Raw genomic sequence first — 56,858 nt, 5'->3', positions numbered from 1 at the left:
GTCCAAATTTTGACAAAAAAGTCATACTATAGTATGTCGCCCAAAATTTGACAAAAAAGTCATAGGTAGGCATGTTGTCCAAATTTTGACAAAAAAGTCATTGGTTAGTATGTCGTCCAAATTTTGACAAAAAAGTCATACTTTAGTATGTTGTCCAAATTTTGACAAAAAAGTCAAACTATAGTATGTCGTTCAATTTTTGACAAGAAAGTCATACTATAGTATGTTGCCCAAAATTTGACAAAAAAGTCATTGGTTAGTATGTCGTCCAAATTTTGACAAAAAAGTCATACTGTGGAAATTGCATTGAACAGGTAAAAACAATTTCTCAGCTTGAGTGCACAAACTGTGTGCCTTGTTTATTGAAAACCGCGTAGCAGAAGTAAACACAAGATGAGGATGAACAGTCACCAACCAACCAGCACAGGGCTCTACGTCATCACAAACATGGTTACTTAAAGGGACCATGATCCCAGAACAGTCCTTCCTACAAGCATAACACAATAGGAAACATCTCCTGACATAAGTGTATAGAAACACAAAGTGCAAGGGTGAATTATGTAAGTCCATTCACTACAATACTATAGTATGTCGCCCAAAATTTGACAAAAAAGTCATAGGTAGGCATGTTGTCCAAATTTTGACAAAAAAGTCATTGGTTAGTATGTGGTCCAAGTTTTGACAAAAAGTCTTTCATAGCTTGTCGTCCAAATTTTGACCAAAAAGTCATACTTTAGTATGTCGTCCAAAATTTGACAAAAAAGTCATATTGCCTGCTGCTGCGAGGCATTCAAGTGAGAACGCATTGCAGCGCAAGCACAATCTTGTTATTCTACTGTGCGTTTATTCTTAAAAGTTTGCCGCGTAACTCATCCCACAGTTTTGAGAAAACCCCCACACATCTTTTGTCAAAACTTGCGGTTTGATCAGGAAAAATAGCGAAAAACTGCAAATAATTTCCACATACACATGACTGGGAAATTATCAAAAAAGGTGTTAGAAACTTGTCTCTCTCTCTCTCTCTCTCTCTCTCCCCAAGTTTTAAAGGCTGATTCCACCAAAATACCACTTTGTCGAAATACTTCAAGTTTTAAAGGTTCAATCCACCCAAATGTTCCTCCATTACCAGCACAAGTCCTGCACCCGACGACAACAGAAAGAACAGCAGGCAAGGTCAAAATGTTGCCGCAGAATTTTCTAGTATTATATTTGTATTGTTATACCAAGCTGAAAATTTCACTAGAAATAGGATGGTACATCTATAATATTACTTTACTGTACTATGAAATGATTTCCATATTGAAACCTGTCATTTCTTTTAACTCTTTACTGGGCAAAGAACTACAGTATATGTAGTAACTTCCACAGACATTCAAAACAGTTCCAAATGTTCAAAAAAAATGGTCATATGGCTCAGTTCTTCTCCAGGACAGGGGACCAGGAAACACTGTTCTAAAATGTTCTGACATAATTTTCCTTTCATTTTATATGTGTTTTTCTTGTATGTTCTATTATATACTCTTTTCAGATTTGTTTTTATCATAGAGGGGCAAGGATTCATAAAGCTCATAAAGCTAATAAAGCAACAAACCTCAGAGTTATGGCTACACTGCAAAGCTCTTTGGCTCTGTCTATTAAGAGACGTAGTTTAGCAGGTAACTGGGTAAATGATAACCTATGACTGCTGCAGGAGCTGTTATAAATTAAATATACAAAATATATCTATAAATGTTAGCCGAGAGTTTTTTGGCACCTGCAGGCTCAGAAAGCATAAACGGCATGCACAGTTAGAGTTGTGTAGTGGCTCTGTACTGTGGGACAAGCTGCCAGAGGAAGAGTTTAGTAGCTCAAGGCTAAAGGGACTATAAAGAAAAATCAATGGGCTGTACAACTGCTGTATGATGAAACGCTAAGCTAACACGGTGCGGTGTGGTCCCTTCACAGACCTTGATTTTCTACATGAAAATAACACATTTTGAAAATGTCCTTCAATAATCCAATCCCATTTTTAATTTCCAAGTATTTCAATGAGTGCCTGGTAAAGGGTTTAAAATATTTTTAGACTTTGTTGGCAGCACCACTCCAAAAAGCAGCATTTATCATCACTTGTGTAAATGCAATAAATGAGCTTTGCAAAAGTTTGGTTTTGTGTTTCTTGAGGCCATTGATGACAGTCACTGCAGTTTCCACAAAGCTTGTCATTTTTTACTCACAATTCAGCTTTACCAAACCTGGCTGGATGATGGCTCCTCCTACTAAAAGAAAAACTGGAGAAACGGTGATGACAGTGCATCACTCACATTACATCACGTCCCAAATATACAATATCATTTGTCTTTGTTATTTTAGTAAACTCCAGATTTACACATTTATAAAACATTTATACAAAAACAATAATACAAATTGCTGTACATACATCACATCTCACAATTGCTGTGCAGTTCACAATGTTATTGTATTTGTGCCTCTATTAAATAAACTAATTCAAATAAATACATTGCTAAACGACACACTTTTATTACTATTGAACAGTAAACGGCACTGGGTGTGCAGAATGTAATTAAAGGCAATGTTTTTTAGGTCTGTATTAAAACCACACTGACATGTACAGATTATTGGTCACAGTAATGGTTCTTCTTGTCAATAAAGGCCACTTCTTCAGGCAATTTCAATGTATAAGTGATGGGGAAAGAAATCCATATAAGTTCACTACCGACAGGGAACAGACGAACTGTGAAGGAGGCTAATAATCCTTTCAAAGGCTTGTTAGTAGAGGAGTGAAATGCCGATATATATCCTTAAATAAAAGTGACTTGGCATAATGTGTTAGCATCACAGTCCATAGCTCGTGTTGGTCAGTGCTTAAGGATTTTCCTTTGGTATTTGTCCAGGAATATTTATCTTCTGGCCTAAGGTGTTTCTGGGGCTGGAGTTGGCACAGCTGGAGTGGGTTTCAGGCGTGCTGCTAGTTCTGTGAATGAACTGCAGGAAGTTCTCCTGAAGGGAGCCCTCATGGCTGGATGCCCCAAACTCCACAGGCTGGGTCAAGCAGCAGCGTCGAAACTTCACCAGCTCCTCTCGGATCTGTCTGTTCAACATGCCGTAGAAGAACGGATTCACCGCGAAAGAGGAGTAAGCCAGCCAGGTGACAGCCTCCTCCAAGTCCCCAGGGCTATGCATGGAGCCAGTCATGGACATTTGTAGGTGGAAGATAAAGAAGGGTAACCAACAGACCAAAAACTGGCCCACGATGAACACCAAAGTAAGTGCAGCCTTGCCTCCGCTGAAGGCCCTCTCTGGAGATAGTCTTTGGGGCAGACAGCGGGCGGTGGAGATCATGGTGGTCTGGCTGTTGATGGAGTCTGAGCGATCCTTAGCAGGGGTCGTATTTGCCCATGTTGGCACAGCGGGGACTTGCTGCAGGGCTGCAGTGCGTGCTACTTTGTAGACGGCACAATAAACAGCGAAGATAACCGCTACAGGAACCAGGAAACAAACCATAATGAAGAGCACAGCAAATACGCTTCTTAGACGACTGTGGCTTGCGTGTAGAGAACAATGAGCCGCCGCGATGGAGCTCTGGTGTCCATAAGCCGGCCATCCGAACAGCGTCACCAGAGCCACGAGAAGAGACTTGAACCAAATGAGGAGCATCACACCAACAGCGAGGTTGATGGTCATCTTGACTTCGTAGCGCATCGGGTGCACGATATAGAAGTAGCGCTCCACGCTGATGGCTGTGATGGTGAGAATGGACATGCAGATGAGGAAGACGTTAAGAAAGATGTAAACCTGACACTCGAGAACAGTGAACACCACAGTGCCAAAGAGCGGCGAGCTGGATATGATCCCCAGAGGCATGAGGAGGATGGCACACACCAGGTCCACCGCGCACAGGTGACACACAAACGCAAACCTCTTCACATGAGGCGCTCGAGCGATGGCCACCATCACACCGGTGTTGGCCAACAAGGCGATGAGGTTAAGGGTCACCATGCAGAGCAACCCGAAAAGGTCTTTGATCTGTGACTGGGAGCTTGTGACGACATTCACATTGGCAGGCACGGTGGGATTGAGCTCCCATAGGGCGGTGGTGAGATTTGGAATGGATTGGTTTGGCGGTGAGGCGAGCATGGGAACAGTCTTGTCGGCCATTATTCACTCACAGCTTCCTCCATTTGCTTCTCAGATCTCTTCATGTTTGGATGTATCGTACAGTCTGTAACAAGAAGAAGAAAAGACAGTCTGGTGTCAGGAGTTGGTCAGCTCTAGCAATCCATCAAATATCATGAAAATAACTAACATCCAAGGATATATTAAAGCTTTTTACTACTACAAGGAAGTTAAGCTTCAATATGCAGGACCATTTTCTGCTATTTTTGAAGTTTTGAGTATTAATATGTCTTTCATGACATGTGCCTGGCAGCCAACAAAATTGGATTAGCTGGAATCTCAGTAAATCACTTCTCATTGACTAAATTTGGAGAACTCTTAAAATAATTAGAATAGAAGTTATCAGAAGATAATGGAAGAAGTTTAATAAGTCCCTGAACTTCATTCATGTCGGATGAACAACAAGGCGGTGAAATAGCAGACAGGCCTACTGGAATTAGAGTGGATCATTTGGAACGATATGCAAAAATGTATGACCTGGTCACATCTGGACTTGAAAAAACCCACTGTACCACAGCAGGGATCACAGCAGGTGACAGGGAGGGGGAGGAGGCAACAATCCTCCCCCTCCCTGTCACATGCAGGTAAGTAAGGTTTTCATGGGCAAATCGAATAATACTTGGAAAGAACATGTCTCCATAAGTCAAGTTTCTAGGCGAAGATATGATCTATTTAACTTTGGATTGTCTATTTCAGGGGAATCAACTAACAAAGTTAAAGGATCAAAGTCCTGCTCCCCAAAAAAAATCCAATAAAGAAAAAGGCTAAAAATATCAGGGACTGAAAGTGATCATGTATGATCTGTACATGACTAGTAATCACAGCTTTAGCCTTGATAATAATATTTATTTAGGAGTGGACTGCTGTAGGTCAGGACAGCAAAAACCTTCTCGTCCACATCAACAGGGTGAGAAGGTGAAGTCAGTCTCTAGCTTTAAATTCCTTGGCTCGACAGTGATGGAGGAATTTCCCCTGGGCATCAACAACAGTGGATCCATATTTAAGGACACAGAGGGAAAAACCTACTACAGAAGCTTTTTTGATAAACTTATGTCCTCTGCACAAAGCCAAAGGAATCATTGGGAAGCTGTTTCCAAAAAGATGAGCACCATCTCCTGCTCCCCACAGCATCCACAGCAGAACCACAGAGACACTCAGCACCTGTTTCAACTGTTACTGTCAGGGACAGATGTTCACAGCTGTCTGAGCCAGGATTACAAGGACATCGTTTCATTCCACGAGCCATGAAACTCCACAATGTCCCTCCCCTCAGCCCCCATCCTGGTTCTACTTCCCACCTATGACATGGAAGTTTGAAAACCTCTACTGAATACTTAAAAGTGCAATCAGGGTTTCTCTATGGCTAACAATCTATAATCTATACAACTGTTGTCCAAAATATACAGTTTTTTTTGGCTTATGTTTAGCTGATTTTCTTTCCCCATCTGATAGTTTCATTACCAAATGATGATCGAATGTTTATCAATGACTAGATTAATTGTTTTTCTTAACAATTAATACAAGCTTTCTAGTCTTTCAGCTTCTTAAATTAAAAACATTAAAACTGAAAAGACATTTGAGAACATCATGATTTCCAGGTTTGGTAAACACTGATCGACATGTTTCAACAGAATACTCGATTAATTGAAAAAACAATCGACAGATTAAGCGATTCTAAAAATAATCGTTAGTTGCAGCTCTATATATGTAACATTGTATTATATATAATAAAGATTGCTCTATATATGGAGGAGATGGTGTACTGTGTGAACTTTGAACTTGCATCTTACATAATGCAACTGATACCAAATATGTCATCAAGAATAAAAAATGCAAATAAAATAAATCATAATAATAAATCAAAACATAACAAACTTCATTTCTGCTTGTGCATACTTACCCATATACGTCCTCTCTGTCTAGACAGGTAAAGATCCAGGCAACTCGTCGTATGGCGTTTGAAAATCTCCAGGTGTCCAGTTCCTGTTGCACATCACATGCATGTGTCTCATTAAAAATCACTGATCGCTGGTTCCATGGTGATTTCAGATTTCACCACCCCTCCTCTAGAAACCCTCTCATTCCCGTCTTGTTCTGTGTTTGGCAGTGACAGTCACACATTGTATTGTGTGTGTGTGTGTGTGTGTGTGTGTGTTTGTGTGTGTGATTGTCTGTTGTTTTTTTTTCATACAGACACACAGTCCACTGTCCACAAGCAGAGCTCAGTCTCTGCTGGGTCCCAAATGACACCAGATTAAAAGGAAACACAGTTGTCTGTGCTCAAGTCATATTAATTACTGGAGAAACTTGCTTGCTTGCTATTTGTAAAAACCTTTTTTTTAGTACATGTAGATTAGATAATATGCATTCACATTTAATGTAAATATTTAACACATTAATAAAACAATTACTATTTCTACTACAATGGTATAATCACCCAAAATTACCATTGTCAATTGCAGGAACACAAACAAGTCTCTTGAAGCTCAAAATAGAAGAAAAGGAAGGAAAAAAAAATGAGAAAATGCGGAGTAGTAGTAGTAGTTCCTTTAGTGTATTTATTGATCATTGGTTCAAGCAATGTCTGAAGCAATTTACATTCAATGGTAGTTGCTCGCTACTGACACCATATGGTGAAATATGGTACCACCGCAATGTAGCTGGAAGACCTGTTGGGGCATGAAATCCGCCCAAAGCTTCTAATGACATTCATTATACCACGTCTTTGCTCTACAGAAGCACTTTGAGTGCTCAGAAAAACAGATGGATCCCTGTGCCAGTGATTAGACACATCTGCAAACATTCATCCACCTGTACACATCCTGTGTAAGGGATACCATTTATTCAGTTATATAACAGCAACAGCATGTGGCAAATTCCTTCACCACATCCAAGACTCTTTTTTTCTGAGGGACAGATTTATGTTTTCATTTCCCCTCGGATTACATATTGCAATGTGTGCAAAAGGTAAGCTACTCATACCAGAAACTGCAATGCCAAATAAAAAATAAAACAACAGGTGCAATAATATGACATTTCGAAAAAACAAAACAAAGATAGTGCAAATGTTTACAAGCCATTTTTTGATTATTACAAACCAAGATCGGGCAAAAGCAGTGAAAGGACACGTTCTCTGTCATGATAACAACACAAGATAGTGCGAGTCGTCTATAGACTGACGTTTTACAGGGTGCAAAAGATAAGGCACAGATAAGGTATCCATAATGCAATCGTCTCTACAATTACTTATTAAAAACAATCACCGGATTAGATTATGAAAAGCACAGCCAAACTTTTGGCTTTTTTTTTAATGAAGCTCCGTATACAGAAGGATTGAAGGATACTTGTCTTTCAAATGACCTGCCTGTTTTCCTTTGAGCTGGATTTAGTACTTCATCTTCAGCTCCAGCAGGTACCGCATGCGACACTGGTTCTCCTTGTAGACGAGATATTCGCTGTTGCTGAAGTAGGAATCTGCGTACTGGGGCTGCTTTATGGGTTTACCCTGAGGCACAGAGACATCCTTGCCCTCCAGTTTGATGATGACGTCCTTAGAAGGATCTTAACAGACAAGACAGGTAGAAAACTATTTTACCGTACAAATAATGCAGCATGGTACATGGACTTGAGCTTCATTTAACACTGGGGTTATTCATTTCATTCATTGCATGTGCCAATCCCAGCTGATGAAGAACCATTCACTCACACACTCACAATTTAGGGCAATTTAGAGAGTTCAATGAACCCCTGCATGTTTTTAAACTGGTGGGAGGAAACCAGAGTACGCACAGAAAACTCCACCCAGAAAAGGTCCAGACCTTGAAACCAGCAACCTCCAAGTCTTTTTAATGCTTGTTTATGTTTGATAAACACATGTTCAACCCCTGCTGGATAAATGTTGTATAGGTCAAAAAACCCAACTGATATTAGTATAATCATTTACAATATTTTACAATAATTAATGCTACTCATATGTAAATAAGATCATAGTGCTAAAAACATTAGGACACATTTTGAACTATCTTGACTGAACTTAATGCAACAGTTATATAGAGCTGAAACAATTAATCAATTTTTAATCGATTACTAAATTAATTGACAACTATTTTGATAATCGTTTGAAGCTTTTTTCATGATTATAACAAGATTCCGATTGTTTAAGTTTCTTAAATGTGAGTGTTTTCTTCATTTCTTTGCTCTGGAGAACAAAGAAATCATTCAAAGTGAATCATTTTGGTTTGTGGACAAAACAAGACATTTGAGGACATCATCATTTCCATGTTTGACGAACACCGATCAACAATTTTTAAGGTTTTCTGATATTTTATAGACCAAAACGATTAATCGAGAGAATAATCAACAGATTAATCGATTATGAAAATAATCGTTTGTTGCAGCTCTACAGTTATACATCTGCCCCTGGTCTCTCTCTTACTGCCCCATTTCTCCTGCCAGACATTTCTCTCTGTTACTGACACCTTGTGCTCGCTCATTGTGTGAACTGTGAGGTTTCTGTTCACCTCTCTCTGTTTCTGTGTGACTCAAGAGCAGAAGTTCTCATAAGGAATGACAACATTTCTGCATTAACCACGCCCACTCCAAATTTCTGTCCAATCACACAATAGCTGTTGGACATGTGTCAAGAACAAGCTGCAAGAACTCCCAAACGAGGGCTGCAAAAAAAATAATGACGTCATTCTTTTCTCATTCTTTTCTCGCAGCCCTGGGAGAGAGAGAAGACATTTCTCTGTACTTAGTCACAACATTTGCAAGTCAAAGGCCGGGCTCATGTGTTCACCTTCAAGTCCAAAGTCATCCTTGCAAGAATCAAGCAAGTCAAGTTGTATGAATACAGACGATGAAGATGATTTCCCAGATATTCCACATTTCCAAGTTCATTTTCAACTTCGAACAGCAACAGAAACCATACAATGTAAGGACTGCGTCATGGTCACATACAACTCAATTGTTGTTGAATAATTAACATTAAGAAAATGAAAATAAATGAAACGACAGAGCCTAATATGTAAAGAATACTGACACTAGGCTAAAAAATGTCAGGTTTCACGCACTGATCTCGTGTATATCTTATCTTAAAACAGCAACCAGCCGAGTTCCCGTCTCATCTTCCTTTGTGGGATTTCGAAGCGTCGAATCTCACCTCACGTGGTTTGGTTGGCGTCGCTCGGTTGCCAGGTTTGTACGCAAGGCCGCAAACAACCGACACCCAATGTTTTCCGTGTTTCAAAGACAAATTGTCAATATTTGGGAGAATTTAAATATTCCATAAGGGTTAGGGTTAGGGTTAAAATGATCCATTTCAAATCATTTTAATCAAGTGCAAGTTGAGTCTTTTAGCATTAGTCAAGCAAGTCTCAAGTCAGACTCCAGTCTAGTGTCCCCTTCCTCTGATAGTAAGTGAACATTTTGACTTAATTTACGTGCATCAAACGGACCTTGATACCGTTGGCTTCGCTCTAAAATCGCGATGCAGTTTAGGATTATTTCACATATGATGGTCCTTTTACAGATGAGCTTTTACAGTTCCATGCGTCTTAACTTTAAGTGAAAACATGAAGGTGTTTTACCTGGTTCCACTTCTCCTCGTGCCACCACACTGTCATAGCCTGCAGGAGCCTTTCTTAGGCTGCCGTCATCTTGGGTGATGGTGTGTTCTTTGCCAAGGGCGACCTCGTTCAGGAACATCACTCCAGTGTTCTTAGAGGTTCGTACTGAAAACAGATGGGACTTTTCTTTAGGTGTGCCATTACGATTGCAATCACATCATTATCATCTCCTTCAATATCCCATACAGCCTCACCGTAAGCGGCAGATTTGCTGTTTTCAGACGCGAAATAGATTCCACGCCCGACGCGGCCTCCGGAATGAGGCATTATCCTCAGACCGCTCTTCAGGATGGCTGCCACCACCGCTATGTTTGTACCATGCCACAGCAGACGGCGGTTCTCCAGACCGTCATTTGCTTTAAAGCGCTCACCCTGTAGTGGGAAATAAATGCATATAAACGGTATATTTGAACGGAGATTACAGGTTTCCAGTCTTTTGTATTGTATTAAACCATTTTGTGGCACTTACCTCTGATTCCCGATCGACTTCCCAAACATTGACAATTGTTGGTTTACGACTGGGGCACAGTGTTGCTTTAAGGTATTTTTCTATGACCTTTAAACCGAGGGGAAAAAAAGCATCACTCACAGCAACAGAGCACTCTGTATCCATGAAGTGCTATGATCATTTATGACATGAGTACCTTGAACGTTTCTGTACCCTTGTCCAGTAGTGAGAGGGTGCATTTGAGAGAACTGTAGTCTTGGTCCCGAGGGTGAGGAACCGTCTCGATCATCTCTTCCTGAGCCTTCTCCGTCTCTGACTTCAGAGTCTGGGCAAGCTCGATGTCAGCCAGCACCTTTACGCAGAAACAACAGTGACTTTATACCGAGAGAACATCACGTCCCAACAGTAATGTGGAGACACAAAAACTCACCATAAGCATCTCTTTCTTCTTCTCTACGATCTCTTTGTCGTCGATGGTTGGCGGTCTGTTCCGCCCAAAGTTGTGAGGGATTGTGGTGAAGAACTTAGAGGAAAGCTCCTCCAGGCGCGCTCTTCCACTCTTTTTGTTCATGGCGGCCTCAAGTTCCTCCAACACTTCAAAGCCCTTTGCGATCTGTACTTTACTGAGCTTTCCCAGAGGCATTTTCTTGATATCTGTATAAAAGCCACACACACACACACACACACACAAAGTTGTCATTTTTTATTTAGTTTGTTTTTGCTATAAAAAATGTGTGTGTCTGTTCCTTCAGTTGGGTACAAATTAGATCTGAAACAATTACTCAAATAATCGATCACTAAATTAATCATCAACTATTTTGATAATTGATTTATCGGTTTGAGGGTTTTTTTCATCATTTAAATATAAAAATGTTAGAATAAAATATGCAACAATGGGAATTATGTTAGAAACGTGTTGACATTGCTGAGAGAAGAGAAGTATTGTGTTAATACAGACTTTTACACACAAAAAAAATCTACTATGGGTTAAGTGTCAAGTATTTTGTGTGACCTACTCTTACACGGGTTTAAGAGAAGCCTTACTTTCTTAAAACTTCTTCCTAAACCAGTGTTTGTTCTACTGTTTCATCTCCAAAGATCTCTGCAGTGTCTGTTACACCAGGTTTATCCAAGACAATCTGCTTCTTCCTTTTTATCACAGTTTGCTGACACAGGTTGTTCATCTGTCCACAGCTTGTATGAAAACAGAGAAGTGAACTAAAGTGGAACTAACCGCTGAAGTAGACATTGTGTTACCTCAGGCTTATTGCGCTTGCTCTTTTGATTTGATAAATAATCAAATAAATCAAATAAAGTGCGATTCATATAATGTTATGTTGTCTACATTCATGTGATTCCTCATCAGGATAAACAAGTAAGAGTTGATTTACGTTGTTAATATGGAATTAAAAGCTTTGATGTTAGATCTAATGTGTGTTTTGTTTTGTTTTAATTGCATGGTGCAAACAGTTTTTCCAGGTGATCACAGAAGTTAGAACACAACACGTAACAATGAGGACTGTGTTAGAAAATGTGTCGACAATGCAAAGCTAAAGAGATGTCTTGGGTTCGGTAAAAGCAGACGTCGTGACCCTCTGTAGCAACAAATCAATCATTTACACGCTGCACTCTGCACCTTCTGATCTACACGACTGAAAGCTGCTTTACTAAACCCAGCAGGTCAGTGTACGCATGTTAGACGACTGCCAACATGAATGCATTCAGGGCCGGGCTGACTGAGACACACCTACCTAAGTTCATACATTCCATGGCCTCCTTGAACATATCGTTGCTGAAAATAAGCTCAATGAGGTCTTTTGTAGCAGCATCAAGGGTGCAAGGCAGGACATTTTTAGCCTCTTTCTTTCCATCAACGACGTCCACCTGCAATTTAAAAATGTGCACACACAGTTTTGAAAGTTTAAAAATATCTGACACATTGAATCCAGGGCCTCACATTCAAACTTGGTCCTTTTTTAATGAGATTACCTTGACCTCAGCATCTTGGTCTCCGTCCACCTCAATCAGAGTGTACTTCCCAGAATGAGACACAAAATTTGTGCGATCGCTCCAGTTGTTCTTTGTCTTGTCCTTGAATTTTTTCTCAAAGTCCTTGACAGCTTGCTCGAGCTTGGTGTAACAGTTAAGTTTGGATTGGCCCACTTCCCCCTGAATTTAAAAATGAAATTACAAGACAGTCACTCAGACATTATCACCATTATTATGGTCATTTAACTAAAGATCACAAGAATCAATACAGGGTGAGAGTGAGTGAGTGAGTGAGTGAGTTATGGTATTCTTAGTTTGGTCAACTACACTAGCAGTTTACACAAAGTGGGACAAACTTACCACTCTTCCCCATCTGTTCCAAGTATAGAACTGGTTGGTTTCTTTAATCACTTGAATGACGTAAAACTTGTTATTATTGTGTCCAACGTTTGTCTGATTCAACATACAATCATAGTCCTCGTGAATCTGGAAGGAGAAACAACACAATAAGGTTTGGGCAGCACATGCACATGAGGATGTCTGAATGTGACATTTACACTCTCTCTCTCTCTGTCTCTGACCTCTCCAGAGTCTGACAGCGAGCACTGCTCGTCCACCTTCCTCCTGCCTTTGACCTGTGGACCTGCAGCCAGCAGAGCCTCTTTGGCTGAAGTGAAAGCATCCTTGGGCTTCGGCGCCTCCGGCTCCTCCTTCACCTGCTTCACCTTCTTGCCACCAGCCTTGGCAGCAGAAGCAGCTCGTCTCTTCGGTGCCATGCTGCTGGAAAACCCTGCGAAGTGTTTGTTGGACACTCACTGCCTGATGGACATGGGCACGATGCCTGGACAAGCTCAGACATGTCCCTCAGCTGACATCACAAAACAAGACTGAATAACTACGTACGTGAAGTGAGTAGTTACAGTGCGCAGTATTTGTATGAAGCAATACAACAATTAAACCCTAACACAATGAATAAGAGTGATTTTTCTGTGATTTCTCTTCCGCATATTATCACCAAACTACATATTTAAAGACACGAACTCACCTGTTTGACCACAAAAGGCGTGAAACACAAACACAGCTGGAGAACGAACAATCACACGCGATCGCTGCTGATTTCCAGGAAGTTTACAGGAAGAGGCGGAGCTACACTGTCATTTCTTCTTCTTTTTCTTCTTGTTGTTGCTGCTGTTGTTGTTGGACTTGACTGACGTCAAGACAGAGAGAAGAGCAACACCGCCATCTTCTGGCCATGTGTGTTCCTCACATAGAGCTGAATGCAATAGATTTAACCCTGTAAAGCCTGACACGTAACATTTGGTTTTGTTTATAGTTTTAGGGCGTTTTTGGCAACGTTTTGCTCACAATGATGTTCAATTTAGAAATAAAAACATAACATTTAGAAAATCTACAACACTTGAGGCAGTTTTTCTCTCTGTTTTCTTTATTATTACATAAAACCTTTTGTGGTCGGCACAAAAACAGTCTGTGTCCTTGTTGAGACACGTGCACTTCTCACAGTAGACATGACATTTCAATGTACTTTCTTTTTCCCTCTTCTTCTAATCAGTTCGACATCTAAAAATACACATACATTGGTTAATATAGCATAACTTCTTGAAAATTAGCAAATACTTTCCTGCTAAAAGGGTGTGGATGATTTAATGACACTAGCCATTTTCAAAAGGCCAAAATAAAAACCGTCCACTGTCTGCAGTGGAGTGACAATCCACGAGGAAGCAGAATACAGGAATCAGATGATTTACAAGAGGAAATAATTGATTATGTTAAGATAGGTTGTTCAACATGGTCTTTTAATAAAGGAAGAATGAAATAGTCCCAGAGTATTGTAGTGGCTGTAGTGACAGCGCCCCCCACAGGCCCAGAGAACTTACACATTATTGAACATGCTGGTGTTTTCTCTCCTGCTGGTGTTTTGGGATTTGTGTGTGTTTTTGGTTTTTGCAGTGTGTTTCTGTTGATGCAGGTCTTTTGACTTTCTCTCACTGTCAGAACTGAATTGGGAAAAAGTTTGGAACATTTTTTTTTATTTTTGCTGCGGAACGAACTACAGAAACATTTGAAACTTCTTGGTCTCACTGTATGTTTTTAGGAGAATCCTGAAACATTAGGAGTCAGACACATCTGTAGATTTATGATTGTGATCCTGTGCTTATTTGACTATGTTATGTTTGTATAGGATGTTTGGCTGCTGACTGTTTGTCTGTCAACTTGTTTTACTGTGTTTGTTTGTAAACTTTTTAGTGATTTTTAGTCTCAATGTGTTTTTTTCCCCCTGGTTAAATTAAAAAAAAAGAGTAATTGCCATAGAAACCCGCCTTCCATAAAGCACACAATTATACACTTAAAACACCTCTTATGGGTAGTGTATGCACTCTCTGTCAATTCTCTGCCAGAGTTACGGTGCCGTTCTGTGGTTCTGTGGTGCCAGGAACAGGCTAAAGCCAAGTTCACTGGACTCAGAGTCTGAGGATTCACACTTCATGAGTGGTAAATGACAGGGGATCACGACATGCTATGAGATCTTTCACCAGGAGGAGAAGGTGATCGTAAACATGTGGTCACAAAAACACACGAGAAGTGACACGTGTGAACGCTGTGGTTTTACAGTAGAAGCTGCATTTCCCCACACACACACACACACACACACACACACACACACAGTACCTCAGGGACACCAGGCACTTGCCTGTTTTTCTCTCGGTGCTGGGGGACCTTTGTGATGCAGTCTCAGAAAAAATGGAACATTTATACCTGAATGAACATAGAGTCAATAAGACTATATTGTATATATATTATATACCACAGAAAGCTACTGTGAATATCACCGATATGTCCCTGTGCTCATTGTGGATATGTGCCGCAGGTGCACCCATGGTAATTTGGTATGGGAATAATACACAACTCCTTATATGGACATCCTGGGGGTGTGTGTTTATAGGTCACATATTCAGGCTTTAAAAAAAGCTTATGTGTTTTTTGGTCAAAGTTATGATTTTATTTTGCATTTTATATCGCATTTTTACTCGTGATATAAAGTAGTAATAATTTTGCAGAAGTCACAAGGGTTTTGTTATTTTTTGTTCAAAAAGCGAGCCGAGTGACCTTTGAACTGTGACGTATTTCCCAAATTTCCCAAATTCAATCCGATTTTAAACATTTTGAGTACTTTTTGCTCAGGTGTGTTTATAAAGTTAGTGAAAATGAAATGTGTCATCAGATTGTCTAGGTTGTGCTGAAAAAAAAGGATATAAGACACTCTATATTACACATTCTTATAGCCTCTGTATATACTGTGTGTTTAAACATAGTTAGAGCTGAAACAATTACTCGATTAATCGATTACTAAATTAATCTTCAACTATTTTTGATACTCGGTTAATCGGTTTGGAGCTTTTTTCATGATTAAAACAAGATTTTGGATTGTTTCAGCTTCTTAAATGTGAATATTTTCTTCATTTGTTTGCTCCCCCTAACAAAGAAATCATTAAAACTGAATCATTTTGGTTTGTGGACAAAACAAGTCATTTGAGAACATCAACATTTTCATTCCATTTCTGGCATTTTATGGACCAAACAATTACTTGAGTAATCGAGAAAATAATCGACAGATTAATCGATTATGAAAAGAATCGTTAGTTGCAGCTCTAAACATATTGATGGAAAAAAGCTCTGTGTTCTAAGGGTTAAATGTGTTAAATATGCTCAAAGTACCAAAGTAAAGCTTGCTGTCAATAAAAACAAAATAAATCAACTAAAAAAAAAACAATTGTGTAATAATATGCAAAAATTCAGTACAATAAACCCATTCTGTAACACTTACAACCAGATTTGACATTCCGGCTCCTGCTATGGGCATCATGTTGTTGCAGTGTGTGCTGTACCTGGCTTTTACGGTAATTTGATCGTGGCCACTGAGCAGATCTAATAAAGTGAAACCGTGCTGTGATTATCCGTCCACTTCCTCGCTGTACATCAAGTCTCTACTTCAAGCTTTCAGGGCTGCAACACAACAACAGATCACACCAAACAATGTGAACACAAGATGGCAGTGTGCAGCCGGGGATCCTGTGTGTGGGTCTGTATCACTGACACTGATCGCTGTGTGCATTCCTGGCACCAGCAGATGATGATATTTGGTCTCAGCAGATGGAGAAGTGTGAAAGACTGAAATATATATGATTATTATTATTTATCATAAAAAAAGCACATTTTGACCTGAAATTTCAATCTCAATCTGAAGATCTTGTGAACTGGACTGCCTAAATTTAAATTCTTACACCACTGACGTCATTTTTAGGCAGCTTTCTTCAAGGGTACTGGAGGAAGAGCAGGATTTATCGTGATGTTGATTTAAAAATCGCCCACAGAAGCCAGACCGTCACCATCAGTGTGTGCGTAGATGGACACCTGAAATCATTTTTGCATACACTGTAAATAAACACTCAGACTACAGGTTGTCATTAGTATTAATAAAAAACACATTTTATTTACATAAATTACAAGAAAGCACAAACTTGTTCACCAAAATCTACATTAAAAACGTCTCGCTTATATATTACATTTAACAGATTTACTATAATTTACTCCATCGTTGCAAGTAGAATCTTCAATAAAAAGAAGGGCTATTATGCGACTTCAGTGGCATCTCGTGTTTAAAATCGCTAAAGAGTCAAAGAACAAAAATAAAAAGTAATCGGGACATCGTACTCACAGCACTTTGAGGACAACTAAGTCAGGACAATCGTCTCTGCATGACCTCTTTAATATCTGAGACACCTGATCAGCTCAGGACTAGTGATTATATAACTGTTTACAATGCCTGGGCCAAGGGAACGCGGCCCATCTTCACAAGGACGACGTCGTGGAGTCCACCACCTCTCGACCGTTACACACCGTCGGAACAACATTGGAGGCTGACGCTGCAAAACAGAAACACAACATTTTAGTTCTTGCCACGGAGAAATACTAATACTAATAGGAGTGTTTGTAATTTTACAAACGTGTGTGTGGGATAACAAAGGCTGATTATTTGAATCATGTATAATTTAACCGTTACAACACAGAGCATTTCCATTACTATATTTAAACAGGCTATAAGAATGTGCTATATAGAGTGTCTTATACACAAACATTTCTTTCATTTTCACCAACTATATAAACACACCTGAGGAAAAAAGTATGTGTTGTTGTTTAAAATTGTATTGAATTTGTGAAATTTGTGAAATACGACACAGTTCAAATTTCACTTTTTCAAATTTCAATTTTGTGACTTCTGCACAATTATTGCAACTTTATATCACGACTAAAAATGCGATATAAAATGAATCATAACTTTGACTTAACAACACATAAGAAGACGAAAGAAGCCTGAAGATATGACATATAAACACACACCCTCAGGATGTCCATATAAGGAGTTGATTAGAACATTACCATGGGTGTGAGCACTAAGAGTTAAAAGTAAAAGAGAAAATAAACACACCTTTACATTACATTACATGTCATTTAGCAGACGCTTTTATCCAAAGCGACTTACACCTGGCACCTGCCACTATTAGAGGTGTAAATGAATGGTGGTATCATACATTATAATAATAATGCTTTTGTTTTTAGCACTTTGAGATTTGCCTTCAAAGGTAAAAGTGCTTCATAAATCAAATAAATGATTATTATTATGATGACATGCAAACAAACAAATCAGCAAGAAGAAAGCAGCATAACAAAAACACAAAGAGAGGACGAGAGCACGTCACATCAGTGACAACACCATGTTTCATCACTGTGGTTTGTGTTTTTGTGAATGAGGCGTTACCTTGAGACAAACTGGAGCCCGGGCCTGTGGTGACGCTGAAGCGCGTGGTGGCCACCCTCAGGCTGCACACGTTCTTCTGCGGCTGGAACAGGATGATGTGGACCTTAGGAGCGAAGAGGCAGCCGAGCACCACCGAGCCGCTCAGGCTGACAGAGATGCACATGGTGGTCGTCTGCACCTGGAGAAGGAGGAGGAGGACGATGATGAGGAGGAAAGAGAAGGGACAAATTCAGCTTCATGACGCTAAGCTCTAATCTATGCCTCGCCTGTATATTAAACAGATATTACCAAGATACTTGTGTTATATTGAAACTGTCGCTAGTCAAGTCAAGTCAACTTTATTTCTAGAGCATTTAAAAAACAACCAAGTGCTTCACAGATTTAAAGGCACAGCAACATAAAACGTATAATAAATATAATAATATATCAATAACAATAGAAGTAAAACAGTAAAATTGTGACAATCAAACAGCAAAATGGTTAAAAACTACATAGAAGTGTCCGGGTTGATTATTTTTTATCCTGAAGTGAAGACCAAGGAGAAGAGGTGGCCCATTAAAGCGATTTAAAATGTTCAATGTTGGGGGCAAATATCATTTCCATGGGTAACTATTTCAGCTACACAACAGGACCCGATCGCCCCGGGTTTTTAGTCAGGATTTTGGCACTAAAATCTAAAAGCAGCCTGTTTATAGACCTCAGAGCTCTGGATGGAGCGTGAAGAAGAATGATGAGATAAGATGGTGCCGAACTGTTAAGAGCTTTAAAAACCAACAACATCATTTTAAAATCAATCCTAAAACAAAGATAAGAATCACCACAGTTTGAAACTAATACATAACAAAAAGCCAAAGTCACAATTGCGCCAAATGTTGAATCCTTACACAAAAACACCAATCTTTTAAATCGTAGAAATGCTTTTTTTTGACTGACATCTTTCAAGGTGAAAGGTTCAAAACCAGCGCCATGGTGTAGAGGAACATGCTGCTGTTCAGTATTCAGATAAAAATGCTAATAATAATCATAATAATGATAATAATAAGGATGTCTTTTACAATGCAGAATCAAAGCCAGGTGCATGAGCAGAGGAGGAGGAGGAGGACGAGGAGGAGGAGGGTGACACCAGCTAAAGAGAGGTGTGAAGCCATCTGTTTATTTGCTTGTCAATCACTTGCTTAATCCTCCATTATACACATATATACAGTATATAAATAAATCATTTTCCCCCTGTTGCACAGCAGCACAGCAGCACAGCAGCGTGCCGTGTGTGGCAGGTGCATTTCATTTTCACCTGGCACAGCAGGTGTCGTCATCAGTCTGCATTCTAACGCCGCTATTAAAGAAACGTGAGCAACACAACGTTGTGCCGATGTGCACAAACTGAAGATAACTCGATATAACGTCAATGAACAGCATCCGTTGTACACAAAATCTGCTTCATTCTCATTAACAGACACATGACTTATCACTGTAGTGACGTCCAGCCTTTGATAAATGACTCACTGTGGACATTTAATTTAAAATACATTCATACAGATGTTCCACGATCTAGTTTCACGCTGCATGTTTGTCTACCACTGCTAATGCTGCAGAAATATTTAGTATGTGTGAAAATCTAAAAGTTTAATTTCAATTTTTCTTCACTCTATAAGTCTGTATAAGAAGTGCATGTAATACAGATATTAAACAGGGGTAAATGTGCAATAATTTCACCACAATCAAAGTCCACTTAATGCCTTTCTGCTTAACTCAGTCATTGTTTTGAACAGAACCATAGACAGCACTGCATACGAATGACCCGTTAAGTGCTTTTAATAATTCACAAGATGTTGCTGTGGAAGAGCAGAAGACACGCGTCTGCCTTCGTGGTCATATTTTTTCTAGAGGTCTTCTGCTTTAAATGTGGAGTGCAGGATGTGGGACACGGGCTCTGACAGTTTCCTCTGCTCTCTGCTCATACTCTTGTCATTTTTGGCCTTTGAAGGTATTATTTTATATCATGAAATAAAGCACTGCTGCCTCAGATATAAATAAAGTCTGCAGGTATCGTTATTCCTCCAGAGAACATCGCAGCAGAGATGAGATTCCGTGTTTTATTGAGCTTCGTGCTGTACATTTATTGAAAAGCTTTATTGGACGGACCGGCTACGAGCTACCAGTCGAGCGGGGGGTGCGCGGACGTTAAAGAGACAAAACCCAGCGGTTTAAAATCCCAACAATGAAGAATTGTTGAGATTTTAATGAGGAAATGTGTTTAGTTAGAATATGTATATGTATATATAATCTATGAGTATGTTAAGTATTTATAATATGAAAATGGTAAATGCTCTGTGTTTACTCAACGCTGCTTTACAGACATTCACAAATATGTTCACACGGCACATCATCTGTGTGCAGCACTTTCTATATCACACATCTTTCATCTCCACTCACATGCACAGCAGCAGTGTGCGGTTAAGTGTCTCGCCGAGGGACACGTCGGCCGGTAGACAAGCAGAGCTGCAAATCCAAGCCTCAACCGTCCAATTTTCACTGCTTTCATTATTTGTATCCAGCACAGCTTAGAGTGACTCTGGAATTGTGATTTCTCCGTCGATGCTGCGTTGGTGAGTCTATGTTTCCAGCACAGCATGTTGAGTCTTACTATAGGAGCTGATGTCCAGATGTTGTAAAAGAACAACATCAGTGGGCCCTCGTTAACCCTTAGAACACAGAGCATTTTGGCTTTTTTCCATTACTGTATTAACATATTAACGTATATACAGAGGCTATAAGCAATACAGAGTGTCTTATTTCCTTTTTTTCACAGCACAACCTATAGGCAATCTTCTTTCCCACCAACTATATAACCACACCTGAGCAAAAAAGTACTCTGATTGAATTTGTGAAATTTGGAAATGCAATCACAGTAAAGAAAAACGCTCTAATTTTGTGACTTTTGCACAATTATTGCTACTTTATGTCACGACTAAAAATGTGATATAAAATGAATCATAATTTTGACTCAATTAAAAAAAAACTAATTTTTTAAAGCCTGAATATGTGACCTATAAACACCCCCCCCAGGATGTCCATATAAGGAGTTCTGTATTATTCCCACTGCAAATACGCACCTGCGGCACAGATCCGTGCCATGTGAGCACTAAGGGTTTGTTTCTGTAAACCAGCCTGGAACCTAGACACATAGGCACTTTTCCACCGTAAACTTGTAGCATGGCCATGCACGGCTCGACTACCCGGTCTGGGTCGTTTTCTACTACCATAGTACCGCCTCAATGTGGGCGGAGTCGCCATAGCACAGCTGTACGAAAATGTTGATGACGTTTCATACGCGACACAAACCCACTAACTAGTGACGAGCAAAGCAGTTGTTTTCAGTGTAACTGAGTCGTGAGAATCAGTTCATTAGTTAGTTCAGTATTTCCTCCATGACCGCAGCGCAGACCCTGTCTGACACAGAATTAAAAAAACGGTTTGTGATTGTGACACGATCGCTGGCTTTCAGCAGTGCTGTCGCTAAATACACCAGAATATTGAGATTTTAAAACTTTTCTTGTTAATTGTTTTTTTGGATTGTTAAGTCTTTTTAACAGTTCGGTATTGTTTGGCTCGATTCTTGTGTTGGACGTCTCTTCCTGTGACGGCACTCTCACCAATCAGTGGCCGGCAGTCTGGTGATGTCACGCATAGTATCACCACAGCTCGCTTGGAAACTCACCAGAGCAGGTACTGAAAAAAGTACCAGGTACTATCGCTAGTGAAAAAGCAACAAAAAAAAAGAGCTGTGCCGTGCTGAGCCGTGCTACAAGTGTATAGTGGAAAAACGGCATTACACTTACACTTGGTAACATGGCTGCCAGCAGGGACTAAAGACTAAAAACTGATTTTAGTCACTTAACAAATAAAATTCTCCTTTTTTCAGCTGAAAACTAAAGCTTGTTAACCACTCACTCCCAGCACCAAAGTCCATCGAGACTTCGGCACGGCACAGTTTAGGTTGGTTTTCCACTACAAAATAGTACCTACTCAACGTGGGCGGAGTCATCACTGCATTAAACTGTCGTGACTTAAATGATCGTCACTATTGACTTTGGTGCCGGGGAGTGAGCCGTTCACAAAACGCAGTCTAAAATGGGAACATAATATTCCCAAAATATCGGTGAGTCTAGTGTCAGGTCTTTCCTTCCGTGCCTGTTGGCAGCCGTGTCATTAGTCTGGGTCGCAGGCTCGTTCACAGATATCGCAGCGAGCTCTGTTCAGTGAAGTCAGTGTTGATGATGTGTCAACACCTCGTACCAGCACTCACAGAGATCAGTGACTGTAATGGCAGCGGTTGTAAAGATGGCAGGAACCAGACATTTTTTTGTGTCCTTCAGTGCTGTCAGTCAGTCGCCTTGTGTGGCTCTTAACCGCCGTGGCTGTTTGGTCAGTTGTGTTTTGCTGCTGAGATGAGACGAGCAGCGTCGGCGTTATGTGGCAAACCCTCTCCCCCCGGGCCGTGGAGAACAGCCTCAATATTTCATTCGATAATCAAATGTGTGATTCATGGCTCGGTGGACTGCATTAGTTTATCTTAACATTTTATGACAGACAAAATTCTATTCTGTTTTAGATTCAGCTTCGCCGTGAAGCTGTAACTACAATTGGAGAAGTGATGTGAAACTGGAAGAACACTATAGTGACATGTGGAAAAAACGACATATTATTTATAGGTCAAAGCTGAGTCGAGCGCCTATCTGATGAGCCCTATCCTGGCTGTGGATGTCCAGTGTAGCCTGGAGGGCTTGGAGGAAAGGGTTCCTCTGAGTCTCACTGCAGTCCCAGGACAGAGGGCACAGCTGGGACTCAGCATCCGAGCCTTTCACAGTCCATTCCACACAGCTACACTCGGGGACACGCGGGGACGTTCAGTTCCCTTTCATTGCTCATACAGTCTTGCCCGCCTTCTCCATGTTTCTGCAGAAGCAGATGTGTCGGGGGGATTCCTCTGTGTGTGTGTGTGTGTGTGTTTCAATCCCTTCTGCCTCTCGCTCACCACACACTGTTCACACCCCGGGGGGATCAACCGCCCTGACTCAGGCCAGCCTTTCTCTGAGATTCCATCAACTCAGTCTGTGTTGTCTATGTTTCTACGGACGACCATCAACGTCCATTCAGTATGAAGTGTCTCTGTCTGTCTGTCTGTCTGTCTGACAGACAGGTACTGAGGGTGAATATGTTAGAATTTAAGGTGGGATTTTCACTGATGGCGTCACATTTAAAACAGAGTCTTTGTTGTAGATCAGAGTTCTCAAACGTTTGCTTATTTTAACCATAAAAGGGCCAGAAAATGTCCTCTGAGTAAGTGTTTTGTCCACTTTTCCCAGAATAACTTTCAATATCTGGCAGTTATTTACAATTTACTGCATGTTACAATAGTGTATTAACATTTTTTTTATTTGATTGAGAAAAAACACTAGATTTTGCGTGTTAAATTTGAACATTATAAAACATAATTTTTTGTATCAATGTCCAAACACAGGCCAACAAATGTAAACTTGTGTAAAGGTGTCTTTCCAACTCTCTCCTCTGTGGTGACAAAGATGCTGATCCACTGGCTTGGTGATTTGCATGGTAATTTGCCGTGGGAATAAAACACAACTCCTTACATGGACATCCTGGGGGGGTGTGTTTATAGGTCACATATTCAGGCTTTAAAAAATGGGTTGTTTTTTTCGTCTTCTTATCTGTTGTTGATTCAAAGTTATGATTCATTTTCATATTGCATTTTTAGTCATGATACAAAGTAGCGATAATTGTGCAGAAGTCACAAAATAAACCATTTTTCTTTTCTCCTTGTTCATAACAACGAGCCAAGTGAACTTTGAACTGTGACGTTGTTCCAAACTTCACAAATTCTATCCGATTTTTTAACATTTTGAGTACTTTTTGCTCAAGTGTGTTTATACAGTTGAAGAAAATGTTGTGCTGAAAAAAAGCACATAAGACACTCTATATTGTACATTCTTATAATCTCTGATGTTTAAACAAAGTAATGAAAAAAAGCAGCCAAAATGCTGTGTTCTAAGTTGTAATTGTTTGGTTACCACAGCCTGTATCAAATATCAACTTCATTCAACACAACCATGGTTACTTTCAGTCGGGACTGCAGGTGCATTATGATTTAACCTCAGTGAACTTACCCTGTAGTCACTGGCAGTAACGTAGAAGATGGGCTGGAACGCCAGCCAGATGATGCAGGTGGTGTACATGGTGAACCCGATGAACTTGGCCTCGTTGAAGTTCTCGGGGCATTTGCGGGTCTTGAAGGCGTAGACCGTGCAGAGGATAATGAGGATGCAGTTGTAGGTGAGGGACATGAGCATACTGGAGTCCTTGCTGTTGCATTTGAGGGTGACTATGTCTCTCTTCTCCGGGCTCACTTCCTTCCTCACGCCCGGGGTCTCCACCAGCAGCCACACCACCACCACGACCAGCTGGCAGGAGATCAAGGCGCCGCAGATGGCGACCTGAGAGGCCGGGCTGATGAACCGAGGCCGCTGCGCTCCATCCTTCACTCCGCTGAAGATCCGAGCGATGCGGTTGGTCTTGGTCAGGAGGGCCGAGTAGCACACGGCAAAGGAGGTGCCTAACCCCAGCCGGCGTAGCGTACACACTGCTGTGGAGGGTTTGGCGATGTAGATGAAGGTCATGCTATAACACATCAGCACGCCCAGGAGGAGAATGTAGGAGAGCTCTCGTCCACTGGCCTTCACCACGGGGGTTTCATTGTGTTTAAGGAAGAGGCCGATGACAAAGAGCGTGCACATCATCCCGAGACAGGAGATGGTGACGGGTCCAATGGCCCAGGCGTCTTCCCAGCGGATGTACTCCTCAGGCAGGTCATAGCAGCCTGTCAGGTTGGCCTGGGGCCACTGTCCGAAAGTACAGTCCGCACATGTGAACTCGTCCTGTAAGTACTGGTACGGCTGACAGGGAATGCAGATCCAGCAGCAAACGTCGCCAGGCTGCATGCTCTTTACCTCGTTCTTCCTACAGGGGTCACTGCACTGGGAGGTGGGGGCAGCCTCCCCGGCCCAGGGGATCAGAGTGGTGTTCAGGGTCAGACTCTGAGCCCAGTAGCCGACCTTACGGTAGACATAGCGTCCGTCTTCTTTGTGGTAGTGGAAAATGTTGTAGCGGCCAAGGCTGTCCCCATAGGCATCGAAGCGGACTACATTCTCTGTGTCTGGTGGACGAAACGGCGCTGGGGGTGAAGAAGAAAACAAAGATACAGTTAAGACAGTTAAGACAGTTACACAGATGCAGACGCATGTGTGTGGCATCAAAATGGTCCAAATGAAAGCCACAGGGGACACCATAAAAACCTTACATTTCTCTTTTTTATTATTGATTGATTTTATTTGAGGACACCAAACACTGTGTGTGGCTGTCAGTTTGCATGAAAGTGTGTTTTAATAACACCGACATGGGATTTCAAGACAACTGGAAAATGATATAAAGTAAGAATAAAGGGTAAAATAAAGCACCGACCGAAATTGTAGAATTCACACGACTGTACCTAATTATTTGGCATTGTAGTTACATATACAGTATCAGATAATCATTTGTTGGGGGGAATTTGGGGAAAAAGAAAAGTTGTCCAAAATATAACTTCCCACAGTTGAAGGTAACATACGTGCGTGTTTTTAGTCACAAAAAAGATTTAATTTACTATGAAAAAAAGAAAAAACATACAAGTTGCTTAACTTTTGCGGGATAAAACTAATACTTTTACTTGATAAAACATATATTTTATTAAAACAGTCTTAAATTTCTTGTCAGCTGACTGATCATTTATGTGATGTGTGTGTAATATTGTATCACATACATTTGCAAGTATAAATGTTATCCTGAGGCAATGACTGAATCTGAATCATAATAAAATCTGTTTTTGTTTTGTTTTTTAATCACAAACGGCAGAAAAAAGCAAAAACAACAACAAAGAAAAGCACAACGAAAGGCGAAAGATTTGAATTAGTGGCGTTTGTCATGTGTGAATGTCTTCATGCAAATGCAGTTAAGCATTTGGTGTTGTGGCTTTGTGTTCACGTTCTGTGAATCACAGAGCAGTCACATGTAATGAGCCTCCGAGCAAGAGGGTATACAATAGATTTTTTATGTTTAATAATTACAGATCGTGTCTGAATCTGCAGACGTATAAACGTGTAAATAATTCAACAATTTAAATGGACATTTAACCTGATTTGATCTGATATACTAAATGAGATTAAACAGAGACTTTAATACAGAATTATAGATTGAGATTTCATATCTTTTAAGCAACACTAGTCCATGAGGATTTTATACTCACCCTCAAACTTGACCTTGAGAATGTAATCCCTGTAAAACTTTCTGCCATTCCCTGGTTTCAGAGCGTCGCACACTTTGGTGGAGTTAGGACATAAGGCCTGCCTCATGTTATTTAAGGCAGCAGCCATTGCATAGACGGCGTTCACGACAAACATGATCTTGGATTCCGGTTGGAACGCGACGTCGCGGAGCGAATGTTTTCCACAGCCCAGGTCATGGAGGCTGCACTGGAACTGGTTTTCCCAGAACTCTCTGAACCAGGGATTCCTGGTGTTATTGTACGGGTGCAGGCCGGTGAAGTACTCGTTAAACTGGGGGATCGGATAGGAGGCCAGTTCAATGGTGAATGCCCCGTCTGCCACCGCTTCACTGCCCCTCACCACGCTCTCCTGTGCTCCCCAGCCATCACTGGCCACCCAAGTGAAGGTGACGTTCATGCGGTTGGCGGCCACCAGCAGCTCACGGGCGTCCTCGCTGCGCGTGAACAAGATGACCACCTTGGCGTTGGATTTCTGCTGCAGGGACCGGATCACGTTCTCGTAACTCCAGCGGCTCATGGAGCGGCTCACCTTTGCTGACGTGGCAATGCAGATCTGGCGCGCTCGCGCTTCCTGCTGGAAGGCATCGATGCCAGTCTCACCATAGTCGCCTTCTGACGCCACGGTAGACACGTACGTCCAGTTGAAGTAACGGAGGATCTCTGCCATGGCTTTGGCCTGGTAGAAATCAGGCGGCACGGTGCGGGCGAAGAAGTCGTAGCGGGTCTTATCGCTGAGCTTGGCACTGGTGGAGGCGTAGCTGATCTGAGGGATTTGGAAGAGTCGCAGCAGGTTGGCCACCTGGAATGGGGAAGAACACAAGCACGGTTATGTTTGTCTCTGTAATCCGTCTTCATGCAATAAAAATAATCCTCCAATTTGATGATAGTCAGTGACTAAAACTGCCAGATTTTGGCCTCTTTCTAACTGTTCAAGAGTAATGCAGAGGTGGGGTCATCAAAAATCTTTCATCCATAGACTAAATATAAAAAGTGGACATTGTCATGCAGTTGCAAAAGAAACTCCAATTTTAAAGCCTCAAGATTCTTTTGCCACTCTTCCAAAGTGTGATTTCTCTGACAGAACCAACACAGTTTACTGAAAGCACCGTTGGGGGATGTAGAGTGTCAACCTTTGACATTTGAGTAACAGGCCTCTCAGTTTGGACTGGGGTAGCATTCGTGACAAAGCTACTTCCCCTTTTTCCTTCTGGTTTCATGTGTCACGTGATAACAGGTTTTTCTTCATCCTCCCGTTTGGCTGCTGTGAACTCCAAAAAACCACCGAACATCGGATGCATGATGGCTTTAGCTTCCCTACCCAGGAATTCGACGAGATCAATGAACCTGGGTCTGCTCCCTCGTTTCATCATAATTAATTTCATATGCACGCCACCTCCACTTTTCCTTGCAATCAAGGGATGATAAGAGCTGTCCAGGGTGTGACCCCCGCCTATCGCCCTACGTCACACCCTGGACAGATCGCCAGTCCATCACAGGGACAATTTAGAGTGTCCTATTTGCGTAATCCCCATATTGCATGTTTCTGGACTGAGGGAAGAAGCAGGAGAACCTGGAGAACCTGGGTGTTCTTGCTGCAAAGGCAAGAGTGGTAACCACTACACCATCCTTGTGGCCCCTAAATGTGAACATTCACATCCACAAAATGAACATGACGTTCTATTGAAGAAAATCTGGAACTGAAAGAACAAGACCATAAATTCCTCAGGAACATTTTCCCATAGACCTTCCTTCAAACATCCCCTGGTGACTAACTACTACCACTTCTGTCCTATACTTCCTAGGCGTCACTTTTCAAACCAGAAGGCTGAGTCCATTTTTATATACAGTCCATGCTTTCATCATCGCCTGTTTGTGACACCACGTCAAGAAAAGCAAACAGTAAATATGCACTGCTGCGATGCAGCCTATTAGTTAGAAAGCTCGTAATTGACTTATTAAATCACACATAAAAACACGACACGTGGGAACTGTGGGAATTGTTTTAATTGCTCCTCATTAAATTAATTGATGGAGTTGGATACACTACATGTTTATTCCCCTGCAGATGCAATTAGTCTCGCCCCATCCGTTCCCCCTCTATCCTTCATTTTCTTCTTGAATCCCTGCTGGGCCTTTCACAACTGCGCTCTCCTGCTGACTGAGCGCTGAGATGCTGCAGATGTAACAACGCCGCGCACAATGCCCTTCGCGATCATCTCCTCTGATCTATAATGCCGTCAATAACAACGAGCCAGTAAGTATGGGTGTTCAGCGGTGGATGAGGGAGGACGTCTGATCTGCTCCGGGGACGAGAGGATAAGGGAACGACAGAACGATTGGGATTGCGATGTGACCGGGAGTTGGAGTGCAAAAGACTCTCGGAAACTTTTCACTGTCTGTTCAGTAGGTTTTTTGTCAGTGTTGTGACACCGTGAGTGCTGTGCACAGACACGCAGCGACTGACTAGCTTTTGCTCCAGGCACATCTGTGGAAGCCTAAGGGAAGCTGAAAGGATCAGTCAAAAGAACACCAACATAAATCTGGCTGAATTTAATGCCAGCTCTCTCACCAGAGCACTCATGGCAGTGCATCTTGAATGTCAATGAGTCGCTCCTTTAGACAGTCAGACAGAGGATTTATATTCAAATTCATTCACTCCCGCTTCCATATTGTCATATTTTGACTGAAGATGATCTGTTGCACATTAAAGTTGCTCAGAATAGAGTTCCTTCTCTCAAACACTGCAGTTCTGCCAGTGAGACAAGTGTGTCTCAGCCTTTTGAAGTCGTGCTGTTGTCGCTTTGAACAACGCACATGCTCATGTTGCGGCTGATTCCATATAAGGAATTAACCACCATCTGTGATATACCTTTAAAGGTAGAGTGTGATGAAATACACATGTTCCAGCATGTCTGTCCACTGCTTACAATGCAACGCTGGCTCTTGGGCCACCATAGTTTCTCATATACGCTTAAAGTCAGTTGGTTGTGACGTGCAAATTCAGCTATACGTGGTACAAAATCCTACATACTGGTGCTTTAACCCTTAGTGCTCACACGGCACGGATCTGTGCCGCTGGTGCACCCATGGTAAATTTGCCGTGGGAATACCACACAACTCCTTATAAGGACATCCTGGGGGCCGTGTGTTTATAGGTCACATATTCAGGCAATTAGACAAAAATAAAAAAAAGTTAAGCTTCTCTGCAAGTCTTTAAGACCAAATAATTAATTTCTTACCTGAGTAACTAACTAGCACGTGTAGTAACTAATCAGTCACGCCAAGGCAGAGGTTTTCCCCCTCCTCCGGAATTAGGAGGGGGAAATAATTAATAGTTGTGTCAACAGTAACTTGTTTTCTTCTTTAAGAAGCAGCATAGAAAGGTTCTTTAGCTTCTCTGGTACATTTAAAAAAAAAAAAAACTAGTGAAATTAGTGAAAATAAAACATTTACAGGTAATCTTACCTGAGTATGGATGCACAATATATAAACAATTATAAAAGATAAAAACTCATGGTAATTTGCTGTCGGAATAATACACAACTCCTTATATGGACACCCTGGGGGGGGTCACATATTCAGGCTTTAAAAAATGCCTATGATAAAAAGTAGCAATAATTGTGCAAAAGTCACAAAATAGACTTTAGTTTTCCTTTTTTTTTTGTTCCTAAAAACGAGCCAAGGGAATTTTGAACTGTGACGTATTTCCAAATTTCACAAATTCAATGTGATTTTTAAACATTTTGAGTACTTTTGAGCTCAGGTGTATTTGTATAGTTGGTGAAAATGAAATAAATGTGTCATCAGATTTCCTAGGTTGTGCTGAAAAAAAGGATATAAGACACTCTATATTGCACATTCTTATAGCCTCTCTATAAACTGTACGTTTAAACATGTTAAACAAATGATTTCAAGTCATTTCAACTTAGTTGTGAGTTGAAATTACATTAAATGATTTGAGATTACTTGAGTTATGTTGTTGATACAACAAAAATATTTGTTTATTTGACTAAAATAAGAAAGTTCCCAGAAAAAAAAGTAATAAGTTATGTGAACTTGGTATTTTAAGTTGGAGAAACTTAGTTGTGAGATGAAATAACCTGAATTTGCTTGTGATAGTAATGGAAAAAAGCAGCTGAAATGCTCTGTGTTAAAGGGTTAAAGACACATTGTTTTCTCTGAAAGTATGACTTGAAATTAGAGGACAGAATTAAATGAGATGATACTGAGATGCATTATGTTGCTTGGACCTAACTGGACTAAATGTCAAATGAAAGTAGTAAATATAGTGGTAACTATAATGCACACGTAAGCATTAGTAACACAATGTGGATCTAATCAATACATATAAATCAGCATCTTGTTATGGGCTCTGGGATCAGACGCAGTCCTACTTTTCCTCCAGATTTAAAAGTAATTTAAATAGTGCTATGTGCACCTAATTTGACGAGGTGCCAAAACTGCATTGACAGCAGTCCATCCTTCATCATAAAATACAGGGCAAGGTGAAAAGCCCTTGAGGATATTCATGAAGCAAATATAGCAGAGGAAAAGACGTGATGGAAAGAGGCATTATTGACTTGAGTGTATCCTCACTGATAAATGGATCAATACAGTGTGAGGCATGAGAGTGAATCTGGTGTGATGTACCTCTGTGGATTGCGATCGTGGGCTCTTTTATTATTTTTGCAGCATCAGACATAATATGAATATTAAATTAACCAAGGTCAGTGTTTGCCACACACACACAGATATGAAGATTTATTGGAATCAATGAGACACTGAAACATTGTGAGGCATAATAACTGTTTCTGACTCGTCTGTGCGTTTGGTTTCACACGAGTGAGCATTTCATATCAGGTCAAAGGTTGTAAGTTGTAAAAGCCCTGATGATGCAGACAGACTACATAAAAAATCTTCTCTTTTCATAAAGTACGTTGAGAGGCCTTCTGAACATGTGGCAAAACAGCTGGCAGCAATGTGTTTGCTCCCACAGGAATAAGAAGAAGAAGAAGAAGAAGAAGAAGAAGAAGAATGATCAAAAGTGGCAGCAAAACACTATTTTAATTATTTTTCACTGAATTCTTGATTTTGTCGATTTAAACTGTGTGAAGAGTCTTTTGTTTCATCCCTAAATCAGGGTTTTTTCCTCATCCCTCAATCCCTGCATGTGTTAGATGTTTCCCTGCTCCAGCACACCTGATTGGAATAGATGGATCGTTATTGGACTTCTGCAGAGCTTGCTGATGAGCTGACTGTTTGAATCAGGTGTGCTGGAGAAGCCACACATCTAACACAAGCAAGCAGGACAGTGTGTGTCCTCATAGGACCAGGATTGAGAAAACAACAATAATGCCTGAAAAACTATAATCATATAATAATATTCACAGTCGTCCCAATCGTCCTTCTTTGAAGCAAGAATAATAATATTCATATTCACTCGCGATACAAACTTAAAATTGTGCAAAGCTCAGTGTGTCATGTAGATCATTTAAATGCTGATTGAGCAGTAATTGGGTTCATCACCTACAGAAAATACAGCAAGGTGTGAAAGCCAATATAAAGGCGTCAGCTGAGGACGCTGAGGAAAAAGAAAGCAGGAAGCTCATCTGGTTGCATCTGAATCCAGGTCATTGTGTGACTTGTTGTTAAGATGACGGTCTTAACCATCTCTCACGGGCACAGTGGCAGTTTTACGAGCCACAGAAGGCACAGAACACGTGTAGGTGCATTAATAAAGCAGGTGTTAAGTTTTTAGTGATTCAGTACAAGGACAAGACATAATCTAATCCCTCCTTACAGTTTAAATTAAATTCATTGATACTGTGTATTGTACGATGCATTTCCTAAGTGGCGGGTGTCTGTGTTTTTAACAAAGGTAAAAAGACAAAAATGTTATCCATCCATTCTGCTGAATACACGGTGAATGATGGGTTTCTGTGCAGGGCAGTGAAAGGAGCTTTGCCTCAGCTTAATAATCCACTTACATTTGCCCTGTGGAAGGTTGAAAAGCACAGTACCACCTCTAATACGATGAGCTTACTAAAAGAATCATGATATAGATGTTTCACGTACGGCTTATAGACTAAACTAAGCTCCTTTCAGAAGCTGACACTGACGCACGGACTGGATCTACACAGAAGACACATATGTGGACCAGTCAGTCCTCAAGCTTTTGATGATTTACAGACAAGATGGCGACACTTTGTTGTTTTCTTTACTTTGAGTGTTTTAGTTCTGTTTCTGGCTTCCTGTTTTCTTTGCTTCCTCTTTTACTTTGAAGTTCCCTCTTCTCATGTGTACCTTGTGTGTAGGTTTGCTTCCTGTCATGTCTTCCCTGATCGTCTGCCCCGCCCCTAACGTGTCTGTCACACCTGTGTTTGATTGTCCCACCCTCACCAGTGTGTGGTTTGGTTTGTTGATGAGTCTTTTTTATTGTGTTCCTCGTCCGCTCCCCTTGTTTCTGCTCTGTGTTTGTCTCTTTATATTTTGACTTTATTAAAGGCGACATAGAATGCTTGTATCACACATATATGTTAGTTATGGAGGTCTACTTACATATATTAACTTGTTTTCATGGTTAAAATCCTCCTAATCGCTGCAAAAGAGCCGATCAAAATATCTCCTCACTGACGCTCTCGTCAGCCGCGCTGTTTCAGACCAAAACCACACCCCCAGAACCAGGACTGTGTTGTGATTGGCCAGCCAACGAGAGCTTTCCTACTGTACAGTGATTGGCCAGGTACCTGGACGTGACGTAATAGATAGGCCAGCTCTCAGATACACAGCTCCCCCTCTGGCATGGTGGATGCTCTGCATCTCAGCAGCTACAACGAGAGTAGTTCTTCTTCTTCTGCGGTTGAATGTACGCAACCGGATGTGCCCGGACTAGTGCCCGCACCGGGAGGCACTACGGTGGTGAGAGGAGTGGTGAGGATTTCTGATGACGACATCAAACTACGGAAGTGCCGATCCGCTTCGCAGAGCCCAGGAAAACAATACAACACTATTTTCTCAGCAGCGGCTGAACTGTTTGTTCTGAAACTTTAGGGTTTCATAAACGAGGTAATGACGCAGATACACACACAAACGCAGCGTTAATTGGAGCTTCCGGTCTATGTGGGCTTTAAAGACCCTTTATACAGAGGTGGAAAGTAAATGAATTACATTTACTCACATTACTGTAATCGAGTAGGGTTTTTTGTGTACTTGGATAATATTTTAAAATTTGTAATTTTACTTTTACTTAAGTCTGTTTTTACTTTTGAAGTACTGTACTTCACTACGCTTTAAAACAAATCCGTTATTGAGTAAAAATTTAAATAATTAAATAAAAATAAATAAAAAGGACAGGAATGATTAGGATAGGTGAGGACAGGTGAATGATGAGGATAGGTGAATGGTGAATGATGAGGATAGGTGAATGGTGAATGATGAGGACAGATAGGTGAATGATGATGACAGACTGGTAAATGATGAGGACAGGTGAATGATGACTGATGAGGACAGATACGTGAATGATGATGACAGGTGAATAATGAGGACAGACAGGTGAATGATGAGGACAGGTGAATGATGAATGATGAGGACAGATAGGTGAATGATGATGACAGGTGAATAATGAGGACAGACTGGTAAATGATGAGGACAGGTGAATGATGAATGATGAGGACAGATAGGTGAATGATGATGACAGGTGAATGATGAGGACAGACAGGTGAATGATGAGGACAGGTGAATGATGAATGATGAGGACAGATAGGTGAATGATGATGACAGGTGAATAATGAGGACAGACAGGTGAATGATGAGGACAGGTGAATGATGAATGATGAGGACAGATAGGTGAATGATGATGACAGGTGAATTGGTGTTAATTAAGGTCCCTGAGTGAGTGAGAAAGTCAAATTTGTGACCTTTAATATTGTGTGTTTACATATTTTTTTTGTCAGTACTTTAATTTGTAAAGTTTTGCCCCTCAACCTTGTAAAAGAGTAACTTTTAATCTGAGTACATTTTAAACAAGATATGTTTTTTTTTGTTTTACTTTAACTTGAGTACATTTTTAGATCAGTACTTTTACTTGTTCTTAAGTAATATTGGACCTATGTACAAGTAAAAGTACTGTTATCAAAATAGTTGAGTAAAATATTTCAGTACTCTTTCCACCTCTGCGCTAGTTTTCTCCATGTATCGCCCATGCAGTGGTTCAGTCCGTCCTTGTCAGTATGTAGTGACTTTTCTGATATAAGTCTATCAGATGTCGGCAGGACTACGTCCACTTCTGTTGCAAAGAGTGAATGTGCAATAATTCTATTGTGTTCATTACATTTTGATAGACAGTGCCGTGTCTGTCAGTGTACCAGTGCAGTAATGCATGGTGCCCTTTGCCAACTGGCTCCACCAGGATGGAGATTCTCAGCCGTAACAGGTTCAAAGGAGCACATGAGCCCCAGAGCAAAGATAGAAGAGGATGTCATGAAGAGACGACAAGAGGAGCTTGAGGAATATGACAGCAGAAAAACAAACTGGGGGGGGGGGGGGGTCGTGTCTTCCTGATGATACAGCTGCAAGAATCTTTCCAGTATCTGTGACTGACTCAAATGTGCCTCTGTTGCTCTACAGTAAATTATTGAATCATGCTATGGATAAGAAAAATAATTGATTATTGGTAAATGAAATGGGTTATTTCAGTTGCTCACAGCAAAGTCAAGGCACTAATTTAAATTACACTCTTCATTAATTCAGTACAATTACCATGAAGAGCAAATATCTTGGGTTTCATTAGGCCTTGCTTGCCTGAGGTTTCAGTCCTGGACAGCTTACATTCTCCCTGTTTTAGATTCAGGGATTTCCATTTTCTTTCACCAAGTTGTCTTTGTGAATTTTATTAAGCAGAGTGGAACAACGTTTGCAAAAGAGTTCAAGAGTCCAAGAGCAGGAAGTTGCTGTAGGTTTCATAGTAAAAGTACAGCACAAGAAACCCACATTCAGCCCCTGCTCATGCCCTCTGCCAGTATATGAGACCTTTGTTAACAGTTTGTTTGCGGTTAGGGGGGAAAAGTAGAAATAGGTGTTAGTCTGTATATGTGAATGTATATGGACCAGTTCTAAGAAATGAGTGACAAGAGCATGAGTAACAGGAACAGTCGGTTTTTATAAGCTGCAACATGAGCCTTCTGTGCAGTTACTGAGGAAGCACTGTATGGGGGGTGGAGTGGCTCAGTGGTTAAGACCGCCTGTGGTTAAGACTTCATGGTCGCAAGTTCAACTCCACCCCTGGCTGGTTGTACTCAATTCCCTTGTAAGTCGCTTTGGATAAAAGCATCTGCTAAATGACAGGTAATGTAATAACTGACATGTTATAATGTTATGAGTGTGTATAAACGCTTTTCCCATTACATTGGTCACTCTAAATTGACCATAGATGTGAGAGTGGATCCTTGTCTATGTATGTGTCCCTGTGATGGACTGGCGATCTGTCCAGGGTGTGACCCCCGCCTATCGCCCTATGTCAGCTGAGATTGGCACAGCCCCCCCCCCCCCCCCCCCATAGATGGATGTTGCTGTAATACATCTCAATATTACTCACGTTGTTGGTGTCAAATTGATTTCTTTAAACTGTCACATGACGCTTCAGGGAGGCAGCGCGTCGCTTTGCATTTTATTTAAATGTATTTGTGGCGGCGTAATGTAGAGTAAACAGACGAGATGCATTAAAGAGAGAGAAATACAGACAGCAGACGATGTGAAGGGCAGCAGTCAAATAAGAGAGCGAGGGGGAAACACAGGTACACAGAAACAAGGAACGACGTCCAGGAAATATGAGGCGTACTTTGTGGAGATGTCATCTTTTTTTTTTTTCCCTCTACATGAAAAGCCCATCTGCTCCTCCCAGAAGACCGTCTCACTGAGCTTCTACAGCAATAACACTGTATTCCCACTGCAGCGGTCCTTAGCTTCACTCACTATCACACATATACTGAAGTGCTCGCAAAAAGGAGGAGCAAACACACATATATATGTGTATATATATATTACCTATTCGTTTATTTCTTAAGATTTAGTTGCCTGGCAACAGCATTCACTGGGTGAAAATATGAATATCTAGAGCAAGGATGTGTTTTTTGATCAGGTCCTGCCCCTTCACCCTGACACTTCATACACATCTCATTCACGCCGCAGTCGCTCTTGTCTTTTACTCCCCAAGCGTCACGAAAGCAGCGAGACCAAACGACGTCCGTTCATTTCATTCTCTTCCTCTGTGAATTCACTGCATTATCGCCTCATTGTCTCTCACTTCACTACAAGTTTAAAAGTCTTCACACACACACACACTGACTTTGTGTCACAAATACGGGGGGGGGGGTTCTGTCGAGCCACTGAATAATCAAATCACCTGTGAATTATTTACGTTTTCAGGAGCACGTTCCTTTCTTTTAACCATGAATTATGTATTTTCATTGCATGGTTTTATTGATATCGCTCATCATTATTGTTCATTCTGCCGTGGATTGTGTCGTGTGTGTGTGTGTGTGTGTGTGTGTGTGTGTGTTCATGTCGAAGTCCCTTGTATGACACATAGTTGCTGGAGAGGTCTGCGCTGTCTGCTGACAGATGAAGACAGTTCTATAAATAAGGGTATCGTGGATTCTCGAGCTCCTCAAAAGCTTATAATAAAGTCCCCTTATTATTCCACGCACACATTTTCAAATATCAGGATCTAGATCTTTAGATTCCGGCACACATCCTGGCGCGTGTTTCTTCTCCCGTCTCATTAATCTGTAAGAACGACCACAGCACAGGCTGTGTGCTCAAATATTCCAATTAATTCACACAGGTTCTGTTACACAATAAGAGCTTTCATCCAAAAAATATCAGCCAGTTTTTTGCCTCCAGATGAAGATATTTTTGCTTTTTCTGTTTTCATTGTTTACAGATTGCAGTTTCCCTCTTATTTTTATGGCTTGACATTTTAACATTTGAGCATTTGACATTGTGGGGTTGGAGATCTTGAGCTCTTGCTTGGGGGATACTCTCTCTTACCACAGCACAGGCTGCTGTCAGGGTAACAAAAGTAAATACAGTAGTGCCGTTCATATCTTAACCTAAACAAGCCTGAGGCGAGATGTTCTTGGACGGCGATTGTAGAATGTCAAACACAATTAGCAGAAGGGCAGTAAAGAGTACGGGGTCGTTCACAGGCAATGTCATGTTACGCACACGCGTGTATAAATGGGAGCGTCGCAGCACGCCTGTGTTTCTGGGCACATCCCAACCTCCACGAGACGGAAGTATCTCAACGGTTTGAAAGCAGCGAGCACGTGTCAGAGCGTCTTCTCTGATACTCTGACGTCAACTCTGACCCTCTGTCAGCACACGGAGCTCCTGAATCAGCCTCTGCACCGAGACACAGCAGGTTTGTTCTTTCTCCAAGAACAGCAAAGCACGTGAGGTGAGGGGAAAGCAGCACTGGTAACCCACTGTCTTTGTTTGAATTGAATTTGTTTGAATTGATTAATCAGCATCAGCAGTTCCCAGGTTTTGGTAACAACAAGTGTGACAGAAGGGCAACCCGTGGTTATGTCACCGATGAGAATCTGAACTCCTGTTTTGAAGACTTAAGATTCCCAATTATTTGCCAGTGCTTTGTGGAGGTTTTGCAACCGGACGTTCACGGACGTCCCCTGAAACCAGGCTTTGCTTGGATATGCTAGTTTGCTAAATCCAACGAGACCTTCGCAGCAATGTTAAGGCAGAAAAGGAGCCAACAGCAGGTGTCGGTCGCAAACAAAAGACGTTTTTTGGAAAAAGCTACTGCCAAAAAAAAGGGATCCAAGACCAGAGTGAACACCGGTGCTGCGTTTGAAGGGTAGCGACAACTGAACGCCCCGAAAGGGCTGCAAAGCCTGAGTATTTGTTTTTCAGTATCCAAAAAACTTAACGTCACCGAAAAGTACCAAACGTTTCTGTGTTCATTGCGCCTTCCTGTGCTCTGGAGGAAAATGTAGCCTGCCCTAAAATGTCCTTTAAATTAAAAGATAAGTTACTAAACTAAAGCTTCATGTGTCACTGAAGAAGACCTGAAAGTAGCAATGAGATGTTTACCGATGTTGTAAATCAAGTGTGAAGTCGGATCATGTTAAAAACACCTCTGGCTTATATGACGCATCTTTCAGGTATTTTTAGATGCTGCCTGTGACGGCCTTGAATAACATGAATATTAAAAAAAAACATTTGGAAACCCGTTATATCTAATTAAAGCATCTCAGATTTCAGTACACAATAAATACACTATATCTTCATGCCGGGGTCATTACTCATTACCTTGCACAGACAGATTCGTTCAAGGCCAAAAAACACTTGAATTTCATAAATATTGTTACAAGTAGATTCACTCAAACTGCCCAGATGGCATCGCAGACTGTTTAAGATTCAAGCGCGCATTGTTTAACGGTTTGACGCCATACGACGCCACGTGACTCACACCCTCTCTTCCTCCCCCCCCCCGTACGATGGAATCTGCCTGTCACTGTGTCAGTGTTTCTGTGAAACATGAGCTCTCATTTGATCCCCGTTCATCCGCTGTGTGCACACGACGCACACCTCTGCCAAACCACCAGACAGCCCGGCTGCAACCACAGATGGGGAAAGCGGGACTCGAGCCTGCGAGAACGTCATAAAACTTCGCCTCCACACTGAACTCAGTCTGTGCCCGTGTAAATGCCAGCATGGCTGTGGGCCTGCAGCCAGACTCGCCCCCGTATCCATGATCGTCGCACTAAAACACCAGCAGCACAGCAACCCGCTCCTTCATTGTGACAGATTTAGACAGTACTCGGCGTTCTCACCACCTGTCACTTTGCCCATGTTCTACCATGTCGCCATGGTGATCAGGGGCATTTAAACTAATATAGTCAGTCGTCTTGCAAATACACACTCACACACACACTGTCTGACTAAAGGATCTGCTGGCCTGGTTCACTCAAAGGTCTGACTGGCTGTAGATTATGTACAAACCCAGGAGCTACAAGGGACAGAGAAGTTCAAATAAAATGTCCTGTGTAATAACAAGCCAGCACAAAACAGCAGGATAGCACCCTGTGTAAACGAATGCCCCTGATTCCACAGAGAACATCTTTAAGACATCAGAGTAAAGCAGTAAGTCATAAGGAGCGACAGTGTTAAGAACATAATGGTGTGATCACATCATTATTAAAAGGCCACATGGTTAAAAATGGAGGGTGTAAGCAGGATTTATATTTGCAGAAGCTGTTTGTGCAGTCGTCTGCCATGATGGATGTTCACCAGGAGATAGCACGCCTCATAACGGCGCTGTATTACAATATACAGGGTTATTCATGGTGAGAACGAGATCTGTGTCCTGTGGTGCACTCCTGCTGCTGGGGAAGATTCATTGAGAAGCCAGGGCAGACCTCAGACCTCAGGCTTGTAATAGTACATCCATAAATTACCGCAAGACAAGGGCACTCCCCAAGGAGCCCCAGATGCCGGGTTTCTCTAAAATTACAGCTCATTTATCAAATCCTTTATTTGGTTTTCCCGTCCTTTCCAACAGGAATCCCTTCATATAGGTGTCCTGATCCTCGTCATACATCATCTCCTTGGGTCTCTTAGTCAATGTAATGTATCTCTGTGCACTGTACGGCATGTTTAGCATTGTATTTAGTCAACAGGAAGACGACAACGTTTTGTTTAGGAGCTATAAACAATGTTTGAAGTATTCCGGCGCATATAGAGATTACAACCATTCACTCTCTCCCCAAATGCATTTTTTTTGGCTGCAGGAGGAAGCTGGAGAACCCAGAGAAAACATGCAAACTGGATGCAGAAAGACCCTTGTTCCAACTGGGGCTTGAACCCAGGTCTTCTGGCTGCAAAGGCTAAAGTGCTAACCACTACACCAACCATGTGGCACCTGAAGCAACTCACTGGAGTCAATTTAGAGTGTCCAATTTACAATGAGCAATAGATACCTTGCTCATTGGTACCCCAGCCCCTTCACCAGAGGGGAACTCAAACTAGCAACCTTCCAGTCACACGGCAGGTTCCCTTTTCCACTTGTCCATGGTCGGCCCTGCATGTCACAGTAATCAACTGGATACATTATTTCTAGATGATAGAGAAGTACATCCCACGCTTCTGACAAACACAGCTCTGGAACATGAGGCTCTGTGTGTGTGTGTGTGTGTGTGTGAGGTGAACCGTGCTCATCATCAGCGACAGCAGACACACTCCTCTGGCTGACTGAACCAGGATGATGAGTTTAAACGAATGCTTTAAGGCACGTGCATTTGTGGCTCCGCGGTCGTCCGTGTCACGCTATCTCCCATCGCACATGATTTCAAAATTGCACCGATGTCAGTCACATTAGAGCGGGAGATTTGGCGAGCCAATTAGCAGAGCTTTCATCTGCCGTCACCAGTCGCCCTGTCAGCCTGTCCTGAGAACAACATCTGTAGCATGTCTGCGTCTGACAGGACTGCTGCCCGAGTGTGAATTACCGGAGAAAGAGAAAGAGATCTTTTAAATTAGATCAGCCAAGCATATGGCCGCGCAGGTAAACAGATCCTGCTCGCGGAACCAATACTCATTAAGTCGCCCGTGTTAACATCTTGCAAAGGATAATTGCACAAGGTACTTAAGTGTAAATGGACGGTCATATGACCATCTATCACGTCTGCGCTAGTGCTTGTACGCCCTCCTCTATCCGTCTCAGCCGGCACCTCATGCACAAAATTAACATCGCATTTGGACCAACTCATTTTATGACAAGAAAAAAAAAAGATGATCTTAATGCCAAGCTGAGAATTAATCTGTGTTATGGATGTGATGTGGCAGGCCCACTCATGCATTTACTGCCTTTTCATTAGCTCTCATTCCTACCTAATTCTATAAATACTGGTATTGCAGATCCAGATTCTGGAGCTAAATTGACCTTTTTATTCTGCTCACACATTTTAGTCATGAAATATCAATCACGCCACCACGGTGTGTGTCTGTAAAAACCATCACATCTACGACTGTGCGATCAAATATTCACACAGGTGCTTTTACACAATCAGAGCTCTCATGCAGAACTTGCCAGGCTTGTACTTGCAGACACAGATTTTTGGGGGGAATCTTTCTTCAGGGAACACATCTGTGTATTAACGCTGCCTTTTAAAGATCTAAAATAATGAAATAATCTTTTTGTAATTGCCGTGTCTGAGAAAGACACAAGTTGTTTTGACAGCTCATTTCACGAGAAGAAATAAAGATGATCCCAAACATGAAGCTGGAAATGAATCATCGCATCACGGATGTGAAGCGGCACGGCCACTCATGCAGTTTTCATTCGTTCCTACCTGAATGGAGACGTCGCTGTAGGAGCCTCCTATGACCCCAGAGATTGCCAGAGGGATGTCGTCGTGGATGGCGTAGGAGCCGTCGGGGCACGTGTACTCACTGTCGTCCACTTTGGTGAGGGAGGCCCTCACAAACTCCAGAGACTGCTCCAGAGCGTAGGTGTCCTTAGAGCAAGTGTCCAGTATATGAGCTCCCAGTCTGATCCCTGGTAGGATGTGCTCATCCTTGTTGATTTCATCCAGTGCCAGCAGCATGGCCTCCAGTCTCTGGATCCCTCTCTGAGAATTAATCTTCCCACAGTCTTCTGTCCCCTCGCCCTTCTGGTGCACGGGGAACAGGCCGCCAATCATCAAATCCCCATCCAGCGTGATCTCCCTCTTAAAGTCAGTGTTATAACCTACCGCAGGCAAACCTTGGGGAGCCTGGGCAAAGAGAGACACGCACAAGAACAGCAGGCTGAGGTGGGACAGCCGGAGAGGTCGGGGCACAGGGCGCACCCCCCACACAGGAGATTTCCCCAATGACATATCCCTAGGCACAGTTAGGTCGCCGTCCTGCGTGCGGTTTGTGGTTGGCGAATGGTTGGCGTTTGATCGTGGCAGCACCAAAGAGAAGAAGAGAAAGCCTCTGCAGCAGCGGATCTCACAGCATCCGTGGTTTTATTCTCGCAGAGGCCATTTACAGGGTCAGTTCCATCTTCTCTGTCCCTCTCTTTTTCAGAGTTTTCGTAGATTACAGCCTGGAGATCAAACAGAGAGGAAAGTCAGTCACAGCCTTTGAGTGCGAGTACAATGACGGCTTTGTCTCAGAAAACATTGGCTTTTCTCAATACTCAAGTATGCAAGTATGTACTTGCGTACTTGGGAAGTATCTACTTGAGAAGTACGCCTGGAGTACATACTCGCCAAGTAGATAGATAGATAGATGGATAGATAGATAGATAGATAGATAGATAGATAGATAGATAGATAGATAGATAGATAGATAGATAGATAGATAGATAGATAGATAGATAAGTATGATTCTTCAATTGGAACAGCAGCGTACTTCTTTGTTCTACTGTTTGAATTGTGCTTAAGCCTCATTACCGCCACCTACAGTGTTAATAAATGTACATATGAAATACATATATATAGTTATTATTTGCACATTTTAAATATTTAACTTCATTTATTAATTTATTTTTATTAAAATATACAGTATACAATGTGGAAATAGTTATATTACAGCATTGTAGAGTAGTGTGTGCGTATATATATGTACATATTATATTTATATACAGATACAATGACCGTGCAACTTTAATATGAATCTAAAATTCAAAGTTAAAATTGAATTCTAAATGACTAATTTCTCGCTTCAAATGATCTTAAAACTGTGTTCCGGGACACAGAAAAATATTTATTTCAGGTTTATGTTTGTATTATCTGCTGCTATGTTCCACCAAAATGCATTCTGGGATACATGGCTTTCCCAAGTACGCTCAAGTCACCACCCGATGCATATTTGGTAAAACTTCCGTACTCGCTGCTCACATACTTGAGAATTGGAACAAAACTTGGACCGAGGCTGATGACGTTTTCACAAGTAGGGGAATACGCACAAGTACGCACAAGTACGCACGAGAAACGGCCATTGTGCCATGTTATCATATATATCATCTGCATCCATTAGTGATCAGGTGATGCTAATTGCTGGTGGTGTTCATTAGTCATAGCATCAGTTCTGCACAAATTACAAGACAATTACCATTTGACAAGTTTACGTTTGAAGGACTTCATTTTCTACAAATAATCAACTGAGTGTTGACAAAATCTTGAAGGCAGAATTTATCATCCATCGAGTAAACCACAAAAATCTCCCAATCAGTTCTCTCAGGTTTTGTCATGCATTATAAATCTGTCCCTGTGCAAGGCTTTTCTGAGAGTGTGATTTTGTTTTAGTGTCAGTCTGACCTCATTTTACTTCTTTTTCTGAGGCAGATAATTGCAAAAAAAAAAAACAACCTTTGATAATCACGTGTGCACATGCTCCTCTACTCTACAGAGACAAAAGAAAACACCCGAGGAAAATATAGCAAAGGAACATTTGGTCAAAGCAAATTAAGTACTTACCCAGTCTTAAAAACAATTTATCCAGAGCAAACCCCACATAAACAACAAGGTATTAAAATCCCTTTCATGCATACAAACTAAATTAGTGGGATTTTATCTAAATCTACATTAACTCTTCAAATTGTTTTCCAATTGTTTTCCATCTGCCAAGTGTCACATTTTGGGCTATTGGGTATGAATTTTTCATTTGAAATGAAAAAAGTGGGGGGGAAGTGAGCACTTGCCTGAAAGGAAGTGGTATTGATATTCTAATCTCTGCATGAAAACAAACAACTTGCACTCTGTTTACAAACCTATTCATAAAATATGACATGTGTTATCTTTAATTGTATACTGTTTTCTTTCTACCACCACATTAATAAAGGTAATTTAGCTTGGTATGATAGATAGATAGATAGATAGATAGATAGATAGATAGAGTTAAAGCGGATCCACTTCACAACACCTATGGATTGGCAGCAGAGAGACACGGGGGTTTGTGTTCACTCTGAGTGTCAGACCTGACAGATCCCAGCGGCTTCATTAAGCAGGAGTTTATCATAGAGTGTATTAACGAGCCGGAGTGATCTGTCACATCAATTGTCTGAACGTGTCAAGCCAAATGACGTGCAGTAATTGACGGTGCTGGTGAGCAGGTGAGTTGAGTGTTATTACTCACATCTGTCACCAAAGTACTAACTCACCATTAAAAACAACATAAAGCTCTCAAAGGGCGTTGGGCTGCAGACCCCATTCTTTGGGATTTTTCTCAGTTTCTTGTCTCCCTCTCTCTATTCTCTCCGTCTCCCCCCTCTTGTTTCCATGGAAACTTGCCAGAAGATATAGAGGGTGAAAAAGGAAGTGGAAGACAGACCAAAGCAAGTGGGCCAGTCTGACCATGCATGCATAGTGCTGGCTTGATCCTACGGGAGAAACTGCATCGTGTCCAAACTGATGAGACGTCGTCAAATAGTGTTCTTGCTTTGGCTTTTTTTTTATGACAAATAAAACAATTATCTGATCAGATATGACTTTAATAATATCACAGATTTGATCATTCGTCAATATTCTTACTTGACCAGAAACGTCAAAGCTTTGTGATAGATACAGACTAGCTTGATAGCTCACAAGCTAACTAGCACGCTAACTGATAGATAGATAGATAGATAGATAGATAGATAGATAGATAGATAGATAGATAGATAGATAGATAGATAGATAGATAGACAGATAGACAGATAGATAGAGAGATAGATAGATAGATAGACAGATAGATAGATAGACAGACTTCAGTGTTAGAGGAGTATATACTGGCTGAAGTTTATCTCTGCATTATGAGTAAACATTGCCTCCATAAATACTCACATGGCAAAATAAAGTACAGTCTTGGGCTGTGAACAGTTTGAATATGTTTATTCTCAGTAGAGTTGTGTCTGCAGTCATTCCAGTAAAGTATGTGTGCTCTCAGCCTTGAGAGAGAATGGTGACTAAAGGGTTTCTGGCTGACACAGTGTCAGTCTTCTCCCCCAATCCTGCACTCCCACAGGGAGCCTCCGTCTCCAGTGGGCTCTTCCCATCCCTGCTCATTATACTGCAAGTTCCAACACATTATAATAGCACAAACTTTTTCTCCTGGAAAAAAACATCCTTTTTACACAAGCTGACTAAGTCTCAAGCAGTGAGGTTAGTAATCTCCTCTCCAATTTTAGCAAAGTTTCTACTTTTAAGGCAAAATAACTTAAAAGAAATAGTCTGACAGTTTGGGAAATATGCTTCTTTGCTTCTTGCCAAGAGTTAAATGATTTATTCCACGCTCATTTTGTACAGTAAATATAAAGTTACCGATAACCTGCAAACTTTGAGAAAAGCGGGAATTGTCCAGGGACAATCTGGAAGACTGTATTCAAGCCTTTTAGAAAAGATGTTTCTGTGCTTAAGGGTGTTTTGGTTTTAATGCAGCATCTCTAACATGAATTTTATTATTATTATTATTATTATTAGTCATATGTACACATAAATATGAGATGATGCTATGATCACAAACAGACTGCAAACAAATTATATATATATATATATATACATACATATATATATATATATATATATATATATATATATATATATATATGTATATATGTATATATTATTTAATCCTTAGGGGAAAAACGTAAGAATAACAATGTGGGATTTTATGATGTTTATGTGACTAGTTTTAATCATTGCTGGAGACATGAAATAGTCCAGCATATAATCTGTAATAAGCAATGTTTGTAAATATATATGTATTGAGTAGTGTTGTTAGTTTGGTTTTGTTATCTTAAGACGGACCCTAAGATTATGTTCAGGCCATGTTCCCAGTCTCATGTGAAAGCCAAGTTCACAACACAGACTTTTCAGAGTTATGGGAATCGCTGTGAATCCCACACTTCACTGTCTTGTGACTGGAAGTCTGTGCGGCCATTGTGAGTTCATACATGACACGATCTCCCACCAGAAGGAGCCACCGAATGCTCCGCCTCATCATGATATCACATGGTAACAAAGTAACATGAGGAATGATGTGCAAAAGCCAGGCTTAATTTAGCCTGATTTCACGTGCACTCTGTGATTTCTGTCACACTTGTCTTGATTTTTTTCTTTTTTTTCTTTCCTCCTGTTCGTGTTTCAGCTGCCATTGCCCCGTCTTGGTTTTTAGGATTGGCTGTGTTGGCTGGAGTCATCGCAGCAGCCTCTGTATTAAACACCTGTCGATTAGCGGTGATTGGTTGTGAGTTGAAAAACTCGTTGGTGAGCGGACTTTTAGTTTGTAAAATGTAAAAAAAAAAAAAAAAAAAACCTTCTGCAGAATAAATTATATTTAACATTTAAGCATTTAGCTGATGCTTTTAGCCAAAGCCACTTACAAAAGAGGAATAAGTCCACTAGCTAGGAACAGTGGACTGACAGAGGGTGAGAGTGCCAAAGTGGATCCAAGGGCAGGAGGCGGGAGATTTACTCATTGGCTGCCATATTCAGCGCAGAACTGCCAAGCGTTTTACAGCATTTTGACCGATTTTTTTGACCCACAAAACAGTGTGTCCTATGACTATGTAAACTCTGAAACACTCTGAGTACACTCTTTTTTTCATCAAACGTCATTGGCAGTGAACCGTTGTATTTAAATGTACGTCTATAGACATCATTGGCAGCCAATCAGTAAGTGCTATAGGACTATACTAGGAATATTTTCCAATATTATCCCTTAAAAATTTCGGCAGTTGTTTTCCATTACTATGTTTAAACATACTGTATATACAGAGGCTATGAGAATGTACAATATAGAGTGTCTTATATCTGTTTTTCAGCACAACCTAGGCAATCTGATAAAAAATTAAAAAGAAAATAATTTTCACCAACTATATAAACATACCTGAGCAAAAAGTACTAAAAACATTTTAAAATCGGATTGAATTTGTGAAATTTAGAAATACGTCAGTTCACTTTTAATGATTCAGCTCTTTGTTCAGTGAAAATACAGTTTTGTATTTAAACAATTTTACTCAGACACTTCCTTAATGCCTCATGAATGATGCGGCACAGATCCATGGGGAGGTTAAAAAACTATATTCTATGAGTTAAAGTGTCGTGTGGACACATGAATGGTGAAAACATGTATCACAAACTATTCTTGGCATTCCTGTGTTTGACATACAGATGAGCGTGCTACAATTTGAAAAATACTATGTGTGTGTGTGTGTGTGTGTAAATGACAGGCATGTAAGTAGTAGCAGTATTTACTCTTTAGATGTAACAGCACACCCAGGATTCTGTCTACGTGTTAACTTCAAAGAAAGAAAAAAATGGAAAAAACAAACTCTCCTTTCTCTCCTCTCTCCTCCTATACAACCATCTCTGTTTCCCTCTTCACCAGATGGCCTTTTTAATTCAAGAGCGTAAAGCCTGCCAGCCTCTTGCACACTTCAAACCAGACTGTGTGAAGGAATGGGAGGAGAAAAACAGCAGATGCAGGAGGGCAGGAAAAAAGAAAAGTGTGGGCAGCAGTGTAAGAGGAGTTTGAGGTCCAGGCTGATTCCTTTTTTTTTTCTTTCTTTCTTTCTTTTTAATGACACTCATTTGTCCCAGGAGTGAAGCGCAGCATTAATATGGTAATGTCCCCCCAGGCGATAGCAAGTGTCGAAGAGTGGTGGTCATCCTCTGTATATGCAGCCCTGAGCCATGTGGATGAGCGGGCTGCAGATCCCTGAGGGACGACTCAGAGCCTAGTTAAGAGGAAGCAGAGGTAATGGGAGTCAGGCTTCCCCTAAAATCACATTTCCAGCTGACAAAGAGAACGTTCCTGGGTGGGTGGGGGTGGGTTGGGTTGGGTTGGGCGACTGAAGATGGTCTGCTAATGGGGAAGAGTGCTCACACTCATGTAGCCCACACATGTGTGCACGCACGGCCACGGTGCAAGAGGCTCAAATCCTGGGAGCATCTGTGTCAAATGAAGCTATTGAATATTTTATATGTAATTGAATTCCTTGACACACATTAAAATGATGGGATTATTAATAATCCATTGCCAGCAAATGAAAACACTAAAGCCAGGGACTTAATTGAATCCAAAAACTATTAAAAACATATTAAAGCACCAGAGCATTGATTCATTCTACCATCACGTACGGTCAACTTTACTTTTCTCTGCATGAAACAAAGAAATCAGATCATTCTTATATTTGAGAAGCTGTTACAAGTGATTTTAGGCTTTTAAGAAAAAGTAACTTTTGAATATTAATGAATCAATTACATTGGAGTCGCTGCTAAATGAGTTCCCACAAAACTGATAAAACAGCTCTACTGAAAATGCAGAGAAGCATCCGTGTTTTTATCTGTACGTGTCGTAGCTGCTCAGAAACTATCTGGAAAAAATATCTATTGTATTGTTTTGTTTAATGTATTAGCACAGAATGTGCTTAGAATTTCAAACAAAACAAAAAAAACAATGGAGCTCAGTGAGCAACATTTTTAGAGCTGCATTGTTGAGAATTGAAAAATAAAAAAAATGGAAGCTTCTCTGCAAGTCTATAAGAAACAATATTTTAATCAAACACTCTTGTTTGCAGAGATGTTAACATACTATACACATACTTTCATCTCCAAATAATGAATTTGCTGCCCGACTAAGTAACTAACACGTGTAGTAACTCATCAGTCACGCCAAGGCAGAGGAATTATTAATCATGAATCGTGTCAACAGTAACTTGTTTTCTTCTTTAACGACAAACATACTTTAGCTTCTCTGATACATTAAAAAAAACACACAATTTGTAGAAGATTCACAGGTCAACTTACCCGAGTATGGATGCACAATATATTATTATTATTTAAAATATTAACCCTTTGAACACCCATGCTAAATTTGCCGTGGGAATAATACACAACTCCTTATATGGTAAATGGTCTGTATTTCTATAGCGTTTTTCTAGTCTTTATGACCACACACGTTCACTCACACTTTCATACCACACGCTAAGTTGTCAGGGGCAACAGGTGGTTTTTAGACCCACTCGTAGGGAGGCGGGACCTCATTCCCAGAATGTAAACAGTGTCCGCCATCTTGGTTGGGAAGCACAATCTTTCAAAAATACTACCCCTATTCTAGTAATACAAAGCTAAAGTGTCTTGCCCAAGGACAAGGATGTATATGGACATGTCTATAAGTCACATATTCAGGCTTTAAAACATGTCTTCTTATGTGTCGTTGAGTCAAAGTTATGATTCATTTTATATCGCATTTTTAGTCGTGACATAAAGTAACAACAATTGTGTCACCAAATAGATGTGGTTTTTCTTTTAACTTTAGTACTTTTTGCTCAGGTGTGTTTATATAGTTGTTGATTAAAAGGATATAAGACACTTTATATTGCACATTCTTACAGCCTCTGTATTTGCCATATGTTTAAACATAGTCATGGAAGAAAGCAGCCGAAATGCTCTGTGTTCTAAGGGTTAAACATGCACAGTATACATATATCACAAGACTGCACTGCCTGAACTATGATACATGTAGAGCTGCAACTAACAGTTATTTTCATAATCGATTAATCTGACAGTTATTTTCACGATTAATTGTTTGGTCCTTAAAATGAAAGAAAAAAACTAAAAGACGTTGATCAGTGTTTTTCAAACCTGGAAATGATGATGTTCGATGATCGAATGTCTCGTTTCATCCACAAACCAGAAGGATTCAGTGTTTAATGATTTCTTTGTTATATGGAGCAAAGAAACCAGAAAATATTCCCTTAAAAAGCTAAAACAATGAGAAATCTTGTTGTAATTATGGGAAAAAAGCTTCAAACCGATCAATCGATGATCAGAATAGTTGAGGACTGTTTCAGCTCTAGATAGATGTAGAGCACTCGCCTTAGAACCCCAACCATGTTGTTGGCAGGAACATAATGATACAATATTTTCACTTATTTCTATATGTATCGTCATATCTTTGTCGTGCTATTCAACAACTAACATGAATTGTCTGTTTAAAAGCACCAGGAAAGCAACTGTGCACTAGAATCCCGTTGACTTACTGTTGCCAGGAAGATTGACTGAATCAATGTGAGACCTGAACTTTCACGTGTTAAACAATCAAACGTCTCCACAAAAACACAACTGCTGACCTTTCCGGAATAAGGTCATTTATACGATTAGCAATTAGAGAGCGAGGAGGAGGAGGAGGAGGAGGAGGAGGAGGAGGAGGCGCCTTCAGTTGGAATTTTAAGGCATTCTCTGAGTAGCAGCTATTGCAACTAAGAAGACACAAATCAATGCAGGGGGCTCATTGCCTCAATGTGACCGATTTCTATCACACGAGTGGGCTTTTACTTTCACTTTAGATAGTCGGTAAATGGACAAGGAGTCTCATATCATGCTGATTATCATACGGCCAACCTCATCTTACAGCATGTCTGCAGCCTATATGCCTGTGTTACAAACAGCTTGTCCCATCTTTCAAAGATCTATCATCTATCTCCTCCTCCTCCTCCTCCTCCTCCTCCTCCTCCTCCTGCTGCACCTGTACAGTGGGAATCCCTTGCATGTCTTCAATAGTCCATTCTCGTCCCAGAAGCCTCGTTCTGCCTCCCTCATCAAACATTCATCCTCTCTCTTTGTCTCTCACAGATCATTACTGCCGGGACTGTGATTGGCTCCAACACTGAAATGGACATGTGGCACTTTTTGTTTTAAAGGTTTTTATTGTATCTTTGCATTATTCATCGTCACAGCACCGCACTGTTAGAGCAAAGTGGCCTAAAAACATCAGGTTTTTTTATTTTATTTTTATTCTTTTTTTTGTTAAGAAAACCATTAGGATGCAGTTTTAAATGCAATGAGATGAGAGCTCACGTTTGTAAGTGGTTATTATCCTTACACTGGCTGAGTTAAGTATGTGAGTGCATTGAACTGTAATTTGGATTTCCATCTTTGTTGCAGAAGTTTTGAGGTTTTTGGCTTTAAAAAATCTGGTTACTCATACGTCATCTTTTCTGCCAAACTGACTGAGAGACTTTTGAAAATGAATAATAACAATAAGTAATAAGTAGTAATAAGTAATAATAACCCAAGCGTGGGGAATAGTTATGCAATATAATATAATATTCATTTTGCGCTCGTACAAATCCAGGTGAGAAGTGAACATGTAATAACTGAAATGTCTTAATCTCTGGGAAATGAACCTTTGAGTCACAGCACGATCACATACTGTATCACCATGAATGCTATTAAACATGAGGTGATTGCAGACCAGCATTTTAACTGCAGCGGTTCCCAACCTGAGGGTCAGGACCTCTACAACAGGTCACAAGATTAATCTGATGCGTTACAAGATGATAAAATAATACTCCAGCGGCACACACTGCTCACAACATTAAAAACGCTCACAACCAAACTGTCAGAATGTATTAACACCCAAAATCTGGTGTTTGTGTACAACTACAGTGTTTTTTTCTAAATAAAACTTCATTTTAAATTGTTAACACACCATTTTATCATGCAGTAAATTGTAAATAAATGTTAGATATTGAAAGTTATTCTGGAAAAATGATCAAAAGTAATTAGTCACAGGACATTTTCTGGTCCTTTTATGGTTAAAATAAGGTGTTAAAGGGTGACATTTGAAATTGGAACAGTATAAAACATATTTAGCATAACATTGAAAAAACAGGCCAAAAAATGGAGACAATGTAGAGATGTTTTTCCAACTCTCTCCTCTCTGTTGACAAAGACTTTGATTCATTGGCTTCCTGCAACAGCGCGAGTGAAATTACAGTAAATAACCACACGTTGTCTTCGACATGCGACTTTGCAGCTTTCAGAAACCACTGGAATTTTTTCCCCGACAGCACAAACCTTTGCATAATTACGGTAATGCAAAGTGTCGTCTGCGATGCGCTCGGTGTTAAAGGTTTAACACCGCGTCAGCAGCAGTGAAAAACTGATCGGAGAGAAGATTACAGAATGTATCAAGAAACCTTTACGCTCCAAATATATCTTAAATTAAGCACAGAATCATTTAAAATAAGTAACTCCTTATTTATTAAATATTGATGGAGTCAGATTTCTATTCTAGTAAGAGCAGGAAGTGTAGGATGAATCAACACAAGGCGTTGATGTGGCTGAGATGGAACTCATCTCCAGCAAATGTAAACACAGAGACTGAGTTATTTATAACGACTGCATTTCAGAGAAGAGGACACATCAGTAATTCAGCATCAAGGAAGCGTCTGAGTTCAAATTGTTTAAATACATGACCGTATACTGTCACTGCACCCATATATAGTGTTTTATATCCTTTTTTTCAGCACAACCTAGGCAAAAAAAAAAATTCCATTTTCACCAACTATATAAACTCACCTGAGCAAAAAGTACTCAAAATGTTTAAAATCGGATTGGATTTGTGAAATTTGTGAAATACGTCACAGTTCAACGTTCACTCGGCTCGTTTTTATGAACAAAAAGAAAAGAAAAACGCTCTAATTTTGTGACTTCTGCACAATTATTTATATCATGACTAAAAACTGACTCAACAACAGGGAAAAAAAACACAATTTTTTTAAAAGCCTGAATATGTGACCTATAAACACACGCGCCCAGGATGTCCATAAAAGGAGTTGTATATTATTCCCAAAGCAATGTACCATGGGTGTAACTGTGAGCACTGGGGGTTAAACATTTTGAGTACATTTTACTCAGGTGTGTTTATATAGTCGGTGAAAATGGAAAGATTTACCAGGTTGTGATGGAAAAAAGGATATAAGACACGCTATATTACACATTCTTATAACCTCTGTATATAGTGTATGTTTAAACATAGTTAAAGCAGCCGAAATGCTCTGTGTTCTACGCTGAAATAGTGTCTGAATTGAAAGGTTTTTGCCCTCGTCTCGTACCTGAACCAGAAGCACACACACATACACACACACACACACACACACAAACAAACAAACGTCACGTGTGTCTCGTCACAGTCTCACTGGAGCAGATGTTGTGTCGTCTCGCTGCGACTCCAGCCCGTACATAAGTGTGCAGCGAGACTTTAAATATTTCATTTCACAGATGCTATAGGCACCAGGTGTATCGTACAGAGTGGACTTTATACACAAAACAGTGGCACACATCCAACCCATATCTATATCTCACTGTGTGTGTGTGTGTGTGTGTGTGTGTGTGTGTGTGTGAGGAGTAAGTCCAAGCGATTAAACTGTCCTTTTTGATGGGACTGGAGGGATTCATCATACACTAATTTAATGTCTGGGAGCTGGCAGCTGATACAACCGCAGCTCATTGTTCAGAGAGCGCCGAGTGATGATGGAGCAAAAGCAGATGTTAAGCAGAAATTAAAGCTACGCAGTTTAATCACGCTCCGTTAAAATTAACGATGAATGGACTGTAATTATAAAAGTGCAGCGCGTCACTTCTCAATGTAATAAACAAACGTCGGTCGGATTCAAGTCAAACAATTCAAACTACGATGAATAATCAGCTCCACGCGACGTTTATCTCTGGTGTCGCCCGGTGACACCGCTGTGATTTGTGAAACAAATACCCTTTAAACAGAAATTTCAACAGGATACAAAGTAATTAAATGGGCGTGTGTTTGTACTATGCACTCTAGTCCAGGCCTTAATAATTAGGCTTTTATGTATCGTGAGGTAAAGCAGTAAACACGTCCTTCACGCTGTGTTTGGAAGCATTTAAAAGGGAGGAGGACGTTTGGAGATTGTTTCAGCCCCAGGATTCATTTGCCTTCGTTTGTTGTAAACTTCTGACTCGACAGGAAAACTTCTCCGAAGATAACTTTTGTAAATGGCCGTGCACCACACAGTGTTAGCCTTCGCCAAGTGAGGGACGGCCATCGCAGCAGCAAAGTATAAAGCACAGTAATGAGCCCTGAGAGCAGAGGCCTGGTGATAAACCTCAGGGCCGAGAGATTCAGGAGGTCAAGTTTGGACGGCGAGACAAACCTGTGTTATATCAAAGTACTGAAGTTAACCTGAGAGAGGAAGAAAGATCAGGACTTTTATGAGTGAGCATACAGTAGCTTTGTTTGTTGTTTTCTCTGCAGATCATTAGACACCGGTGCTTTGTTGCTAACTTGTTAGACGCTTCTACACAATCTCTGCTTGTCTAATTAACAGCCTGTACACTGTGTGTGTGTGTGTGTGTGTGTGTGTGTGTGTGTGTGTCCTCACATAACACTGCCTCTGTGTCAGGTGACGGACAGTGACTGCAGGTCAGAGCCGTGGAGGCATCACAGGTCACAGACATGCAGCAGCCTCCTTCCTCCTCCTCCTCCTCCTCCTCCTCCTCCTCCTGCTGCTGCTGTACTTGGTTGAGATGATGGCAGCGTGTTCCTCACTCAGCCATCACCTGAATAATTTACACTAATCAACATCTCTCACTGTGAATGCTGTGCTCACACATGCATCATCCTACACTCTTAGTCTCACAGGAGGAGGAGGAGGAGGAGGAAGATTTCTGGGACATAGAGTATATGGGTGATCAGTCAAAGTGTTGGTGTCATAATTTACTAAAAATGCTTATAATTATGGGATGCTTTGTGTCTGTATCTGCTGAGCATGCAGCACAGATCCCTGTGGGACTGTAGAAAGAAGAAAAAAAGCATCCACACAACATTTTGCTTCAGTTAATGACACAACCTCGAAATATGTGCGCCCTTGTGGGTGAGTGGGTTTTCATTTATATTCCTCGCGCATTTTGAACTCTTGGTGATCTGACGATGACACACAATCTGTGTCTTTACCGTTTTTCAAGCAAACTGACAACAATGTGGGATCAGATCTACAACCACGCTGGATAAAAATGCTCAAAAGTCAGAAGAAACGCCTTCTTTTTAAAACAAAAACAGGATCACATCATATAACACGTTGCCTCACACCAACACACTGTGCCACACAAACTAATTCTCGACTAATCCACTTCCCCGCACTGCGTTTCACACTTTTTCTCGTTTTGCCAGATACTGAGAGATACTGTATACTATAATACTATGGCGGAGTGTTTGATGCTGCTGATGCTGCTGATGCTGCCGCGCCTATATTTCATAATAGTTTTCAGCAGCCTCGCGCACATGTGATTATAGGTTGCGCGTGGATCTCACAAAAAAAGATGGATCTATTAGAATAATAAACTGTCTCCAATACAGAGGGAAACAACAGTGCCAACAACAAAACAAACTAACCCCAGACCCAGTGTGAAGTCAGCTCCTTAAACAAACGCACACTTTCTTCCAATGTAAAGTTATTCAACACAAATCAGCAGCAACACGCAAACACACAAACACACAAACACACAAACACACAAACACATCTCTTACCTGTGCAGCTCTCCTTGGTGTCCAGCGCTGCTGCTGCTGCTGCTGCTGCTGATGATGATGTGCGATGAACAGACGGTAAAGAACCAGAGCAGCAGCATCTTCTGCAGAAGAGGAGACGTTTGCTTCGTGTGTTGTTGTTGTTTTTGTTTTATGAACCCTAAAAGAAAAGGATCTCTGTGTGTGAAACTGCAACAGAGCAGGATTAATGAAGAAATGAAGAAAAGGAGGAGGAGGAGGAGGAGGAGGAGTAGGTGATGAGAGTCGCCACCTGAAGTTTGAAGGAAGCGCGTGCAGCTGCGGAGCTGTCCGTGGTGCTGCACAGATCACACACACACACGCGGGCGCGCAACAAGGCTGCGGGATGAAGTCCACAGGTCCACAGATGTCTCGAGACAAAATCACAAGTGACGCCCACTTCTGTTCTCTCCTCACTTTAATTCCATTATCACCAAGTGTGAAAAATACAGTATTATTTTTTTCATTCAACGACTAAATCTAAAGGATGTTACTGATTGTTTGATGTTGACTCAGATTTAAAGATCTATCCCTGGCAATATTTCAAATCTATCAGCTGAGAAATAAGCGCGTTTACGGAGAAGCGCGCCAAAACTGCGAGAACCTCAACTCTCAGAAGGTTTTCACGCAGCTGATCCACGCAGGAGCGCAGTCCCGCGCGCGCGCACACACACACACCGCGTCTCGTCGTACAAATCTGTACAAATGAATCAACCTGATGTAAATAAACACATCATAAAGCCAGAGCCTGGTGCGCGCGTGTGTGTGTGTGTGTGTGTGTGTGTGTGTGTGTGTGTGAGTGTGTGTGTGTGTGGACAGCTGTGAGGTCCAGTATCATAAGGATTCTTTGGAGACTGTCTTCGTCTTCAGCTGTGGAAAAACCTTTTATTTAGGAGGCGAAAACAAGTTGTGACACGTCACGGCAAGAGTGTGAGGTCAGTCCCGAGTGACACAGTGATGCTGTGACCTCCTCTCCTCCATCCTGCCATTAAACAAACAAACAAACAAACAAAAAAACACGTGACTGTCGGCATTCCAATTTGT

General features: G+C 41.0%; 3 protein-coding genes and 1 long non-coding RNA gene across 4 annotated transcripts; all 4 read right to left on the bottom strand.

The window, feature by feature from the left end:
* Positions 1–563: 563 nt before the first annotated feature.
* gpr61l (G protein-coupled receptor 61-like) lies at positions 564–6,254 on the bottom strand. The gene is made up of 2 exons (XM_058632080.1): positions 6,074–6,254; positions 564–4,219 (listed from the first exon to the last, which is right to left on the bottom strand). The coding sequence occupies exon 2, from the start codon at positions 4,153–4,155 to the stop codon at positions 2,863–2,865; it is 1,293 nt and encodes a 430-aa protein (XP_058488063.1). The 5' UTR covers positions 4,156–4,219; positions 6,074–6,254; the 3' UTR covers positions 564–2,862.
* Positions 6,255–7,070: 816 nt separating this feature from the next.
* parp3 (poly (ADP-ribose) polymerase family, member 3) lies at positions 7,071–13,384 on the bottom strand. Its single transcript, XM_058632075.1, has 11 exons — positions 13,283–13,384; positions 12,819–13,027; positions 12,598–12,723; positions 12,238–12,417; positions 12,000–12,132; positions 10,679–10,902; positions 10,445–10,600; positions 10,270–10,356; positions 9,995–10,172; positions 9,762–9,905; positions 7,071–7,734 (listed from the first exon to the last, which is right to left on the bottom strand). The coding sequence occupies exons 2-11, from the start codon at positions 13,011–13,013 to the stop codon at positions 7,559–7,561; spliced, it is 1,599 nt and encodes a 532-aa protein (XP_058488058.1). The 5' UTR covers positions 13,014–13,027; positions 13,283–13,384; the 3' UTR covers positions 7,071–7,558.
* A 3,378-nt stretch (positions 13,385–16,762) lies between these two features.
* grm2a (glutamate receptor, metabotropic 2a) lies at positions 16,763–42,361 on the bottom strand. Its single transcript, XM_058632069.1, has 5 exons — positions 41,834–42,361; positions 26,427–27,264; positions 24,256–25,319; positions 18,074–18,251; positions 16,763–17,180 (listed from the first exon to the last, which is right to left on the bottom strand). The coding sequence occupies exons 1-5, from the start codon at positions 42,359–42,361 to the stop codon at positions 17,107–17,109; spliced, it is 2,682 nt and encodes an 893-aa protein (XP_058488052.1). The 3' UTR covers positions 16,763–17,106.
* Positions 42,362–42,408: 47 nt separating this feature from the next.
* On the bottom strand, positions 42,409–56,639 carry LOC131461088 (uncharacterized). The gene is made up of 3 exons (XR_009240439.1): positions 56,068–56,639; positions 55,800–55,956; positions 42,409–42,573 (listed from the first exon to the last, which is right to left on the bottom strand). It is a non-coding gene; the product is annotated as an uncharacterized LOC131461088 (long non-coding RNA).
* Positions 56,640–56,858: the final 219 nt, after the last annotated feature.

Source organism: Solea solea, chromosome 6 (assembly GCF_958295425.1).
Source record: "Solea solea chromosome 6, fSolSol10.1, whole genome shotgun sequence".
NCBI lineage: Eukaryota > Metazoa > Chordata > Actinopteri > Pleuronectiformes > Soleidae > Solea > Solea solea.
The sequence above is the reverse complement of the archived record's forward strand: the minus strand, read 5'-3'. Positions and strand labels throughout refer to the sequence as shown.

Coding starts and splice junctions, on each gene's coding strand:
- gpr61l (XM_058632080.1), bottom strand. CDS start 4,155: ATGGCCGACAAGACTGTTCCCATGCTCGCCTCACCGCCAAACCAATCC.
- parp3 (XM_058632075.1), bottom strand. CDS start 13,013: ATGGCACCGAAGAGACGAGCTGCTTCTGCTGCCAAGGCTGGTGGCAAG. Junction 12,133..12,237: donor ACCAAGATGCTGAGGTCAAG/GTAATCTCATTA, acceptor TTTAAATTGCAG/GTGGACGTCGTTGATGGAAA. Junction 10,903..11,999: donor CATGGAATGTATGAACTTAG/GTAGGTGTGTCT, acceptor GCTTTTATACAG/ATATCAAGAAAATGCCTCTG.
- grm2a (XM_058632069.1), bottom strand. CDS start 42,361: ATGTCATTGGGGAAATCTCCTGTGTGGGGGGTGCGCCCTGTGCCCCGA. Junction 25,320..26,426: donor TCTCAAGGTCAAGTTTGAGG/GTGAGTATAAAA, acceptor CTTCACCCCCAG/CGCCGTTTCGTCCACCAGAC. Junction 17,181..18,073: donor GGGCTCCAGTTTGTCTCAAG/GTAACGCCTCAT, acceptor TCTGTTTTGCAG/CGTCAGCCTCCAATGTTGTT.